The 72,089-nt window shown below is 39.2% G+C and overlaps 3 protein-coding genes and 2 long non-coding RNA genes across 7 annotated transcripts; 4 read left to right on the top strand and 1 right to left on the bottom strand.

Moving 5' to 3' along the window:
- Nucleotides 1-3,234: 3,234 nt before the first annotated feature.
- On the top strand, nt 3,235-5,346 carry LOC103722414 (S-adenosylmethionine decarboxylase proenzyme-like). The gene has a single exon (XM_088715332.1). It carries the CDS (start codon nt 3,489-3,491, stop codon nt 4,551-4,553), a length of 1,065 nt encoding a protein of 354 aa, XP_088571458.1. The 5' UTR covers nt 3,235-3,488; the 3' UTR covers nt 4,554-5,346.
- Nucleotides 5,347-12,310: 6,964 nt separating this feature from the next.
- On the top strand, nt 12,311-19,739 carry MCM3 (Minichromosome maintenance (MCM2/3/5) family protein). The gene is made up of 16 exons (XM_008812964.5): nt 12,311-12,456; nt 12,545-12,657; nt 12,916-13,124; nt 15,105-15,235; nt 15,330-15,568; nt 15,701-15,937; nt 16,076-16,230; nt 16,304-16,512; nt 16,650-16,812; nt 16,914-17,119; nt 17,538-17,597; nt 17,698-17,790; nt 18,030-18,190; nt 18,916-18,984; nt 19,071-19,212; nt 19,409-19,739. The coding sequence occupies exons 1-16, from the start codon at nt 12,391-12,393 to the stop codon at nt 19,463-19,465; spliced, it is 2,310 nt and encodes a 769-aa protein (XP_008811186.1). The 5' UTR covers nt 12,311-12,390; the 3' UTR covers nt 19,466-19,739.
- A 7,225-nt stretch (nt 19,740-26,964) lies between these two features.
- Nucleotides 26,965-45,220, bottom strand: LOC120106222 (uncharacterized). Of its 3 annotated transcripts, XR_016399122.1 has the most exons (5): nt 34,387-45,220; nt 32,932-32,965; nt 29,633-31,907; nt 28,179-28,212; nt 26,965-27,154 (listed from the first exon to the last, which is right to left on the bottom strand). It is a non-coding gene; the product is annotated as an uncharacterized LOC120106222 (long non-coding RNA). The 3 variants fall into 3 exon arrangements; XR_016399121.1 differs by having other exon boundaries at nt 26,965-28,212; XR_016399123.1 differs by lacking the exon at nt 28,179-28,212.
- LOC120106221 (uncharacterized) lies at nt 33,542-37,094 on the top strand. The gene is made up of 2 exons (XR_016399120.1): nt 33,542-34,250; nt 34,343-37,094. It is a non-coding gene; the product is annotated as an uncharacterized LOC120106221 (long non-coding RNA).
- A 20,690-nt stretch (nt 45,221-65,910) lies between the features above and the next one.
- Nucleotides 65,911-68,117, top strand: LOC120112330 (cytochrome P450 71A1-like). Its single transcript, XM_039131343.2, has 2 exons — nt 65,911-67,236; nt 67,321-68,117. The coding sequence occupies exons 1-2, from the start codon at nt 66,337-66,339 to the stop codon at nt 67,942-67,944; spliced, it is 1,524 nt and encodes a 507-aa protein (XP_038987271.2). The 5' UTR covers nt 65,911-66,336; the 3' UTR covers nt 67,945-68,117.
- The last annotated feature ends 3,972 nt before the right edge of the window (nt 68,118-72,089 follow it).

The following is a 72,089-nucleotide window of genomic DNA, read 5'->3' as shown; positions in this document are numbered from 1 at the left end:
TGATGCACAAGTTATAAATTGGCAATGCAAACAAATCAACTATTAAAATGATGAATTTGCTTCTTTGAACATGTGGCTTGTCTGAAACAAGGATAGCGATTGCTGAAAACCATTCGTAGAAAAACAAGAGACATTACGGGTACACAAAACCAATTTGGCAATACATAACTCTTGAATTGTTTATTGAGATTTTCATGACAAGCTAAATGCATTCCAAGTTATAAATCCACAGGGATATTTGATGATTCATTGCCTTGCAGCTCATCAGACCAATAACAAGAAAGTGTGATGCCGTAAGATTCCATAAGACTCAAGGACTCCTAGACTAGGAGTGGCACTTACGTGATTATAACAATCTTCAGTGTCGAAGTGCAAGGAGTCCATTCTATGCAGTACTATAAATTGCATAGGGTACCCCTCTCTTTAAACACGAGTCGAAGAAGAACCAAGTGGCCCTAGGCCTTGGAGTAATCGTCTCTCCTTCGTTCTTCTTCTTCCTCACAGGATTCTTGGTTTCCACCGAGAGTTGCTGCGCTTCTACGGGCTCTGGTTTTCTCTCTATTTGAGGTGATCTCTCGGCTTCGCTTTTTTCTTCTTTGAATTTCTTGATCTTTTGAAGAATTCTTGATTTATGGTTTACTGGAAGCTTTGGCGATTATGCCAACATCTCGTTCTTTTGTTCTTTAAGCTTAGATCTTTTTTGCTTGTCCTGCATGGAGAACTTTTACATTATCTGTCAATCTTTATAAATCTTGCATGGTAAATGTTTTAGCATAGATTGGTATGATAACTTATGATCCCGGTTTACCCCCTCTCATTAGTGTTTATTTTCTTTTTTAAAATTTTTATGTGTAATATGATGTATTTTTCTAGGTTTGTTATGCAGTAGTTTTGAGCATACCAAGTTTTCAGAGGAAAATCCTCTCAAAAAAGCAAAAGTTTCTTGTGAGTGGAAAGACAGGTTGTTTGATACTTTTGTCTCTTCGATGCAAATTTTTCTTTCTTTCTCCGAGGACCCATTTTAGTCCCACATCAACTATTTGATGAACCAAGGAACCCAAGTAATGCCTTTGGGCTAGCTTTGTTGGATGAGGTCCTAAGATGTTACAAATGATATCAAAGTGGAATCAGCCCATAGCTTATGTAGATTAGGGATACTGCAACACGAGCTTATTTGAGGCTAACCATGGCTGAATGTTGTGTATTTGTGATTGGATTTAAATAGATTTGGATCCTTAACTTGGTGAGAATACTAGGGCTAAAATGGGATTGGTGTGTTTGTGATTGAATCTAATTGAATTTGAAACCTTAGCCTGACGAGGATGTCGGAACTTAAGATATCTTCTAACTATTCATTGGAAGATCCTGGATAGTTATACAAGGTCAAGAATTGAAACAATACCTCATGGCTAGCTTTTTTGAGTGAGGTCCTATATCGTTACACTTCTATGAAATCGTTAATTGAAATAAAGAATCAAATGGTCATTTGTTGTATGAGTACGTTGTATGGGATAAATTTCTAATGAGAACATGTTGATGATAACTTATTTTGCATGAGAGAGAATAATGGCTGGTGATTTTGGCCCATATCAACGATTGCTCTTTGTTTTATCCCATTAGTATTTATTTCTAATGGTATTTTTGACTGTAACTAGAAGTCGCAATTAGCCATTACTGATTCATTGTAAATATCTTCATTGCCATCACGTATGAAATATGATGCATCTCTTCCTTTTTCTTGATATTCTTTGGTCTCTTCTTGATTATTATGAGCATGCCGTTTTATATAAAGAATTCATTGCTATTGATCATTGAAAAGCCAACAGAGAGGAAAATATTTTGGCAAGTCTAAAAATACTTCCTGTTTCCTAGTTGATGTGACATCAAATTATATTGTAGCAGACTCTGATTTAGAGAAGTTATGGGGATGATTTATATTGTGGAAACTAATTTATATTTTGTAATGTATCATTTAATCACCCAAGTGCAGAAGAAACATTCCTATTGCAGTGCTGCTCTGTCTTGCTCCTTATCTCATGATTTTTCTTGTGTTTGCCAATAGAAATATGTGGTTGGGTTTTAGTGAGTTACTTCTGTAAACTCATTGGAAGCCTCTCTAATTTAATTTTTGATTCCTTGCCCATAGTTTCTATCCTGAAATATTCTTTACTTTTTCACCTTTTTGGTTGATGACTTCTCCAGGCAAGACTGAATGTTTTAATGGAGGCAAAACATGGTGACGAATTGAGTAATAAATATTTACACTATGAAGCTCCTCTAGGCTACAGCATTGAAGATATTCGTCCCCACGGTGGCATCAAGAGGTTCAGATCTGCTGCATATTCCAACGTATGTTCAACTGTGTTCCTTTCTATTTCCTAAATGATATCCATTTTTAATGCTTATAGTTGTGATATATTGTGTAAGAAACATTTTGCAGTGATTATTTGTCAATTTTTGTAATCAATTAATGCATGTAGATAGCTATTATGTGACTTCCTGTTGACTGATAAATATGTTTTCCGCTCCAGTTGAACTTCTTTAGGAAATACCAGATCATCTTCAAGTCCAGAGGTTACCAACTGCTAATACTATTCCTGTGGACCTTATAAGGTTTTCTTGGTACTTACCAAAAATTTTGCCTGGGGTTTACGAAAAGTTGATTTTGATTTGAAATAATAAGTTAAAAATAATAAGTTGATTTTGATTTGAAATTGTGTTTGAAAGTTGTCTCAGATGTCACTCTCCTGAGGCTTATAAAATTTAGTAAATGAAGAGAAATATGGCAAAGTTGACGCTAAGTTAGAGTTGATACCTTCTCGTACTTTTGAAGAATTGGAATCTTTAACAGCTGAGTTTTCTGAGATGCAAATGCCTACCCAGAAAACTGATGGAAAAAATAACTCTATGGCAGTGATATGGCTGGACAACAAATCAACATGATACAAATAGATGATCACAAGAAACATACCACGGGCCAACCCAGCCTTGTCTCAGCTGGTTGGCACTCGTCTCCATTTCGGAGAGGTCCAGGGTTCAAACCCTGGTTGTGGTGCCCCCACCATATTTCCCTAAGAGATTAAGAACTATATCCCACTTGTGCTAATCTTCTCACTGCTATTCCAATGTCCTTGAAATTTGGATGCCTTTTCTCATAGAATTTTATTTTCCAGAAATTAGTTTTGGAAGTTAAATTTCCTTGACAGGAGAGTAATATCGAATTCTGTTGGACTTGGAGATTCAAATTCTGGCTGACTGATATTTTGTATATTTATTTGGGCTAATCCACATGACTACAATCTGCTTCTCAACTCTAATGCTAGCTCCTTGGTGTTTTGTGTGCAGTGTGCTCGGAAGCCCTCCTGATGACCCTCCATGTGTAGTCTCCCTCGGTGCCCAATAACTTATATTTGCTCATAGTGTTCTTTTTCTCCCTTGATCTTCCTTTAATTTCATTCTGCAGCTAGTTGTTTCCTTAGTGGATTGAGATGGCCTTGCCCATCTCTGCACCAGGATTTGAGGGCTGTGAAAAGCGACTTGAAATCTCATTCTTCGAGCCATCCATCTTTGCTGACCCTGGTGGAAATGGCCTTCAATCTCTCTCCAGAGCCCAAATTGATGGTATACTGAAACCGGCAGAATGCAGGATAGTGGCATCACTGTCAAACAAAATTGTTGACTCCTATGTTCTATCAGAGTCCAGTCTCTTCATATACTCTTACAAGATTATCATTGAGACCTGTGGCACCACAAAGCTGCTCTCGTCGGTCCCTCCCATTCTTGAGCTAGCCAAAGAGTTATCACTCTCAGTAAAATCTGTGAGATACACCCATGGGAGCTTCAAATTTCCACAAGCCCAGCCGTTCCCCTACCACAGCTTCTCAGAAGAAGTTGCCATCCTTGACAGCCATTTCGGGAGGCTTGGTCTGGGCAGCAAGGCGTATGTTATGAGTAGTCTGGTTAAGTCTCAGAAGTGGCATGTTTACTCTGCCTCGGCTAAATCAGCAGACCATCCACTCTACACTGTGGAAATGTGCATGACCGGATTGGACAAGAAGCTTGCTTCAGTCTTCTACAAGAGCCAGCACAACTCAGCATCCAAGATGACCATCGCTTCGGGTATTAGTAATATTCTCCCTGGCTCTGAGATATGTGATTTTCAGTTTGACCCTTGCGGATACTCCATGAATGCCATCGAAGGACCTGCGATGTCTACAATTCACGTCACGCCGGAAGATGGTTTCAGCTATGCAAGCTTTGAAGCAATGGGTTATGACCCTGAAGCAGTCAACATGAGCCAACTGATTGCAAGAGTTTTGGCATGTTTCCAACCTAGGGAACTCTCTGTTGCGATTCATGCAGACAGTGAGGGATATTTATTGGGATCTGGCTTTGATATAGCAGGTTATGTCAGCGGGGCCAAAAGCTATCAGGAGCTTGGAAATGGGGGTAGCTTGGTTTTCCAGAGTTTCAGGATCAGTGATTGTGGGTCGCCAAGATCTATTCTTAAGGGTTGCTGGGAAGGAGGAGAAGAGGAACTGGCAAATGCTTGAACTGCATTGCATGTATATGCTGACTTGCATATTGTCTTTGGTAGGGTTTCTTTTGGGAATTATCCTATGCAGGTTATCACTGAAACTCTTTATATCATGGAAATATAACTCTGTACAGTGTTTACCAGCATTTGAATTGGTGAATTGAAACTAGACTAGCAAGCTCATGTCTGAGTGGGAAATGATTTTTGTTGCTGCTATAGGTTCTTTCTTTTCATTGGTGATCATGGTGGATTAGCATTGTGGCAAGATAAGTGTTCATCCTGTTGATCTTGTGTTTTACGGTATGGTGTTATCTTCTTCATTCACTCATATGGCAAAAAATTCAGCTAGTTAAGTTACTGCAGAATGGCACGGATAATGCACAATCACCATCAGCATTGTGTCTATATGGATTTATCTTTGTCTCTCTGTTCTATGATGGTTCCTTCTCCGTTCGGGAAAAGCACTATAAGAAAACTGTATGATGATCAATAGCAGTTAACACATTATGGTGTGAAAGGGAATGAACATGAATTGGCATCAGATCATTTTCCAACATGGCACACCCTAAGAAGCACCAAAATCTCAAACCCACCCTACTTCCTCTCTGAATGCACGTATGGACACAGGTTGATTTCTGATGTTCAAAAACCTCATCCAGTTAGTAACAACCATGCTGCGAGAGATTCTTCCACTTTAGTTTGTAGTGAAATTAAGAACCAACTGGAATGATGGACCGATCAAATGGTTTGTGGCTGAAGTTACAATCCTGAAATTCTATGCTGAATGAGATTTGGATTCTTGTGGGCAAGGCTGTAGTTTAGGTTTGTTAAAATTCTGAAAAGTTTGGTGCAGAACAAAGGTTTATATCATTTGCTTATGATGGCCTGCACGCTGAGATCATTTAAACAGGTGACTCAGACTCGTCCATGAATTGGCTCCTTGGCCAACAATTGGACATTTTGGCTGTTACCAGTTTTGTGTAGATCCCATGACATCTGCTATTCAGCAGTTCCATTCTCATCAGATATCTGAATTCAATGACAATCTCAACATCTAGTTCAGATTCTGCTGGGCTCCATGACCAAATAATCCCACTTTATGATCATTCCCACACTTTAATTGCCTTTACTTAGTTCTGAATAATTTGACACAAAATGTTCTAGCACATTGATGATCAGTTTAGCAGTAATATAAATGTTTTGGCTTACATGCCTAGCTCTTTTCTGACAACATAGTAAGAAATAATATGCAACATCTGTCGGTAATCTGGAATCTCTGGTCTGCTCAACCATCTCAGGTCTCTACAAAACACTGCAAACTTTCTCAATCCGAATCAGTCCTCTGATGGTGCTAAGTGAGTGCCACATTGCTCCACCCTGTCTGTAAATCTCTACAAAGAGATTGCCAGAAAAATAAAACTACCAGATGCAATCTGTTGGAGTTAGATTTATGTATTAGAGGAAGCTAAATAACCTCTAAGAAGGGGTCTTGGGTTTAAACTGAAAGTTCAAATAAAGAAAGACATCCGAGGTATATGTTCATAAAAACAGTGAGAAGAAAATCTGAGATGTTTAATTTTAAAGGATCTCGATGTAAAAGAAAATTTGTAGCATACCAGAATATGCAAAACTGATACTGAATATAGATGGAAAAAGCCATGCTGCCTGTTCTGAAATATCTGGGATCGCAGCACATCACAGATTACAAAACCATATTGTGGCTTCATGAACACAAGCTAATTCATATCAAGTTGTTGATCAGGCCAAACTAAAGACAACAACCACTGATTAGCTCATTATACATGAAAACTTAACTTAAAACGTGCATATCAATTTGGTAAGGAGTCTAATCATGCCCAAAATGGGACTCTAAAATTGAAACAGCTTGTTAAATTTCCAGGAGAAAGAAAACAAATCATGCATGAGTAAATTGGATTCCATAGTATCTGAGTAAATTGACATCAGGGGTTTGATGCAATGCTGAATCCTGGTTCTCCCTGACCAATATGAAGCTTGAGTTCTGAGTAACACTAAAACACTTTTGAGCTCTGAAGAAGCTCACCTAGAAGTTACTTGCGCACCTCTGCCACTTTCATATTCAGGTATCTGTTTGAAAACAGTCATAACCTGAATCATTGTCACTTAGACTACAAATAATGCTAGCATTTTTAAGCTTTTTCATTCCAATAGCAGAGAACTAGACATTTCCAACATTGACCTTGCACAAAAATTAGTAATCAATGATGTGAATCCCTTTGCATGACCAAACTAATGTGTCATCACTATATAGTCAGTACATAATATTAGAATTTTGTGCCACTGTATATGAGCCACGCATGAAGAGTAGCTTTATTTAGACTATTTCAGATTAAGGCATTTATAAAAAACCAGCCTCCCATGTGTTTAATACTCTCTTTATATATATATATAGATAGATATTTATGGGGTCAGAAATTAGCAGATTGTCAAAGTTAATTTGATGTATTAAGCAGAAATAGACTAACAATGGGACTGGCACTTAGTTCCTAGCATAAGATGATGATAACCAGAGTTCTTATGGCCCATGAATGCATCCACCTCTTTATGTAGAACCTTGTAAAAGGCTTAAGCTATCTCAGGATTGCTGCTTTGAGTAACATGAGCCTCAACAAGATCCATGGCATGGCAGTATCGGGCAACAAAAATTAGTATTACACTACTAGGTCAAACGAACATCCAGTGGCAACCACTAACTTTCGGATATAGAACAAAGTCAATCCCTTCAGAGAGCTTCGCAGAAACAATATAAATACCTTGGGCTTTTGCCCGACCAATAACTGATAAAGCTGAAACGATTCATGAGGGCCATGGCGAGCCAGGAGCTGGTAATTCCGTGGATAAACCATCCATGCAAACCTCATAAAAAGTCCTGAATGCACGCTCATGGCTGCAAAACCGGGTTGACAATGACCGTAGGTCATTTTAAAGCTGAAAAAAAAAATCACAGTTTTCTAATTTGAGTTTCTTTTTAACCTGCAGTCATGTTGCCTTCACAAGGTAATCAAGATTACAGTTGCATCTGTTGGAATTAATCATAAAAATAGGTTTCCATTGATTATGAATTGATTTTAATTTAATTTGTTACTTGTCTGAATGAATATTAAGAAGCCCATTAATTTGTGATCATATGGTTATTTAGGCTTTATTATTTTAGTCATGTAGTAGAGCGGTTATTGATGCAGACTTGATTTGGTTAATGGGCCATGCAAGATGCACGCAGGCATCTGAATTTCTGAATTACATGTTATCACACAACATCACAGAAAATTGCAGAACAAAGGGATTCATCAATGATTATCATCACATGCATCTCATGCATGAATTAAAACACAGATCTGAATATTTAATTGACTGTGTCATCATATGATCCGCTAATCATATAAGACATGATTCTAATTGCTCGTAATCTCATCAACGCAGATTACGGCGCCTAACAGAACGTAGCAGCAAGGGACAACCCACCCATACAGACAGCCTGCGGGGAGGATGGCACTACTGGCAAAGACATGCAGAAAAATCAACATGCAGAAAAATCAGTAAGCTGAAATATCAGCAAGCTTAATCCTTAAACATTCAGATCTAACATGCGTTTAATCTTAATCTTAATTTTAATTTACGAAACCATGGCTTTGATACTACTATTGGAAAACCATGCATGCTACAAAAATCGCAGCAGAAGATGCGTGCACGGTTGTTCATCTCAAAAATCGTTCGTGGATAGATTAAATTAAAACAAAAGAAAAGATCGTATTTTTACCTTGCGCGGGTAAATTTTTACCGTAATTTGATGACCGTGAAAAACTTGAAAGGTTCACTTGAAGCCGCACATGCGTCCGACCTCTACAGATATCCATACAAGGAATAGACTGATCCAAGCACCTAGATCTCACCGGGGTGCTATGATCACTTTTGATGGATGAAGTTCTTTCTCGAATAATCAACTTTTGATTGCTCTCAAGAGGAAGAAAAAGTAAAAAGGGAGAGAAAGAGGGCTGCCCCTTTCTTTTTCTTTTTCTTGCGGAAGAAGGATAGTAGGGGAGAGGAAGAGGCCGCCCCCTTAAACCCTAAGCGTGGAGCTCCTAAAATTTAAGAGCTCACGCACGCCAATTAAAGGAAAAATAAGGAGGGGCGTGCGGCCCTCCTCTTTGCATGCATGAATCCTCCTCTACGAAGGATTAGGTGGCTCAAGTATAACTCTTGATTTTTTTTTAGAACATGACTCAATTTTGGACTCTAGGACTCTTAATTCTTATCTAATAAGGAGTCCTATTGCAATTAAGATTCTTCATCTTTATCTAATAAGGATCTGGATTCTTCTCCAATTAAGATTTTCAGTCCTAATCTAATTAAGACTCTAGGAGTCCTACTCCAAGTAAGACTCTTAAACCTTATCTAATAAGGTCAAGCCCAATTCATTTAACCCAATTGAATCAATCAAATTGCAATTCTTTCTTCTTTAACTCACTAACTCTTAGTGGGTTAAACCAACTATCAATCAAATTGATAATCATGATCTATTGCGATTCCAAATCGCAATCTAACCATCAGATCGATCAAAATCTCTCATGTGTGTGATCTCATAGGTTATATTTTGTCTGCTAGTGAGATATATTGTGATCCCTATTACAATATTATTGAAACTCTTTTCAATGGGTTGGAACAATTCCAACTCATCTCACTAGGGATCATTGACCATCAAGATAATCCCTGTGTGTCTCACTATCTACCAGTAACACCTAGCAGCATATAGTGGCAACCCAACAGAATGGAGCAGATGAATCTCTAGGTGCAGTTACCGTATGATACAGTCCTTCTATCATGGATCTCGACAAGACGGAGGTCATGGACAACTCATCAAACCCCATCGTCTGTCATATATCAAGATTTATTCGACTTTAGTTCGATAGTAGAAAACTCTTTTTTCACTGTACATACTGCCCCGACCGAGGTCCTTCGAACTCAGTCTTATAAATTATATAGGACCACTCTTTATCTACTAACGTCGATGGATTCCATGTAGGTGCACACTCTACTCCTACAGTAAACCTACTGCAGCTAATCTGTACCACATGGTCTATATGGCTAGAGACCATGTATATGTGTAGTCAAACTACAATAACTTCATTGTGAATAGCCGAGGCACCGCATGTCAAAAGACCAGTCATACTACTGCAGCATCAAGTAAGTTACTGACAAGTGGATAGACATCCAAGTGACTTCTTTCATTGCTCACGCTCGGTACCCTTGTTCTCTAACAAGCACCTGCACTACCACTCCAGTGTCCCTACACTGTCGACCCGAGACTCGTCCATCCAAAAAAAGAAGCGATCTATGCACTAATCGGATCAATCACCATCTTCATGATGATCCATCGATCAAGAGCATTTAGGAATTAATCACCAATGACACATACCTCAAATTTTCAACTTTTGAGAATATGTATCATCATCTTATTAATTCCTTGGATGATTCATGGACATATACACAATATGAATGGAAAAGATGCCCAATATTATTAAATAATAACAAAATCAAGTATAAAACTATATCTTAGAAAAAGTAATGTATCAGCTAGATTGGCTTTTAGGGCATACATCTAACACTACAGTGCCATTAGCCACATGTCAACAGTGCCATAATGCTTTCCTACATGGGAAAAATAGAGCGCGACGCTCACATGACATCTGCTCTCTCACTTGGGAAGAAAAAAAATAGAGTGAGTGCCACTGTTCCATATTCACAAGTTATCGGCCACTTGTCTATAGTGCCACAACGCTCTCCCACATAGGAAAAATAGAGTGCGATGCTCACATGACGTCCGCTCTCCCACTTGGGAAGAAAAAAATAGAGCGAATGCCATTGTTTATCGTCTTCAACCTCTAGCACTTTTTTTTTCGGTTTGCCTTATCTCGACCGCATATTCTATTAGCCATAACTTACTCAATTCAAGTCCAAATTACGCATATGATATGTTGTTTTGAAGCTCTTGAAACCCTCTATCAAACTATTAAATCATTTGTTTTTTTAACATTTATCATGTTAAAAATAGTTTGAAACATTCAACCTCATATGAGCAATCAAAAAAAAAATGTTTCAAATTTTTCCCTCTATGGAGCATGAAACTTCAAGATAGTTTAGTATCATGTTACTGACATCATAAGGAACATAAACATGTAAAGAGTTTCATCAAAAATATGCCATAATGGAGCCTCAAATAAGAAATCCGAATACATAAGTTATGCAAATTTTTTATTACAAACTCATCCAAAAGGCAAATGATGGCACAAGAAATCGTTCATTCACATCCATGAGGGTGAAAACAAGCAGATCATGGCTTTGATACCAATGTAAATTATCAAACAAGTGAAGATCACAGTGCTTATCTTATGCAGCAAAATAATAAATTACTCGGACCTGTTGCTTGTCTTACAGTTTACGATCATCACATAATCACGATCTAGATGTCCTTTCCACGTTGGTTAAAAGGCTACTAGAGTCTTCTTGTTGATTTCACTCTTCAAATCCTGGGGTCGAGAATGGTTACCCTAGAGATGATCCCTCAATGAAGAGGATTGTCTCACAATGCCACATTATCTCTCTCTTTAACTCTCTATCTTTGAATCACTATTAATTCATATGTCATTATTAAACTGGTATAAAGGATCTCTTTTTATAGAGCCTTTAAAAGAGCGAAGATGGGAATGTTTCACTTCAGAAGTCTTTCAAAAAATCCAAAAGAAGTTTATGGTCTGTTATAACCAACCATGACACCACGTTTTTAAGATCCAAAGACATGTGGATGCAAGGGTTTGACAAGGTCAAAACCTTATTTGTTTTTCAACAGGAGTAATAATTTTGAATCATTCTTTACCACGTTGTCTAAATGAGTTTGATTTTTGAATCATCAATACTAGCCCTTCCCAAACCGTCTCCATTAGTTGATGGTTTGATAGGATTTTATAGATTTAAAATAAATAATTATAACCTTTACCATTTTAGAATACATTGCACCTCAATGCACAAGATAAACTGGTCTATACTTAGCATGAACTTGTGAGGATCCATGCAACTATGTATTTAGTCCCACATCTATGGATGTTAGATACTTACCTATAGTCAAAAAAATCTAAAAAAAAATAACTTATGGCTATTCTTTTTTGTTGAAGCTTTAGATTAAAATAAATGGTATCAGAGTGGTTCTGGCGAGAAAGAGATACTGTTGCACGGGCTTATTTAAACTGATCATGAGCTGATTATGGCATTTATAATTGAACTTATAACATTTGTGATTGAATTTGGCTAGATTTAGACTCTAGCAAAAATTATAGAATTTAATAAAAAATATATAAAAATTTGTAAAAACTTTTATCCTACGCCAGCTATATACCAATATCTTGAATACTTATATAACACTAACAAATTCAAACAGCATTGCCCTTTTTTTTTTTTGAACCAAGCCCCAATTCCACGCTCTCGACCACAAAATGGAATACGGTCGCCCCAAGTAATGATACATGACGCTGGTGTATTGGGATTCATGTGAATCCATCCTTGGACGGCCAGGATCTTCCAATATCAGCCCCGCGATCCACACGATCATCGATGGTCGAAATTTGCGGACCACGCCATCGGTGTTCCCAGGTGCTTTCCCGCCAAAATCACTCGCGTCGCCTTCCATTTCCCGCCAAAACGGAAGGGTAGACATAAACCCAGAAAACCTAGTTCCGGCGGCAAGAGACGAATCCCCCACCAGCATCACCCCCCCAACACCAGCATCACCCCCCCAACACCAGCATCTCTCGCGATTGGAAGAGATGGACGTCAACGAGGAAGCCATGGCCGCTCACAAGCGAGCTTTCTTGGATTTCTTGGATCAGGACGTAGGTTTCCTTCTCGTTTTCTTGTTTGGATCTACCCTAAAGATGACTTCTTTCTGTAATTTTTATGCAAATTTCGTAAAATATTCAGGTGGGTAAGGGGTTCTACATGAAAACTATAAGGGACATGATCCAGAACAAGCGCCGCCGCCTCATTGTCGGCATCGATGACCTTCGCAACTTCAGCCTCGACTTCGCCCGAAGGTCAAAATCTTCCCTTCCCTACCCTATTAGATCTCTGTTTAAATCTTTCTCTAAAATTGCTTTGCTTGTTTCCTCCAGTCCTTTCAATCGATGCCATTTTACCGTAGTATATCTATGTTTGATTCCCTTTTGCACAAAAAATCTATTTTTTAAAATCTTTTTTGCACTCTGGTTCATTGGATCTTGTGGAAACCCTGCGATGGTACCAATTTAACGGGTAAATTGGAAATTTTTTTACGGTGTTTGATTTGTATTCAGGCTGATTCGCAACCCTGGGGAGTACATGCAGCCGATCTCTGATGCCCTGACGGAGGTCACTCGAAATGTGGATCCGAAGTACCTGAAGGAAGGGGAACGTGTGCTTGTTGGCTTCAGCGGGCCTTTTGGGTTCCACAAAGTCACTCCTAGGGATCTCATGTCCTCCTTCATTGGTTCCATGGTCTGCGTCGAAGGCATTGTCACGAAATGTACTTATTTCCAATCCCAATCCTTAAACGCTATCTGTAGTTCCATGCCTTTTCAAAATCAAATGCCTTGATAGTATGCAAAATGGATTGCTTTTATTAATTAAGTTATTGGATTTTTGGATGGCCTCTAACCTATAATCAGATGACATTTACACCTGTTATGTGTTAAGTTATTTATTTAGTGTCTATTCTAAAAATTTTCTAATGGATGACAAATGATGATAACTGGGAATCTGGTGTCACCATGAGGTAGATGTTGCAGTCTTCAATGTAGGCTAAAGAGAATCCTTTTGGAGCAAATTCTGGATATCCTCAATCTGAAAAAGATGGTGACTCGTTTTCTCGCTCAAAGTGTATATTTGAGCTCTTAAAAACCTTGCATATCTGTATAATCCCAAAACTAGTTAATCTTATAGCATGAGAGATTGAGGCATCAACTTTGTACGTTGTGATGCAATACAAAGCCAATGTTTTCATCATTATTTATGACTTGTTATTAACAAATGTGATTGCATGTTATCCCTTACTATGCTTCTAGGCTTAGGAATATCCTAAAATTTTATTTAATCTGGGGTAGTACTATGAAATTCGTTGTTCTATGAAGATCGAGGACCATTATATAATCACTGCTCTGATCACCATACCACATTATTGAGGCAGGATCTCATGGAAAAGAAGCTTCCATCTTTGCTCCTCTTTTGCTTAGCGAGATCTTAGCTGGTTTTTATTTATTTATGGACATTTTTCCTCAATATTTTTTGACAGTTCAATCTAGTTTTGAGAGTATGCAACTACGAATTCTTTATAAGTGCATAGAAATGAAGAGTAGAGTCATTGAAAAGAGCTTCACACATTTCAGAATTGATAGTGGGACCATCCCTATTTGCTGTATATGCTTTTGACACTTTGCTTTGGGGAGACAACATATAAAGTCCATCAATGTAACTTACCCATTAAGTAATTTATGGCCTTAGATATAAAAACATCTTATGGTTAGTTTATTAGTTGCGATCATGAAGGTGCTTGAGTTCTTCAAAAGACAGATTTGCTTTTAGTAAAACCAAGGATGGATGCAATATTAAAATTTTCTGCTGCACCATATCCTACTTGCCTTACACTGGTTATGCCTTGTGTTTTATTCTTTTACTTGAAAGCTGTCTCTTACAAGTTAGGTGCGTTAATCATCAGATGACAAATGCCCATGCAGTTATATTATAACATCTTAAGTGTTTCATTTTATCATCATTATGTCTATGAAGCATTTGTCAACTATTTTGAACATATAATCAAATTTTATATTACTCCTCAATTAGCCCAGTAGACTTACGTCACCTGGTTGATACCCCCATCTTGCTGGGAAAGTATCTAGGTTTGAACCCAAATGGTGGCATTCTTATTGTGTTCTCCGAAAAATAAAAACCACGGAGACTTACTCCATTTGCTGTGAGGCTGCCCTGGAATAAATTAATTCATGCTAGTTTAAAATCCAGATGAAGGATTCATTTTGAGACCATAGGGTCACAACCAGTTATAAGCAACTCTAATTTCAAAAATATAGGAAAAGGAGGCTTTCTTCATTTGCTGCGAGAATGCCTTAGAATAAATTAGTTCATGTATGTGCATGCTTGCATGTTGATGTATGCTCTTGGGTAGCCTGTGCCATTTATATTGACCAATTAAGCATTAGAAAAAGAAATTTAATCGCTAAATTCTTTGTATGGTAGCTTACAAGTTACATGTATGAAATTGTCTTCGGACTTGTTCTATTTTGTTGGGCTTGGTAACCTACTATTTGGTCACTCATAACAGAGTTCTTGTTGTATGCTCATGTTTGCTTGATGTTTCATCTTAGTACTATTTTAAGGGCATCTCTACACTTTTTTCATTCTTTTGAACGCTTAGATCATAGTCTTGTACGTAGCCCTAGAAAGACCAACATTATGTTCATATATCTGACCACCTATTTGTTTTACTTTGAAGGCTCTCTTGTAAGGCCAAAGGTCGTTAAAAGCGTTCACTTTTGCCCTATAACAGGGCAGTTCACTACTCGTGAATATAGGGACATTACATCCACTGTGGGCTTGCCTACAGGTTCTGTGTATCCAACAAGGGTAAATACTTATTATTTGGACCCGTGGAGTAATGATTTTTTTCTTCCAATAATTGTTGCCCTAATGTATTCTTTAAATTAACATTCTTGCTCAGGATGAAAATGGAAACTTGCTGGTCACTGAGTATGGACTGTGTGAATACAAGGACCATCAAACGCTATCAATGCAGGAGGTACCTGAAAATTCTGCTCCTGGTCAACTACCAAGAACTGTTGATGTCATCATAGAAGATGACCTAGTTGATTCTTGCAAGCCTGGTGATCGTGTTGCAATTGTTGGGGTATATAAGGCTCTGCCTGGTAAAAGCAAGGGTAGCTTGAACGGGGTATTTAGGTGGGCTAAATTATTATATATGCTTTGTCTCAGCTTGCCTTCTTATATTTTCCTACATATATATTAACAAAGCATATACTGTTATAGCTGAGTTCGTTCTCTCACGAAGAATAAATTTAATATTCATTATAGGACCATTCTTATAGCCAACAACATTTCTCTTCTCAACAAAGAGGCAAATGCTCCAATATATTCTCTAGAAGACCTAAAGAGAATGAAAGAAATAGCTAAGAGAAATGATACATTCGATTTACTTGGGAATTCACTTGCACCATCCATATATGGCCATCTGTGGATTAAAAAAGCGGTTATCTTGCTGATGCTTGGTGGGGTGGAAAAGAACCTAAAGAACGGAACCCATTTGAGAGGGTACGAATTTCTTTTAATTTATCATGATCTAGCTAACTACTTTCTTTGATTTCAATAGTTTGGTTCTTTGTCTATTATCATTCACTCATTCTCATATGCCCCAATGTTTAAGTCTAATTTCTTTCTTCTTCTTTACAGGGATATAAACATGATGATGGTTGGTGATCCATCGGTTGCCAAATCCCAACTTTTGAGAGCTGTTATGAATATTGCCCCATTGGCTATCTCAACCACTGGTCGGGGTTCCTCTGGTGTGGGGTTGACAGCTGCTGTTACTTCTGATCAGGAGACTGGTACATGTTGAAAAAGTGCAAGAAAATTTCTTTTCCGTGTGTTTCTAGAATTCTCACTAGGTTCATGTGCCAGGGGAACGAAGACTTGAAGCTGGTGCTATGGTTCTTGCTGATCGAGGTGTTGTTTGCATTGATGAGTTTGACAAGATGAATGATCAAGACCGTGTTTCCATACATGAAGTTATGGAGCAACAGACAGTAACAATTGCCAAGGCAGGAATCCATGCATCACTAAATGCTAGATGTAGTGTAGTAGCTGCTGCAAACCCTATATATGGGACTGTAAGTTCTTGTTCAGTTACATCTTCCAGAGCTATCTGATAGTTCAAACTTAGTATTTGCTTTCTTTTGTTCTTATTTTGAGAAAATTGTTTCTTATTTTTTTTATCTGATTCCAATTTGTTCTGGACGAACAACAGTATGATCGCTCATTGACTCCAACAAAGAATATTGGACTTCCAGATTCCTTACTTTCTCGTTTCGATTTGCTTTTCATCGTCCTTGATCAAATGGATCCTGAAATCGACCGTCAGATTTCAGAGCATGTCTCTCGCATCCACAGATATTGTGCAAATGATGGAGGTATAGCTGTACTTCAGATTATCTTGGATGTGTGTGTGTGTGTGTGTATTATGTTCCACTACCACTACTTGTCCACCTTAAAGAGCTCAAATGTGGTACAGGCATGGGAACCCTTGATAAAACAAGATATACTGAAGAAGATGATGGTGATGTTAATGCATCTATCTTTGTCAAATATGATCGTGTGCTTCATGGGCAAGAAAGGAAAAGAGGGAAGAAATCAAAACATGAGAAACTCACAATCAAGTTTCTTAAGAAGTACATCCATTATGCTAAGAATAGGATTCAGCCAAAACTCACAGAAGAGGTAAAGTGCCCTCTTTGTGTTCTCTCTCTCTCTCTCTTTCTCTGAGAAAAAGGGTAACTCTTTATGTTCATGTTTTAAGTTCCATAAACTTCGCCTGCAATGCAATACAAGTAACATCTTTCATTTGGAAATATTCCAAGCAAACAAGTATTACCATTTCCCTCAGGTAAATGGTTGTCTGATGGAAGGGGACAGGGGATGTCAACTTTAAGTCAAATTGACTGTCACTGTAATTTTTTGTTGTGCATTCCTGTTGTGATGGCTGCCTACTGTCTGTGCAGTTGGCAATTTGTTTTTTATTCAAATCTCATTTAAATATTTCCTATTGGAGTTCATCTTGCTGTTCACAATAATGAATATTTAGAATTTGTTTGATTTCTAATGTCCAGTGTTGCATTCTTTTGTTGTCTATGCTCAGGCATCTGACCATATTGCAACTTCATATGCGGAACTTAGGGATGCAAGTGCAAATTCAAAGGTTGGATATGCAAAAAATAGATGATGTGGTTAACTTTTGTTGTTGAATATAGTATTTATATGTTTTCCAAACTGTATCTCATATTATATTTTATTTACAGGCTGGAGGTGGTACACTACCAATCACTGCAAGAACCTTAGAGACCATAATTCGTCTTTCAACTGCTCATGCCAAACTGAAGTTGAGGAATGAGGTGTTTGTCTCAACCAGTTATTTTAATTAATCAAGTAGAATCTAATACTCTGAAATTATGTTATTTGAGTAGCTAATTTTTTAGTGCTTCTTTTGCTCCCCGCCATTCGTTTCTTGTACAGTTAAATCACCTCAGCCATATTTTAGCAATGCACCTTTTTGGTTTTGAAGTAGTTATTATTACTTATCACCTTTCCAAACAACTTATGGTAGAGGAATCAATTTACTCTCTTAATGTAGGTTTTGAAGTGTGATGTTGAAGCTGCTCTGCAAGTTCTTAATTTTGCTATATATCACAAAGAGTTGACTGACATGGAAGAACGTGAACAAAGAGAATTGGAGATGAAACAGAAAGCTGATCATGATGCTGTCAATAATGATGGCAATGTTGATGGTGGAAGGTGAGCTCATGGAACTAAACCATCATTCTTTTCTTTTCCAATACATGCTTTTAATTCATTTCTTAACATCCACTAGATTAGATGTCTGAAAACCTTGATCTTTGAGGTTCTGGTTAATCAACATGGTGACATGCCTTTCTTTTCACAAATAACACTAGTATGTTCCTTTATTCTGCAGCTCGCTAGAGTGACTTACAAAAAAGGACATGTTAATCTTGACTTTTCATCTAATCAGCTATACTAGTCAAGAGTGGTCAATGTAAACTAATGTAAAAATGAAGCGACTAAATCCTTGTTTTATTATTGAATACTTCAATGATTAATAAACCTCTAGGTTTTTTTCTTAATAATTCTCATTGCTCATCCAGTATGTCTCTGTGATTTAAAATTCTGCTGTGTTGCAACTTGTCTTAGAAGATTTATAATAGCAGGGAATCTCCCATCAACTTTGCAAGGCAAAAATTTGTGTTTTTACAAGGAAAAGGCCCACCATAAAGAAAATATAACAGGAAATAGAGTCTTCAGTTTTGGTCTATTCTAATCTAACCCTTAAGATGGCCTCATCGAAGGGACCATGTTAAGATTTCTTATATTTTGGAGAACTGACATTCATAAATGTCTGTTAAGGACTCCATTACTGAAAGACTAAAAAGTTACCTTTACTCTCTTCTGGCTGGTATTTTAGAAGTGAAACTCATTCCTTTTTTTTCTCTGTTTGTAATCAGCACAAGAATGGACCCTATGGATGTAGATGTAGACCATGCTTCAGCAAGTGATGACATTTCTCCAGAAAGGTTCCCTATCCCACCTCTCGTTAGGATCTTTTCAGACATGTACCTTCTTATGAGCAAAATTAAGCCTTCGTTTTTATTACATGCAGGATAGAATCGTTTGAGTCCATCCTGGGTCAGCATGTGCTTGCGAATCACTTGGATCAAATCTCTATTGCTGAAGTTGAGGAGGTAGTTAACCGGGAAGCAGCTGCACCCTACACAAGACGCCAGATAACATCTATCTTGGAGGTACGTACTTCAACAGAGTGTTGTACTACTGGCTTGGGTATATCCTGCTTCAAATGCAATCATGTTCTGTTTTATGAAGAAATATCTTCTAGTCTTATTCGTTATAACGAATGTTGTGGCTTGATTCCAAAGTAGCTTTGGTTGTTCCCCAGTTTCCTCATTACCTTTTTTCTTTCTTTTTCTTTTTTTTTTGCAGAGAATGCAGGATTCTAACAGAATAATGATAAGGGATGGAATAGTTCGAATTATCTGAGTAGCAACGAAATTCATCACTATCAGAAATGGTAGAGTGAAGTGTGGTGCTTGACATAAGATTTAATTGGTTATTATCCATATCTTAACTTGTCGATCTAATATATAATTGTTCTGTTTTCTCTCGGCGGTTCTTTAAGAAAATTGGATAAGCTTGGGTTTGCCAAGGTCCAAACCATTTGTTTGTAAGACTTTTGTCATGGTTGTAATTTATACTTGGTCTTTAAGATGCACGGTATAATGGATAGGCGGGTAATGCAGCTCCTTCATTCCAATCGGGTACTTTCATTAAGGGTGTTTCATCTTCTAGCATTACTTATGCTCATTGCTCTTGGAATTCCAACTTCACCTGATTGCTGAGTGTTGAATGCATTAACTCAGTGTTTGCTTTAGTCTATGCAACCGCAGCCATGTCCTACCTATTCAAGAAATTTTCAAGCCTCTTGGGGTCTTCTTTATCTCAATCTTCCAATTCTGGTCTCTCACAAGCTGTTTACTCTGCTGGAGTTTATTCTTCCAAACAGGACTTTTTTTTTTAAGCTTCTGCCTCCCGATGCTGTGGCAGAAGGCCTTGACAGAATGTGGAAACTTGGCCCAAATTGGGTGCAAATCGGGTGAAGCAAGGGCTGACGCCACTTGAAATTGAGCTGCCACCTCTGCTGCCGTTTATTTTTGTGACTTAATTAAAAGATGATCATAAAAGCTATGAAAAGAAATATGAAAGAAAAGTAATAAGTCTGGAGATGGGGAAATGCGTGGTTTGAAAGTAATAAGATCTAGTTATCAATCATTACAAGGATGGATTGACTTCAAACCTAATGTCCTAGCATCGTTTGCCTTGAACCTTTATTCTTCTTGTAATCATCCGGTCTACCTTACCTGAGCTCCATTTGGCCTATTAGATGTCATATGACAACCTATTCAAATCATCCAAACTATCTAGTTTATTTATGTGGTATACACCTAGATCAGCTATACAAATTGTTAGGATGAGATGTAAACAATATATATGTAGCGGAAAAGGTGTATGGTATATTGACAATGAACAGCCAAGTTGAAGAAATTTATATATATTTTCATATCCAATAGGACCAGCTTTCTGTCATCAAGACAGGCCCACCACTGCCCTGTGGACAAGATTTAAAGGGATGCTAATTAATCAGTTGAATGGAAATCTGTCTTCAATATATTGACAGCCTTCATATTAATTCACATATCCAAATGCATTATCACAACTTAAAAAGGGGGGAGGGGGCGGAGAGTTTGTTTTAGCGAATTCTCTATGGCCATATGCTAAGGCTGACAAGATAAAATAAGGTGTATAATCTATATTTTATAAATCTAACTCATTTCAGTATACAAGACAAAGGAAAGAGTTACTTTCGACCCACATAATATAGATGAATATGTAATAAAAACACATCATAAAAGAGGCAAATGAAGGCTTTTAGTGCCATATTTTCACTAGATTTTTTCCTTCATAAGTTAAATGACTCAAAATGTTTTTATTTTTTCTTCCTTTATTTTTTATTGCCTTTTGATATGTCAGCTCCCAAATCCGCCCATTTGGATTGGCTATGTTACATGGCCACATAACCCTAGAACATGACCCTAGACCTACAGATTGAACTTCAACAACATTGAAAATTGTGAAATATAAATATCATTTCAATCCGATATAAAATAATTCCATCATTAACAAATAGTAGAAGTTGATCAACTATATGGTATGACTATTCATCTCATATGAGAGATACTGTTGCGCCCCGAACCCAGAGCACGAAAGATGCTACATACCTGTATGGCAAACCACACAGGCATGCAAGGCTACAAATCATATCAAAGCAATGATCATTTTTGAAAATTTATTTAAACAACATCTTATTCAAATAATTCTTACAACATCTCCAATGTGACAAAAGTCAACAATTACTAACTAGTAACATAAACCAAATAAAATATTCTAACTAGACTGACTAAAACTCTAATGACTAAAAGTATCTTCAAAAGATTTGTCACGCCCCGATCCCAGCACCTGGGTCCGGTACGTGACCGGCCGCATGAGCCCTAGAGCAGTGCCCTAAAGATCATGCAAGGCCTAAGATAAACAAAAATCCAATAAATCCACAACTAATTAATTAATTCAAATTGACAAATTCAACATGTCCAGATAATCAATTTGATTCAATTACAAGATCTTCAAATGTTCATCAACATCGACATCAAAGAAAGATAAACTGACTAACTAGCTAATGACTTTGATACTCGCGCCCCACGCCCAACCTATCCATGTTTTATGTATCCTGCAATTCTGAAAAGAGAAAACGAAAAGAAGAGGAGGTGAGCTTTACAGCCCAGTAAGAATCCCTACACATCCATACCAACACAATAATAATATGAATTTGAGAACCATGACAAATCAATGCACATTTCATGAAATCATAAACAGTTTCCAAAAGACTCAAATAATCAATATAATTATGTACATCCAACATCAATGAAAGTCCAGCCACACAAGAATGATATAGTATATAATAGCTTATAAATCATTATGACTGTTTTCAATACCTTTTCTTTCCATTCTATGTTAACTCGATCTGGATCAATTATCTTTCCGACTTTGGGCTATATCCCGGTCATGTTTTCGGCCCGTGATGGGGCAATCGATAGTATCACATTTCCGGCCCGTGACGGGGCAATCGATAGTATCACATTTTCGGCCTGTGACGAGGCAATCGATAGTGTCACATTTCCAGCCTGTGACGGGGCAATCAATAGTATCACATTTCCAGCCTATGATGGGGCAATCGATAATATCACATTTCCAGCCTGTGATGGGGCAATCAATAATAACGAGATAAGCCCAAAGTCTCTATTCATTTAATCAATTCACAAACACACATCCATTCCCTTTTCCACTTTATTTCCGGCCTAGACTAACCATGCTCACGTTTCCGGCCCGTGACAGGGCAATCAATATAACATGGTTAGTCCATACCACCATATCCATAAATCCAATTATGCAGGTATAGGTTATACACATACATGCATCCATCAAAATACCAATCACAAGCTAACACGATCAAAATATAATTTAATATAAAACTATTATGCTTTGTCTGGATCATAGCATATCAAACATATATAGTGCAAAAATATCTATATCATGTAGGATTGGCGTACAAGAATTCTTACCCTTTATAAAAAAACTCAAACAACTAATCACCCGCCCTCACGGCGATCTACGAATTGGAATGCGTAGGACTCTGCTCAGCGTCCTCTCGTCCAATAGATTGTTCTCCTACAGAACCAAGTTATCATTAAAAATTATCCAAGATATATAAAAACCCAAGACTCCCAATGGATCCTCTTAAGGGTCCACCAGTATCTAACACCCCAGGATTAACCATCAGTCCATGATTTCCCTATATTAAACTAGAGAAAAAAAACAAAGCAATAAAAGAGAGCAATTAGAGAGGGAGAAAAACAAAGAATTGTTCTTTCTCTCTCTCTCTCTTTCTTCCTCCCGTCAACAAAATATCAAAGAAGAGAGGGTTGGCTCTCTCTCTCTCTCTATCTCTTTCTTCCTTCCTTCCTGACGGAAAGGGGGAAAGGGCGCTCGGCAGTAGGCGGCCCACGGCCGGCGACGCTCCCTGGTCGTCGGCCTGTGTGGTGGTGCCGGCGGTGCCACGCCCGGCGACGGTCGGCCGGAACGAGAGAGGAGAAGGCCGAACAAGGCATCGGCTTCTCCATCAACCCGGCGGCTTCCCGGCCTCATTCCCAAGGAAATAATAGCCAAAGACGAAGGAGAAGAAGGAGAAGATGCTCACCCTACCTCCGGCGAGCTCCTCCCGACCGGCTCGACGGCGAAAGCTCCGATCCTCCCCGCGGCAAAGTAGAAACCCAATCTCTTTCTCTCTTTTTTTTTTGTGTGTGGAAGCCTCTCGACTGATGCCCTTGGGAGAGGAGGAGGTCTCGGCCCGATTGCTAGGGTTTTTATCACCCTAAGATCCTCCTTCTCGGTGGATTCGGGAGGAGGGGGAAAGCTTTCCGAAAATAGGGGAGGGAGAGCGTTACGATCGGGAGACTCTCTCCCCCATTTTCACGAGTTGGGCCGCCCTTGCTCAAAGGCCGGCCCAACTCAAACGTAGGTCTCTACATTCTCCCCCCCAAAAAAAAATTTCATACCTGGGGTTTTAAAAAGCTGCGGATACTTGATTTTCATCTCTTCTTCGAGCTCTCAAGTAGCCTCTCTCTCCGTATGATTATTTCATTATACCTTCACAAAAGGAATGGTTCGATGTTGTAGTACTTGATCCTTTCTGTCCACAATTCGTACCGGAAACTCCTCATAGGTTAAATCCTTCTGAAGATGTAATGGTTCTCATGCTACCACATGACTCGGATCTGGAACATATTTCTTCAACATTGACACATGAAAAACATTGTGCACACTGGATAAAGCCGGTGGTAAAGCCAGTCGATACGCCACCTCCCCAACCTTGTCCAAAATCTCAAACGGACCAACATATCTAGGGCTTAATTTGCCACGAACCCCAAATCTCATCATACCTTTTGTGGGTAACACTCTCAAGAAAACATGATCTCCAATTTGAAATTCCAATTTTCTCCTTCTATTATCAGCATTACTCTTCTGGCGACTTTGAGCTGTACGGAGTCGTCCCCTGATCACTTGCACCTTATCAACAATTTGTTGTACTATCTCTGGGCCCAACAATTTCCTCTCGCCCACATCATCCCAACAAATAGGAGATCGGCACTTCCGGCCATACAACGCCTCAAAAGGAGCCATTTGTATACTTGCTTGATAGCTATTATTGTAAGCAAACTCTATTAGTGATAAGTGGCCATCCCACACTTCTTCTAGATCCATTCAAATTTTACTTGCTTTTGGGTTAGACGAGATAGAGGCATGGCAATACGAGAGAATCCCTCAACGAATCTCCGATAGTATCCCACCATTCCCAAAAAGCTGCGCACCTCGGACATATTAGTAGGTCTACTCCAATCAACTACTGCCTCCCCTTTCTTTGGGTCAACAGAGATGCCATCCTTGGAGATCACGTGCCCGAGAAAGGTGATACTGTTTAACCAGAACTCACATTTCTGCAACTTGCCATAAAGCTTGTTTTCTCTAAGAGTTTGTAATACTATCCTCAAATGCTCCTCATGCTCTTGTGGACTTTTTGAATATATTAGAATGTCATTAATAAATACTACCACAAATTGATCCAGGTAGGGTTTGAACACCCGATTCATAAGATCCATAAAGGTTGCTGGTGCATTTGTTAACCCGAAGGGCATAACCAAAAACTCATAGTGTCCATATCTAGTTCTGAATGCTGTCTTCGGTATGTCTTCAGCCTTTATTCTCAACTGGTGATATCCGGAGCGTAGATCAAGTTTTGAGAAGATTTGTGCCCCTTGCAGCTGGTCGAGCAAATCATCAATTCTCGGTAAAGGGTATTTGTTCCGCACCATTACTCCATTTATTTCTCGATAATCTATGCAAAGCCGAAAAGTGCCATCTTTCTTTTTCACAAATAGTACAGGAGCACCCCAAGAGAAACACTAGGCCTAACGAAACCTTTGTCCAACAGCTCCTGTAGTTATTCCTTTAGCACTTTTAATTCAGCTGGAGCCATTCGGTATGGGGCCTTAGAATTCGGTCCAGTGCCAGGAATCAAATCAATGGAGAATTCAACCTCTCTATCAGGAGGTAATCCTGGCAAATCCTCTGGAAAGACATCTGGAAATTTCCTCACAATAGGAATGTCTTCTAGTTTGAGTTCTTCCAGCTGGGTGCCCACTACCATGGCTAAGAATCCTTCATCACTTTTCTGAAGGAGTCGCTTGGCCTGTATGGCTGAGATTACTTTTGGCGGAGGTAACACTCTGTTGCCACTAAAAGTAAACTCTGGTGATGAGAGCACAAAAGTGCGATCTAAGTACCAATTAACTTAGCCTAATGCTAGCAAAATAATGATAAATAATAGATGTTAACATTTGAATGATTAATATTTTATCCTTAACACTTATTATAATTTTTAATATTATTTTATATAAATTCATCTAAAAAGGATGCATCCTCCCAACTGCAGAACAGAGTCTATGACTCTTTTTCCACGCACCCAAGCGACTCCCCAAATTCCGCAATGCAACCCCCCAAATTCCGCAATGCAACCCAAGCTTCCAGTCGTCCGTGAGCCAGGATCTGTGATCTGATCTCCCGCACCCAATCCTCCTAGCATCCTGATTCCATCCGCACCGGTGATCAGCTACCTTCCCGTCTTGACCGCGTTCTCAACCTCCCAGTCCCAGCGTCTGCTTCATCCACGGCATCCGGTCCTCGTCCTCCCACGCATCTCACCGCCTCGTCCACAGTCCAAGCCAATCCCAGCTCAGCTCCTCATCCTTCCGCGCCCAATCCTCTCCGCGAATCAAGCCAGCCTTCGCTCCCATGCTCCAGCAGCCGTCCATGCGATCACCGCCTCGTCCATGGTCCAAGCCAATCCCAGCTCAGCTCCTCATCCTTCAACGCCCTCCTCCTTCACAGCGACCGTGTGCAGCCTATCCTCCTGCGAGCCACCCGTGAAGCCCCCAGCATCCCGCTCTTCTCCCACGCCCATCCCGCTGATCCCGCCTGCAGCCATCCAGCAAACCGAGATCAGCGGCTGCTTCTTCCTCCGTTCCAGCCATTCATGAGCATCTCGGCGACCACCCAGCGGCCGTGATCAGCTCCCTTGCTTCCGGATCCACCGCCCAACTTCTTCCCGGATCATCCCGTTCATCTCACAAGTTCCCAGCATCCCGTGAAGTGAGCCATCGATCAGCGCCGGATCCGCCCGCGATCAACGTTCGAGATCCCCCTCCATCCGCCCATCTCCACCGTGTGCGCTCAGGAGGGATCAAACGCCATCTATATAGCATTCATTCGGGTGAAGAAACGGAGGGGGGGGGGGGGGGGGGGGGGAAGGAAGAGTGGAGCTGGGCTGCTGCAGTGGAAAGAAAAAAAAAGTGTAGAGAGAAATAGGGGATGCCCTGTTTCTGTTATTAAAAAAAAAAGTGAGAATGAGAGAGAGGAAGATGATGAGCTAAAGTCCCTGGTGATGGGTGAAGGAAGATCCTTTGGTGTACCAAGTTCATGATGTAAATTCTAATCCTTTTTTTTATACGATCTATCTTTTGATTATGTTATGATTCTTATATGTTGAAAATTCTTTTATGATTTATGCTTATTGATACATGTTTTCCTCAATTATTTGATTCATCATAGATGTTCTAAGGCACGTTGAATGCTTAAAAAGAGAATTCATGTTATCAAGAACATACTCAATAATTAAATTTTATTTGCTTATAATTTTTAAAAGAAAACAAAAGAATCATAGAATTTATCGCATGAACTTGATATTATTAAAGGAGATTCTGGATCTGTCACGCCCCAAATTCGGATCATGACACGGCCGTGCTATTGCCAAGTTAAGCATACAATAACACGCAGCCTCTTTAAAACTTCAATTACTAAACAAATATATTCATGAAAGTCATTAAATGTTCAGGTATTAAAATCCATACATAGCTTCTAAAAACAAAATCATCATTTAATATTTTATTATTCCCATAACCCTGAGGCTTGTCACGCTCCTTGTTCCTAGCATCTCCTATTCATCTGTAAGAACATAAATAAATGGATATGAGCTATAAAGCTCAGTAAGTAACAATGCATAATCTTAACAGATCAAGCATAATATTTTTCATACTAATGCATTATTTTAAGAAACTAACGATTGTAATAAAGAAAGCATTTTCTATAATCAAACCAGATGTAAACCTTTTGTCTTTATTCACTGCTTTGAAATCCGTACTTATCATTATTCTTGCTTTGAAATCCGTACTCATCATTAATCATGCTTTAAAATATGTGCTGTTATTATTCATGCTTTGAAATCTGTGCTTGTAATAAAGTAAACATTTCAAATAATCCAACCAGTCATAAAACTATGCATGTCCATTCATGCAACTTCATAAATATGATTATGCATCATAAAACTTTTGCCATTATTCTATACTTTGAAATTCATACTCTCAGATGGTAGTGTAGCTATGGCCGCTCTTATTCCCACGGCAAGGCCTTTACCACTGCAGGGTCTATCTTCCAGTTACTATTACCCACTGGCGGGGGTCGTAAAGCCGAGTTATTTTTACCCACTGGCTGGGGTCGTATGCCTAGTTACTGTTACCCACTGGCGGGGGTCGTACATAGCAATCTGAGAGTTCTTTAAAACATATCATGCTTTTCATAAATCTTTTCTCATCGATACATTGGAAAGTGAATAATGGCATCATGCTGAATAAAATTCATGATCATGCTAAAAACTTTATTTTTTTCTATGCATCTTTCTATAACATCATAATCATGTGTACATAATATAATAATAATAATAATGATGGATGCTATGTATCCAAAATCATGTAATCATTTGCTAACACATGCTTGATCTTAATTTTGTGAAGACATAAATAATCATATACAATTTCATAATCAAGTAATCACAAGTATTTGATAAAATATAAGATTATATTAGGTACTTTTTCCACAATTCTTATACATAATTCCAATTGCATAAATAATACTTTTTCATCTTATAAAACGTGATACATGATCCATAATAAGATTAAGACAAGTTACTTACATAATTTGCCCATCAAATGCCAATTCTTCAATACCTAGCAAGATCATTAAATTACATGTCACTGACATATTTAATTTCTATTTATTTATAATCTTAAAGTCATTTACAACCCATCCATAGGACTCAATTTCATTTTCGGGTCCATAGCCCAATTTAATTTCTGGTTCAGGCCCATGGCCCAATTCAATTTCTGGTTCTGGTCTAATCTACTTCCTGGTTCGGATTTGATTAAATTCCTGATTCAGGTCTGGTTCACCTTCTGGTTCGGGTTTGACCCAATTGCTCTCTGGTTCAGATCAGGGCCCATTTGCATGCAGGCCCAAAGTTTAATTGGTTTCTGGATCAGGCCCGTGGCCTGATTCAATTACTGGGCCCATTTGTATTCAGGCCCAGAAACACAATTAGTTAATTTATAATTAATCTAAAAGGGAGCCTAGTCTCAAACTATATTCGATTTAGTCCCTATAATAAAATTTGAGCTCTTCAAGCCCAGTTAGTTTTAGTTTTAAGAACTCTAGGCTTGAATCAGGGCCCAACCCGGCTTCAGGCTTCTAAAGCCAAGTTTATTTGAAGCCCACTCCGGAATCAGGCCCATTTCGGAATCAGGCCCCTTTCGGCCCACAACCATTTTTTTATTTATTTTTTTCTTTTTTTTTCTTTTCTTTTCCCTTTTCTTTCTTTTTCTTCTCTTCTCCCTTCCCGAATCTTCCTCCCTCTTCTTTCTTTTCTTCTTTTCTTCTCCTTCTTTCTTCCTCCCTTCCCGATCTCCTCCTCTTCTCCTCTTCTCCCATGAAACTAGGAAGCGAGCTCGGAAGGGGCGCTCGGGAGGGAGACGGTCCGAGGTCGTGGGTGCCAGCGGCCGGCCAACATCACTCGCGGCTCAGTCTGGAGCAGTCGATTCCCCCTTTCTTCTTCATCCTTCTTCACTTCAGAAGGGAGGAGGGCGGCTCCCCCTCACGGAAGAGGTCTGTCGCGACCAGCGGCGCCCACGGCCGAACCCGTGGCCGCGCCCGCAGCGGCCGGCCCCCTCTCTGTTCTTTGGGGGTCGGAACCAACCCCCTTGAGAAGAAGGGGCCTCCGGCCCACCACAGCTCCGGCCGAAGGCCAGCGGAGCCTGCAGTCGGAGCCGGCGGCTCCTTCGTTCTCACTACAGTGGGGGAGAAACCCACCACTGTGGCTATGGCTGCGATCGAACTCACCGCAGCCAAAGAAGAGTTGTAGACGATCTCCCCGCGATCGGAAGAGGGGAGTAAGAGCCTCCGGCCGTCGACGGCTGCAGCCGAGCTCATCGTGCCGGATTCGCGACCGAGGACATCCGGTAAGCTCTTCTCCCTTTCTATCCTCCTCTTCTTCTTCTTCCTTCTTTTCATTTCTTTATTTCTCTTTTGTTTTGATTACTCATCCGGATAGATCGGAATATGAAATGAGAGGGATAGAGTGATCAGAAGACTCACCTAGCTCCGGGAAGGAGCTGTGGGGCTTTTCCGGTGAGCTGATGCATCTGCTCCGACGACGCAGTGCGGGGACGAGCTCCCTCCTCCTCCGGCGCCACTGTACTCGATCCGGCTTCTTACACAGAAGGAAGAGGGTGAGGAGTAGGGAGAGTGAGAGGTAAGGGATGAAGCATCCCTGAGTATCTGGGTTCTTATAGGCTCGGCGGGGAGGGAGAAGTGGTGGTGATCGTGGCTGTCAGGCGGTTATAACCGCCTCAACAGTTGTCGATCTCCACCGCCATTCTCCTCCCAAGTTTCCAAATGGGCCGGGATTTACATTCTCCTCCCCTTAAAAGAAATTTCGTCCTCGAAATTTTACATACTTTAATTTTTAAACAAATGAAGTTACTTAGTCTTTTATCCAACATTCTACTATGTTTCTGCTGCGCACTCTGATTCAAAACACTAAAATCTTTGGATTCACTAATAACTTTTGATCAAAATACTACTTGTATTATGAACTAAAGAGTTTCATATTTTCAATTTTCCAAGTAAAGCCTAAAAGAAAGAATATCTGATTCTTGAATACATCTAATCTAGATTAACTCTCAAGTCAATTGTTCCATTCAAAATCATCATATGGGCTCGTTACTGTAATTCCCAAAATGTATTGAATCTTAATTCTCTTATCAATTCAACTGGATGATTCCAAATCAAACTCTTATAACCAGATTTTTTTTTTTTTTTTTTCAACATAAGAGTTTCATTCATACTCCCCAAACATGTTCAAACCTCGAAGAGTATTTTAATTAGGTATCATAAAAATCTTTCATAGCTTAAAACTTAAACAATTTCTTATGAAGAGATCCTAACTTGCCACAAAATGATTAACTAATAAACAAATAATTACATTCTATGATAATATTCCATGATCAATTCTCTCTCACTAAATTTTGGTCAAAATCCAATTAATCATAACCTAAAATGTCCACCGAGAGGACTCCCAACATAGCTAATCCACACTTTGGCTACGAGCCCAGTTAGCAAGCATTTCAATTTCAATAAGTATCTCCAAAATCAAAGTCTCCACTCAATAATAAAGATCCCTTGTCAAATCATAAACTTAAACTTGAGATTAAACTAACACATCCAAAAGTGTCCAATAATTATGAAAAAGATCTAATAGCCCAATCCAACATGGAAATTCAAATAACTAGAATTCCCCAATCAATATGCACTTAAGAATTTAATCCACCAATAGAATACAACTATTTGCAATATCCAAGTATGCCAAAACCAATTATAATCCACATACGGATTTAACCTTGAAGAACAATCCTTTATAATACTATATTAAAATAAAATCCTTCTTGACTCATTCCAATTCTATGACCATGTACAAATCACACTCTAATAATCACATCCAAATTTATATCAATTTTAAACTTTCGAGTCATTTATACACTATCCGAACATAGTATAACCGCTATGTCATAGTTAACCTTCCTACACTTATCTTAGGTCAAACATCTCTCATCATGATCAAAACATCTTATCCAGTACTTTCGTATTTATCGAATACCAAACCCGGTACTTAAAATGCTTAGTGATCTTTCACTTAAGCTGAATGTAATTTTTACTACTTTTGTCATGTCCCAAGTGATCATAACCTTAAGCTATGATACATTTCTGTTGCAAACCCTAGTGATCTTAAACTTATTCTTTGATTCTAATTTTGTCACAATCCCATGTGATCATAACTTAAGCTCTAGCAGTTTTCCAATCACAATTCATAATGATCTTAACCTACGCTTTGATAGTTTTTCTGTCACAATCACGTCCCTAGAATGGCTTGTATTAGCCCTACATTCCTTCTTTTTGTTGCTCATTGTCACCTAAGACAATATAAACCAATATTATTATTTTATTTTCCTTTTTAATTTATTTTATTATTATTATTATTATTCCAATTATGTGAAAGCTGACTTAGCTACCCATTCCCATGATTAATTTTAAAGTTTTAAATCATGGTTAAACCTATTGCTCTGATACCACTAAATGTCACGCCCCAAATTCGGATCATGACACGGCCGTGCTATTGCCAAGTTAAGCATACAATAACACGCAGCCTCTTTAAAACTTCAATTACTAAACAAATATATTCATGAAAGTCATTAAATGTTCAGGTATTAAAATCCATACATAGCTTCTAAAAACAAAATCATCATTTAATATTTTATTATTCCCATAACCCTGAGGCTTGTCACGCTCCTTGTTCCTAGCATCTCCTATTCATCTGTAAGAACATAAATAAATGGATATGAGCTATAAAGCTCAGTAAGTAACAATGCATAATCTTAACAGATCAAGCATAATATTTTTCATACTAATGCATTATTTTAAGAAACTAACGATTGTAATAAAGAAAGCATTTTCTATAATCAAACCAGATGTAAACCTTTTGTCTTTATTCACTGCTTTGAAATCCGTACTTACCATTATTCTTGCTTTGAAATCCGTACTCATCATTAATCATGCTTTAAAATATGTGCTGTTATTATTCATGCTTTGAAATCTGTGCTTGTAATAAAGTAAACATTTCAAATAATCCAACCAGTCATAAAACTATGCATGTCCATTCATGCAACTTCATAAATATGATTATGCATCATAAAACTTTTGCCATTATTCTATACTTTGAAATTCATACTCTCAGATGGTAGTGTAGCTATGGCCGCTCTTATTCCCACGGCAAGGCCTTTACCACTGCAGGGTCTATCTTCCAGTTACTATTACCCACTGGCGGGGGTCGTAAAGCCGAGTTATTTTTACCCACTGGCTGGGGTCGTATGCCTAGTTACTGTTACCCACTGGCGGGGGTCGTACATAGCAATCTGAGAGTTCTTTAAAACATATCATGCTTTTCATAAATCTTTTCTCATCGATACATTGGAAAGTGAATAATGGCATCATGCTGAATAAAATTCATGATCATGCTAAAAACTTTATTTTTTTCTATGCATCTTTCTATAACATCATAATCATGTGTACATAATATAATAATAATAATAATGATGGATGCTATGTATCCAAAATCATGTAATCATTTGCTAACACATGCTTGATCTTAATTTTGTGAAGACATAAATAATCATATACAATTTCATAATCAAGTAATCACAAGTATTTGATAAAATATAAGATTATATTAGGTACTTTTTTCACAATTCTTATACATAATTCCAATTGCATAAATAATACTTTTTCATCTTATAAAACGTGATACATGATCCATAATAAGATTAAGACAAGTTACTTACATAATTTGCCCATCAAATGCCAATTCTTCAATACCTAGCAAGATCATTAAATTACATGTCACTGACATATTTAATTTCTATTTATTTATAATCTTAAAGTCATTTACAACCCATCCATAGGACTCAATTTCATTTTCGGGTCCATAGCCCAATTTAATTTCTGGTTCAGGCCCATGGCCCAATTCAATTTCTGGTTCTGGTCTAATCTACTTCCTGGTTCGGATTTGATTAAATTCCTGATTCAGGTCTGGTTCACCTTCTGGTTCGGGTTTGACCCAATTGCTCTCTGGTTCAGATCAGGGCCCATTTGCATTCAGGCCCAAAGTTTAATTGGTTTCTGGATCAGGCCCGTGGCCTGATTCAATTACTGGGCCCATTTGTATTCAGGCCCAGAAACACAATTAGTTAATTTATAATTAATCTAAAAGGGAGCCTAGTCTCAAACTATATTCGATTTAGTCCCTATAATAAAATTTGAGCTCTTCAAGCCCAGTTAGTTTTAGTTTTAAGAACTCTAGGCTTGAATCAGGGCCCAACCCGGCTTCAGGCTTCTAAAGCCAAGTTTATTTGAAGCCCACTCCGGAATCAGGCCCATTTCGGAATCAGGCCCCTTTCGGCCCACAACCATTTTTTTATTTATTTTTTTCTTTTTTTTTTCTTTTCTTTTCCCTTTTCTTTCTTTTTCTTCTCTTCTCCCTTCCCGAATCTTCCTCCCTCTTCTTTCTTTTCTTCTTTTCTTCTCCTTCTTTCTTCCTCCCTTCCCGATCTCCTCCTCTTCTCCTCTTCTCCCATGAAACTAGGAAGCGAGCTCGGAAGGGGCGCTCGGGAGGGAGACGGTCCGAGGTCGTGGGTGCCAGCGGCCGGCCAACATCACTCGCGGCTCAGTCTGGAGCAGTCGATTCCCCCTTTCTTCTTCATCCTTCTTCACTTCAGAAGGGAGGAGGGCGGCTCCCCCTCACGGAAGAGGTCTGTCGCGACCAGCGGCGCCCACGGCCGAACCCGTGGCCGCGCCCGCAGCGGCCGGCCCCCTCTCTGTTCTTTGGGGGTCGGAACCAACCCCCTTGAGAAGAAGGGGCCTCTGGCCCACCACAGCTCTGGCCGAAGGCCAGCGGAGCCTGCAGTCGGAGCCGGCGGCTCCTTCGTTCTCACTACAGTGGGGGAGAAACCCACCACTGTGGCTATGGCTGCGATCGAACTCACCGCAGCCAAAGAAGAGTTGTAGACGATCTCCCCGCGATCGGAAGAGGGGAGTAAGAGCCTCCGGCCGTCGACGGCTGCAGCCGAGCTCATCGTGCCGGATTCGCGACCGAGGACATCCGGTAAGCTCTTCTCCCTTTCTATCCTCCTCTTCTTCTTCTTCCTTCTTTTCATTTCTTTATTTCTCTTTTGTTTTGATCACTCATCCGGATAGATCGGAATATGAAATGAGAGGGATAGAGTGATCAGAAGACTCACCTAGCTCCGGGAAGGAGCTGTGGGGCTTTTTCGGTGAGCTGATGCATCTGCTCCGACGACGCAGTGCGGGGACGAGCTCCCTCCTCCTCCGGCGCCACTGTACTCGATCCGGCTTCTTACACAGAAGGAAGAGGGTGAGGAGTAGGGAGAGTGAGAGGTAAGGGATGAAGCATCCCTGAGTATCTGGGTTCTTATAGGCTCGGCGGGGAGGGAGAAGTGGTGGTGATCGTGGCTGTCAGGCGGTTATAACCGCCTCAACAGTTGTCGATCTCCACCGCCATTCTCCTCCCAAGTTTCCAAATGGGCCGGGATTTACAGGATCCCTACACCATCTTAATCTATCCAAACTTTGATTCTCTATTGACTGGTTTACTTTCTATTTGCGAACCATCATCTTAATCCACAAGTTTATTGAATCAATTAATCTAAAATTAAGCTAATAACCCATAGATCGTTCCCTGAGGAATCGACCTCGGACTTTCGAGTTATACTACTTGTGCGATTCTCCTGCACTTGGGAGAACAATTTTTCGAAAGCACTATCTGGCTGACCAGAAATTTGAAATTTTACTATTTTCTCGAAGCAGTCAATAGTGGCATGATATGCTGCCAACCAGTCCATCCCAAGGATCATGTCAAAATCCTTCATCTCTAGGACTAGTAAATCTACTTTCATTTTTCTGCCTTCAATATTCAAGATACAATCTTTGCAGATAGAGTTAACTAAGATTACATCTCCATTAGGGATGGAGACACACAATTCAGTCTCTAGTGGCAAAGAAATTAATGTACTATTTCTTCCGACAAAATCAACAGATACAAAAGAATGAGTAGCTCCAGGATCAATCAAAATATAGACATTCATGGATGAGTTTTCAATTGTACCTGTCACCACGGTGTTAGAGGCGTCAGCATCGTGTTGTGTAAAAGCATAGACTTACCCCTGAGTTCTAGGCCTCTGCTGTCCTCCTCATTGTTGTTCATTCTGAGTTGCTTGGTTGGTTGGAGCTCCCTGAATAGGCTGAGATGCCTGTCAAGTTTGTTGCTCTCTGTGATTAGGACAAGTGTTTGCCCCATGGCCTTGTTGGCCACATGAAAAACAATTCCCATTAAACCAGTGACAGTCTCTTCGATAGTGGGGGCCGCCACATCTATAGCATTTTACAGTATCCTTGTGCTGAGTTTTATCATTCACAGTAGTTTGTTTCTTGGGCTTGGATTCAGTATTTCTGCCATGCTTATTTTGTAGCTCAGCTTGTCTGTTCCTTTTTTTCAAAATTCTTTCCCTCTCTTCTTGAGTGTCATTTAAGCCCCTTTCAACTACCACAGCTTTGTTAACCACATCCTTATAGGAAGAAAGCTCGAAGGTAGACACCTGTTGTCTGATTCGGGCTCTAAGTTCACTTTCAAACTTCTCAGCTCGTTCTCTTTCATTCTCCACCTGTCATGGGGCATACCTGGCCAGTTCTTCAAACTTTACAGCATACTCTCCGACCGTCATATTCCCCTGCTCTAACTAGGTAAACTCTCGAAATTTCTACCGTCTCACGTTTGGGGGAATATACTTGTCACGGAAAAGCTCCTTAAATCCTTCCCAAGTCAAAGATGTAGCATTCTGTCCCATCTTTTCTCTTTTCACATTCCACCAAATATCCGCTTCTCCCAGCAGCATAAATGTAGCAAAAGTAACCCTATCCTCATCAGGGCATCTCAGAGCGTTGAAAACCTTTTCCATTTCATTCAGCCAAGTCTCGGCCTCTAAAGGGTCAGAAGTGCCTTTAGAAGCTGAAGGTGCAAACTTTTTGAATTCTGCCAAACTAACATGATGCTCTTGCCGACTTGTAGCCCCCTGTACATACTGAGGAGTCATCTGCTGCTGCTGATGTTGTAACTGTTGCTGCATAAATTATTGCTGTTGTTCCATGAAGCGTTGTTGCATCTCCATCATTCTCATCATGTCTGAACGGAAAGTAGCTTGTTGTTGCATCATTGTTTGCATCATCTGAGAAGCACTCAGTGGTTCATTAGGCTGAATTCCAGGCTCACCCGAGGTTCCTATCCTTGGAGTTTCTGGGGTTCCCATTTCCAGAGCACTACCAATAGGGTTGACGTGGTGTTCCTGCGGGTGCATACTCCTGGCCGGCGAGGGTGGAGCACCTACTTGTTGTTCGGAGGGCGTCCAAGCAGCAGAGCCATCAGCAAAGTGAGTCGGCCTCCTATTACGCCCACATCCACTTCCTCGTGCCATATCAACCTACACAAGTTACTTTTAACATTTTAAGATTGTAAAGAAAATGTATCTAGAGGGTACTTTAATAAGTCATCAGATATTTTTCTCCCACTCACACTCGCCTGAACCTAAACCTTAAGCTCTAATACCACTCTGTCATGCCCCGATCCCAGCACCCGGGTCCGGTACGTGACCGGCCGCATGAGCCCTAGAGCAGTGCCCTAAAGATCATGCAAGACCTAAGATAAACAAAAATCCAATAAATCCACAACTAATTAATTAATTCAAATTGACAAATTCAACATGTCCAGATAATCAATTTGATTCAATTACAAGATCTTTAAATGTTCATCGACATCGACATCAAAGAAAGATAAATTGACTAACTAGCTAATGACTTTGATACTCGCGCCCCGCGCCCAACCCATCCATGTTTATGCATCCTGCAACTCTAAAAAGAGAAAACGAAAAGAAGAAGAGGGGGTGAGCTTTACAGCCCAGTAAGAATCTCTACACATCCATACCAACACAATAATAATATGAATTTGAGAACCATGACAAATCGATGCACATTTCATGAAATCATAAACAGTTTCCAAAAGACTCAAATAATCAATATAATTATGTACATCCAACATCAATGAAAGTCCAGCCACACAAGAATGATATAGTATATAATAGCTTATAAATCATTATGACTGTTTTCAATACTTTTTCTTTCCATTCTATGTTAACTCGATCCGGATCAATTATCTTTCCGACTTTGGGCTACATCCCGGTCACGTTTCCGGCCCGTGATGGGGCAATCGATAGTATCACATTTCCGGCCTGTGATGGGGCAATCGATAGTGTCACAATTTTCAGCCTGTGACGGGGCAATCAATAGTATCATATTTCCAGCCTGTGACGGGGCAATCGATAATATCACATTTCCAGCCTGTGATGGGGCAATCAATAATAACGAGATAAGCCCAAAGTCCCTGTTCATTTAATCAATTCACAAACACACATCCATTCCCTTTTCCACTTTATTTTCGGCCTAGACTAACCATGGTCACGTTTCCGGCCCGTGATAAGGCAATCAATATAACATGATTAGTCCATACCACCACATCCATAAATGCAATTATGCAGGTATAGGTTATACACATACATGCATCCATCATAATACCAATCACAAGCTAACACGATCAAAATATAATTTAATATAAAACTATTTTGCTTTGTCTGGATCATAGCATATCAAACATATATAGTGCAAAAATATCTATATCATGTAAGATTGGCGTACAAGGATTCTTACCCTTTATAAAAAAACTCAAACAACTAATCACCCGCCCTCACGGCGATCTACGAACCGGAATGCGCAGGACTCTGCTCAGCATCCTCTCGTCCAATAGATTGTTCTCCTACAAAACCAAGTTATCATTAAAAATTATCCAAGACATATAAAAACCCAAGACTCCCGATGGATCCTCTTAAGGGTCCACCAGTATCTAACACCCCAGGATTAACCATCAGTCCATGATTTCCCTATATTAAACTAGAGAAAAAAAACAAAGCAATAAAAGAGAGCAATTAGAGAGAAAGAAAAACAAAGAATTGTTCTTTCTCTCTCTCTTTCTTCCTCCCGTCAACAAAATATCAAAGAAGAAAGGGTTGGCTCTCTCTCTCTCTCTCTCTCTCTCTCTCTCTTTCTTCGAGCGCTCGGCAGTAGGCGGCCCACGGCCGGCGACGCTCCCTGGTCGTCGGCCTGTGTGGTGGTGCCGGCGGTGCCACGCCCGGTAACGGCCGGCCGGAACGAGAGAGGAGAAGGCGGAATAAGGCATCGGCTTCTCCATCAACCCAGCGGCTTCCCGGCCTCACTTCCAAGGAAATAATAGCCAAAGATGAAGGAGAAGATGCTCACCCTGCCTCCGGCGAGCTCCCCCCGACCGACTCGACGGCGAAAGCTCCGATCCTCCCCGCGGTAGAAACCCAATCTCTTTCTCTCTCTTTTTTTTGTGTGCGTGGAAGCCTCTCGGCTGATGCCCTAGGGAGAGGAGGAGGTCTCGGCCCGATTGCTAGGGTTTTTATCACCCTAAGATCCTCCTTCCCGGTGGATTCGTGAGGAGGGGGAAAACTTTCCGAAAATAGGGAAGGGAGAGCGTTACGATCGGGAGACTCCCTCCCCCATTTTCACGAGTTGGGCCGCCCTTGCTCAGAGGCCGGCCCAACTCAAACGTGGGTCTCTACAAGATCTAGCGCACTCACTAAGTCCCAAGCAATATACATGCGGATCTGAAAAAATAGAGAAAACATAATAATAAGTTATACTAGTTCAGTAAGAAACATAATACTCCAAAGTAAGGTCAAATCATGCCAAATAATTTAGTTAAAAGCACAAGGCATTGGCTGGAAAATAAATCATTTCTCGAATAATGCATATTTTTTTTTGAAACATACTATAGTTTTCAGAAGAAATGCCAAAAACAGAACTCAGCAATCAAAAATCGGGCTATGGCCACGTAACCCAGTAGCATGGGTCGCACAAAGTGCCAAACACCACTATTATCACTGCTAGTATGGTGTCCAAATACCACCATTTTAATCACCGGTGGTGCGGTGCTGAAACTAGTTTCTCACATATTACTTACCTCTTGTCGCCTCAAAAATTTCACTTCAGTTAGACGGGTCAGGTGCAACTATTTTAATATCATAAATTTCATCATCATGCCCCCAATTAAACATTGGTTTTCTTCCTCCGATGAAAACCTAATAAAGCTCCAATGACGTCCTCTAACTCTAGGGTCTCCTTTCCTCATGTTAAAGTTGTAACTAAATTTTTGTACGTAGGAGAAGCGGGTAAAAAATGCAATAGCATCAACGCTTTGTCTTCGTCTTCGAATTTCACATCAACATGCTGCAGATCCCTGATACTCTGGTTTAACATGTTGATATGTTAGATTAAATTAGCACCCTCTGCCATCTTAAGATCGTACAATTTTTACTTAAGATAAAGCTTGTTTATCAACGACTTTGATATATACTGACTTTCCAATTTTGACTAAATTGCCGCCGGAGATTCCTCGTCTATGACATGATACATCACGTCATCAGCCAGACAAAGCCATATATTTGAAACAGCCTTAGCCTCCAATTTCTTCCACTCTGCATCACCCATGCCATCTGGTTTCTTTCCATACAGGGCTTTCACCATACTCTACAGTACTATTAGATCCGTCATCCTCATCTGCTATAGCCCAAAATTTCTAGTTCCATCGAACTTTATCACATCGAATTTCGCAGAAGAAACCCCTATCATCTTATCTCACGCTCCTTGATCAAAAGTGGGCAAAGTTGCATGGACGTGGGGAAACACTCATGTAGTTGTCCTCCTCCACGAGATCTGGACGCTGCAGCGGCAACGCAGATGCAGACGGACATAGGCGTGGTCTTCGTCGGTTTTGTCTCAGGAGTTTTTTCCCTTTCTGACTCTCAGGATCCGCTGAACACAAGGAAGAAGATGTCTTAGGGTCTGGGCTGTATGGGAACGCCGGAGACGTCACACGAGCCCTACACGAATCGGGTCCTGGATGACGTCGGCGGGGCTTTCGGCAGTGGCGTAGTGCACGGGGGCTTTTCCTCTTTCCTTGGGAGCCGCCGCAAACAGAGAAACACAGGAACCCACTATTGTAGCCAAAACAGAGATATTACAGAATAAACTAAGCCAAAATCAAAACCAATTAGAAGCAATATTTACATAGGCAATATATCAAACACCTAAAGAACAGAAAAAAAACATACCATATTTACATTAAAAAACCCTCCAAAGCAGAGGAAAAAAATCACGGAGCAAATCCAAAATCAATCCACTATAATAAATATAGAGTTTACAATACTCAAGTTTATGCCCAAAACTTGAGTTATCAATAAATTGAAAAAACACCAATATCACCTTTCTAAGAGTAACAATAAGCTCACCCAAACCAGCACAATGTGATGAACCCAAGAATATAATGAGATCCCTAATAATGAATACTACAACTCTCTACAGCATCCAAGACAATTCTTAGATAAAAACCTAATTTGTTAAATCTCTGTGTGAAAAACCACACCAAAAAAAAGGGACAAGAAAAAGAGCATGTTTCTTCTTCTGTACGGTGCGTGCAAAACTTTAGATTTTCTGCTCGCGCTCTCCTTTCTTTTGCTTTCTCTACCGTTGCTCCCTCTTCTTTTTTTCCACCTGCAGCCTCTGTTTTTGAGTCTTTTTTTTTTCATCGGCCGCAAGCCTCCCTTTTGTTTTCTCTTCATGCGTATTCTTTTCCTTCACGGCACTCCCGTGTGATTCTGCCAAAAAAACAAAAGGAGATGCCCTAGTGGGCTTTCTAGGTCTCCCAAAGTGGGTTGGACCCACTTACAATCTCCCCCTCCAGCCTACAGAGGGAGAAGACTATACTTTAACTTGCTAATTAAAATCCATGCCGGCCAATCGGGCACAAAGTTTCAGCTTCTTTCTGGTTACAACTTTCATCATCATGTCAGCTGGATTCTTATTAGTGTGAATCTTCTGTAACAGTACTAACTGCTCTGCAACTGCCTGGCATAGGCAATGTATTGCCCAGTAGATACAACCCAAGAGGGAGGGTGAATTGGGTCTTATAAAACTTTTAAGCTACTTCTAACACTTTTCAATTAATTATGCTAAGTTGCATAGTTGCACAGTGGAATTTAAACTTAGCAATAGGTTGATTTATCGAATGAGACTTGATTAAGTAAATTTAATATGCTTGCAACTAAAGGATGCGCGGATAAGAGTTAAGCATGCAATTTATCTAGGTAAGTAAGTGAGCAAGATAGACAATGACAAAAAGCATCACAAACACAACAAACATATAGTGGTTCGGTGCACCCCAGCACCTACATCCACTCCCCAAGACCTCTTGAAAATTTCACTATAATCCTACAGATTACAGCCGGTTGTTTTACAAGCTCACAACCCAACTTGTTGTTTTACGAGGTCACAACGAACTCGGTCGGTTTTCCCAGGCTCACCGACTAGAACCACCCGATTGTTTTCACGGGCTCACAATCCAACCCAGTTGGTTTTCCCAAAGGCTTACCAACCACAACCTTACAACGATTGTTTTCCGGGTTCACAATCAACCCAGTTGGTTTTCCCAAAGGCTCACCAACCACAACCTTACAACGTTGGTTTTTTTCTTTGGCTCACCAACAAACCTTAACCCCTTGATTCAATCCCTTGATTGAATCAAGTTACAAGATATTTAGAGCAAGAGTTTAAATCAAGTACAAGCTTCTCAAATAAGCGAATATAGCAAATATAAACAAGTAAAGTAAAGGGAAGAAGCCCTCAAACAAATTTGTAGATGGAGGAACTCGGCTTCTTCTTTACTTGACCCTCTTCTGATTTTGCCCAAAGTAGAAGATCACCGAGGCAGCACACGGATGGAGAGGAAGCTTTGGGATTCACTTGGATGCTCTTCTTCTCTCTATTTTACTTTGAATGGCCCTTTTGTGCTTATGGGAGATTTTTCGTGTAATCTCTTTGGAATCTTTTTCCTAAATGTTCTCTCCCACTTCCATACCGTCTTCCCTAGCTCTCCTCTTGATTTTATAGCTTTACATGTCGTGGAACCAGAAATCTAGCCGTTAGAGAGAAAAATAGAGCCGTTGTGCACAGTCTGCAACTCCTGACAAAGTTTCCGTTGGGATCGGAGTCGACTCGCGCGATCTGGAGTCGACTCGGCTGTAGCAGGAGTCGACTCATGCTTTTCTGGAGTCGGCTCGGCAACTGTTCCAGATTTGAATTAAAGTGGTCTTCTCGACTGGGAGTTGACTCGACTTAACCCGGAGTCGACTCGCCAAAATCTGGAGCTGACCTTGCACTTTTGGAGTCGGCTCATCCCAAGGAATCCATGGATGCATTTTTCAACTTTGCTTACTCGAGTCGACTCGGAAATTCTGGGAGTCGACTCGGTGCTCAGAGTCCGAACTCCCGAGCTTCTGTCTTTTGGCTCGTGCTGTCTCGGAGTCGACTCGAACTGTCTCGGAGTCGACTCGGCCCTCAATATCCAAAAAATAGTCTTCTGTCTTTGGGGTTGCGCTGCCTCGGAGTCGACTCGGATTTTGCGGGAGTCGACTCGGCTCTCAGTGTCTGAAATTGGCTCTCTGACTTTTTGCTTGTGTTCCTCTGAGAGTCGACTCTCACTTTCTTTGGAGTCGACTTGCCAGCCATCGGAGTCGACTCGCGTTCCACTGGAGTCGACTCGAATCTCAGACCCGAAAACTGCTCTCTGACTTTTCTGCCTTGTATTTCTCTGGGAGTCGACTCTTGCTTCCTTAGGAGTCGACTCGGCAAGCATCGGAGTCGACTCGCGCTCTTCAGGAGTCGACTCGTTGACAGGTTCTGAGATGAATCTTTCTGTCCGGCTGTCTGTTGCTCCTTGGAGTCGACTCGGAACTGTAGGAGTCGACTCGAGTGCCTTTCCTTTGAATTTTTTCTTAAAACTTGCTCTTCTAAATTGAAGCCTTTGAACTTGAATCTTGGGCCAATGAGGTGTGGCTTTCTTCTAACTTTTCTTGAGAGCTTTGGAGGCCTTCTTGAATTCTTCCAACTTGCTATGTTCCTTGCAAAATAAATAATCTTTCTTCTTGCAACACAAACATTAGTATTTATACTTCAAGGTTTTGTGATCATCAAAATCAATCTTTAAATCAATCTTTGGGTCATCAGTCTCCCCCTTTTTGATGATGACAAAACTTGGAGTATATGCAATATAAAATATATTGTGTTCTAGAAGTAATACATAGCTAAGTTGCATGAAGTAGAAAACATATATATTTAAAAACATACTTCATGATAATGCTTTAGATTTAATCAGCTTAACACAATCAACATATTTCAATTTAAGCTGAGTTGGTGTTCAATGCAAAACACAAAGCATTATGAGCATATACTTAGATATTTCTCCCCCTTTTTGACAACATCAAAAAGATAGTGAAATATTAAGCACAAAGATAAGAATACTCAAATATTTCTTTTTCTTATTGTACTCTGATTTGCATGTCAAATTATTGCAAGGATATGAATCATAAAACTCAATGCAATAATATTAGAATCAGATTAATGAGCATAGATCAGAGCTAATTAAGATAATTTCAGAGCAGAACACATCGAATGTGATTTCAAGAAGTTTTCTAGTTTGATACCACAGATAGTTTTCTAATCAAGTATAGGTGGAATCTTCCTTAGGTTAATACAAGAAGTACCACAAATGATATTCAAGGAAACACATGAGTGGAAATCTAACCTCTCTTTAATAAGTATGAAAGCTTGTTCATTTAAGACCTTTTGCCCAATCTATTAAGTATTTTATCAACATGAGAGCAATTTAATTGATTTTCAGAATAAAAGATCAAAACTTATATATTTGAAAGACATATCATCATGTTGGATCATTAATTCTTAATGACTTCAAGGTTCTTTTATGATAATAAGAGCATTGGGGCACGAATACCAAAATATGAATTCATGCAATTTATGATTCATCTCAGAGCTCTTTTAAAGACTTTCTTTTGTTCTTTTAGAAAATAAGCACAATTTGATACATAAAAAATATGAATTGGCACACAATTTAAGTTCTAAAGAGCAAGCCAATTTGGACTCATTAGTGAATTTCAAAATAGATTTTCTAAGAGATACTCAAAAAAAAAAAAATTCAACATGTTATTCTCCCCCTTTTTCATTAAGTTAGAGGCTCTTAAGATCAACTATTTGAATTGCAATTTGGTTCATGATTTATGCATAAGATATATTAACCAAATAACAAGCCTCAAGGTGTATCATAAAGATTTTTAGATTAAATTTCAGATGATACATATTGGAGAGCATTAGGATCACTTTTCATTTAGTATGCTTTCTCTCTCCTTTAGTTATAGATTTATGCGATTAAGTTCCATAAGATCTCTCCTTCTAAGATTTTCTTTCTCCCCCTCAATTGATCATTCCATTTAAGTGTTTAGAATTTGAAGATAATGTTCAGTAAAATTGTCAATCTCAAAAAAAAATATATTTTCTACAAGTTTCAGCTTATTTTCATAAGACTCAAGGTTTGAGATAAGACAACCTTTATAGAACTCATCTCAAGGTATAAACTTATTATATAGTTAAAGCAAGTCTTGCAATATAAGGAGGTTCATCAAAATCAATCCATAAAATTCAAGGTATGCATTAAAGTAACTATAGGATAAGATACTGAATATCTAAAGCTCCCCCTCAAAAGATGCATTCTTCTTTAATCATTCTTTTCTTTTGTTGAATTTCAGATTTTAATGATAAACGTGAATAAAACTGAAACTTTATGATATCAAGAATGTAGAGTGATCTAGAATTATTCAAAATTTATAGCAATCACTCTTTTTAATCTTTCAAGAACAAGTTATGCTTCCTCTTAATCTTTGAGAAAATGTACTGAAATATTAATCAGAAAATGATTCATTTGAAGCTCAAATTCTTTTAAAAGCATTTACATTTTCTTTCTTTTAAGAATCATTTGAGTGAGCTGAAATGTTTCTAGACTTAAGATCATTCACTCTCTTAATAATATATATATATATATATATATATATATATATATATATATATTGATGGAAGTCTTTAATAATGTAGGAGAGAAAAACATATAGATGATCATTGAAGTATATATATTTATAGAACTCAATTTCTTAATTATAGTTTTTCAGCAATGTATACATGAAGCACAATAAATCTTTTTAATATCAAAATAAAATCATATATTTAAAAATATTTGTTTGCAATTAAGATCATTGAAAGACACATCATTTAGACCAATATTGGTACACTCTAAAGATAAGTAATGATATGTTTCGGATGCGTATCGGAGCAATCAACCAAGGCATCAAGATTTTAAGTAAATTAATTCTGTTTTTCTTACATTAAGATTTTATTTAGCAATCATATTGAGTTTAAGCTTTTATATAAAATCAGATTCAAAAGATTTTCAATAGAGACTTTCAAAGTCATAATTTGAGATATGTATCTTCCACATTGTAGCTCATCTTAAATCATTATGATTGAAGACACATATTTCAATAACATTAGAGCACTTTCAGAATCTTTGTATTTAATGTTGAGTTTCGATACAAAATGGAGGATATTTTAACAAGTATTAGGATATTATGTATCCAAGTTAGGCAAGTAGAAAGATAGATCAAGATCAATTCATTTTGCCTAAATAGAAATATCCTTCTCTTCTTCTTTTTGTAAATCTATTTAACTTTCAAAGTTAATCGTGAATGATAAAACTGAAATTTCTTTTTAATATTACTTAAAAAAAACTTTATGTAGTATTTTAAACATTCAAGCATTGGAACACAAGTTAGTTTGAGGCAAGGGTGAAGCAAAGACTTGTGAGCAAAGTTAAGACATATTCCAAGTTAAGACCTATTTCAATCAACTTATCCAAGCATGGGGCATTACAAAATATTGAGAACTCATAATTCAAAACATCATGCCACATGCAAAATATATTATGTGTTAAGTCATGCATAAAAATACTAAGAACAAGCATGTTAAGGATCAAAATCAATTCTTTTTAAATAAACTCCCCCTATTTAAATATAATCTTGCATTGATTTCATCCTTAAAGTGTGTTTTCAAGTGATAAAAAAAATGACTTGATTCTTCTTATATACTATCATTTATTTTGTCTTTCATTTTTTTTTTACTTTCTTATGCTCTATACTCTATTTGCTCCCTATCCGGTGGAGTTGGAATGGGCACGAGGTACTACCACTAGCCTCCCTCTTGTGCCGTCCCTAATATACCCTACACCGAATAGTTGGGTCAAATAGTGCCGGGTACTACCACTAGCCTCCCCATTGGCACCATCCCTATGATGAGCAATATAGAAAATTTATAAAGTTCACTTCAAACTCTCCCTGTTTAAGTGTAATTAATTACGAATTTTATCCCTTCCAAATGTGCCGAATATATTATGCTTGTTTTTCTTTTTCTTAAGATTGAAGTATTTGCCTTTGCTTAGATTTTACATCTCTTGAATAATATCCATTTTCTTTTCTTTATCTCTCTCTCTTTTTGTTATTCTCAAGTAATTTACATGAAAGAGTAGAATAAAGAAATAATCTTATGTATCATATAGATGTATATCATGCAAACAACATTTTCATTGTGCTCAAGGATTCATAATTTCTCACGAGTTATTTTAAATCAAAATTTTAAGCATAAACTTGTGTATTTCATGGTTATGACATAGGCAAAGATATATTTTAGTTTGGGCAAACCATGAAACAATTTCTAAAAGTATAAGTCAATCAATATATATATATAGACATGATATCAAAAATTTATAATTAAAGACTTTAATCATGCCATAATAAGATTTAAGTTATTGACTTTGCTCAATTAATTTATGAGAGAAGTATCTAGAATTACCAATTCATTCTGCATTCTTCAGTCAAATACCTACTAGATTTTTTATGTATGAACTTTTGGCTGAAGAAGGTCCTCTCTCTTGTTTGCATGTGAATGTTTATTGTATCTTACATGGAGATATCCTTCAAGTTGAGATCTCTCATTTTCTTGCTCAAGGATCCTGCATTATTAACAAACTCCTTTTCTTTCTTGAAAGAAAGTCATTAGTTTCTTCAAGATACAAAACATTCATCCAACATATTTTTTTGACTAGATGACTCAATATAAGATATGACAATAGTTGCATGTTGAGTCACTTTACTCAAGAGATTGCCTAAATATAAGCAAGCACATATCACTTGAACTAAAGAGATAGTTTCATTAACCAAGATGGTTCAAGGACAAGCATGTGAGGCAATAGAAAGATTTATCAAGGTCAAATCAATTTTTTATTTTCAGAATCAATTTAGCTTAGATTCTATTTGCTTAAGATAATTATCAATAAGACATGTTAGCTAAGTTTTAATCAACTTATCTTAAATGGTTGTTTCTATCAAAATTCAGATTATGATTTATTTGTTATCAATAAAATATGATTCATTAAAGTTAGATTGAAGTCTTGCACAAGGGCACATAATGATCACACAATCTGGTCTATTAGGTATATGATAAAATAATTATTCTATCATGCTTTTGATGCTTGTTCCAAATCACAAATTGCTTTATCATATTTGTAATGAATGTTTTCAAATAAGGTGGTTATTTTACATAGATCTGAAATAATCACATAGAAGTGCATTCTACACATTCATTTGACAGAATATAAAACTCATAAAGTAATCAAATGATAATGGCGATCTTTACTTCTAATCATGCAAGAATTTCATCAAGATTTATTTCATCTTTTCTTGATTTAGTCTTTTAGTAGTTATCAATTTTTCTTCATTAAGTGCATTTCTGAAAAACTCAATTTGGTTCTGATTATTAACAAGTTTTCAGATTGTTATATGTAAAAGATTAACCATATACATATATAATTTGATTTTAGTATTTTGATAATAAATCATTAGTCTCATAAAGAATAAACTGAATTGATATTTCTTCAACTAGAATCTTTTCATTGAATATTCTATACGCATTGCTTGATGAATGATATCCAAGGATAGAAATATCTTTATCAGATTTGGCATTATTTTCAAAAGACCATATCAAGCATATCATAAGCTACTGAAAAATATGAAAGATATGCAATGGTTCATTTTCCATTTTTCAGAAGATCAAAAGGAGTTTTCATCAAAAATAGATCTAATAGAAATCATATGTATGACAAGCAGTGATGATAGCTTTTAAAAATTATTTAAGTAGATGACTATCATACACAATTGTCTTTTTCATTTCTTCAAGAATTCTATGAACCCTATTTTACTTAAGGTGTCCTTGGTGCTGAAATAATTAATTTCTGTATAAACTTTATCAGGATTTTGGTTTTCAACACTGTGTCATGATACTCTTCACAGTTTGGAAACCTTTTTCATTTGAAACACTTTTACAGGATTTAGCAAATACAGAAAATACTTCAGTTTTATTTGCCAAGAACAAATCCAATGTAAGCTTTTGAAAACTCAGTGATGGAAACAACATCTTTAGATTTAGAAATTGATTCTTGTTTGTTTCCTTAGTTAACATGCATAGCAAACTTTGACCTTTCAGAAGATACTCTAAGTAAGCCAATGCCAAAGTCTTTTGAAATTAAATCCATACTCGCATGAGTTGATATTATATGCCAAAGATGGTTTCTTTAATCTTGGTATTTATAGTGCAATATTCAAAGGCATACCAAGTACACATTTTCATATCTATGATCAATAAACAATAATGCCATGGATAAAAGCTCTCAATCAAGCATATAGAGAATTCATAGAGTTATTCTTAAAAAATTGATTAATCATCTAGCAACTTATCCAACAATAAGTAAAGTATAATATAGAAAGATGGAGAAATTTGAAGTTATTTCTTCTATTTTAATTATTTTTCTTGATTACATTTAAGTTTTATTCTTTAATATATGTCTAGAGCACCCAATGTCCAATTTAACATCTTTTGTTGGAGCCTTGAGTGCTAGACACACCTGCAGAAAATATTTAGATTTTTAACTTAGGAACCCAAGCTCTTTTGGGTCCTTGCAGGTTAGCTATTATTGTTCCTTTTGGAACCCATATTTTCTTAATAGCTATTTTGTCCATAGGCTTGCAGATTTTTGGACTACAAGAAGTGTATTTCTGCATCTTCTTATTAAATTTAACAAATATGGATTTAACATGAGTGATAGATAATCCTTCAGTTTTCTGTTTTTGCCTTTTAGGTTTATCAAATTTGTAATGTACAGATTTAGGAACAGAAGAGATTTTGCATAACCTTTGTTCCTGTTTATCAGCATTATAAGAATCTATTTTAAAATGATTAGAAACTGTTTTAACAAATATATTCTTGAAAGATTTTTGGGTGTACCAAGGTTGACATCCCAATCCAATATTATCAAATTCAGCTCTTTGATTATTTATCATTAGATTCAACTTTTCAGAGCTCAAAGTAAATCTTTCAACAACAGGTTTTAATTTGTCAACTTCTTTAGTTAATCTTTTGTTATCTTCTGAAAGCAATTCATTATTTTTCTTAAGTTTATCATGGCTTTCAGTGAGAAGTTGGTTTTTCTGATTTAGTTCTTGATTTTCTTTAATTAAGATTTCAGTTTTACTAGTTAGTTTCAGTTTTTTATCTATTAGAATTTGATTTTCATTCTTCAAGTTTTTGTTCTTACAAACAAGTTTCTTATATTCTAAATACAAATCAGAAAAGGCATCGTGAAGTTCATCAAATGTAAAATTGCTTTCAGTTTCAGCATGTACCTCATGTGCCATGAAACATGAATTTGCAATATGATACTGCTCTTCTTCTACACATGATGTTTTAGATTTGTTAGTGCATTCATATTTATCTTCAAGCATATTCCATATTTCTTTAGCAGTCTTGCAAGAAGATATGCAATTAAACTCATTCCTATCTAATGCACAATATAATAGGTTCATGGCTTTTGAATTTTGTTGAACCATTTTCTCATTATGACTAGTGTTTGTGTGTATTCCATTGACTATAATGCTCCATAAATTATAATCAAGTGATTGTATAAAAATGCGCATGCGTGCTTTCCAATGTGTATAGTTTATCCCATTAAATAGTGGAGGTCTATCAATTAATTGTCCCTCTCCTAGAAAACTATCTATTTGAGTTGTCATGATCTTTGGCTCTTTGACGGTTAGGTCAAAAACACAAGGCAAGAAACTATAGAGCACCTGCTCTGATACCACTTGTTGCCCAGTAGATACAACCCAAGAGAGGGGGTGAATTGGGTCTTATAAAACTTTTAAGCTACTTCTAACACTTTTAAATTAATTATGCTAAGTTGTATAGTTGCACAGTGGAATTTAAACTTAGCAATAGGTTGATTTATCGAATGAGACTTGATTAAGTAAATTTAATATGCTTGCAACTAAAGGATGCACGGATAAGAGTTAAGCATGCAATTTATCTAGGTAAGTAAGTGAGCAAGATAGACAATGACAAAAAGCATCACAAACACAACAAACATATAGTGGTTCGGTGCACCCCAGCACCTACATCCACTCCCCAAGACCTCTTGGAAATTTCACTATAATCCTACAGATTACAGCCGGTTGTTTTACAAGCTCACAACCCAACTTGTTGTTTTACGAGGTCACAACGAACTCGGTCGGTTTTCCCAGGCTCACCGACTAGAACCACCCGATTGTTTTCACGGGCTCACAATCCAACCCAGTTGGTTTTCCCAAAGGCTCACCAACCACAACCTTACAACGATTGTTTTCCGGGTTCACAATCAACCCAGTTGGTTTTCCCAAAGGCTCACCAACCACAACCTTACAACGTTGGTTTTTTCCTTTGGCTCACCAACAAACCTTAACCCCTTGATTCAATCCCTTGATTGAATCAAGTTACAAGATATTTAGAGCAAGAGTTTAAATCAAGTACAAGCTTCTCAAATAAGCGAATATAGCAAATATAAACAAGTAAAGTAAAGGGAAGAAGCCCTCAAACAAATTTGTAGATGGAGGAACTCGGCTTCTTCTTTACTTGACCCTCTTCTGATTTTGCCCAAAGTAGAAGATCACCGAGGCAGCACACGGATGGAGAGGAAGCTTTGGGATTCACTTGGATGCTCTTCTTCTCTCTATTTTACTTTGAATGGCCCTTTTGTGCTTATGGGAGATTTTCCGTGTAATCTCTTTGGAATCTTTTTCCTAAATGTTCTCTCCCACTTCCATACCGTCTTCCCTAGCTCTCCTCTTGATTTTATAGCTTTACATGTCGTGGAACCAGAAATCTAGCCGTTAGAGAGAAAAATAGAGCCGTTATGCACAGTCTGCAACTCCTGACAAAGTTTCCGTTGGGATCGGAGTCGACTCGCGCGATCTGGAGTCGACTCGGCTGTAGCAGGAGTCGACTCATGCTTTTCTGGAGTCGGCTCGGCAACTGTTCCAGATTTGAATTAAAGTGGTCTTCTCGACTGGGAGTCGACTCGACTTAACCCGGAGTCGACTCGCCAAAATCTGGAGCTGACCTTGCACTTTTGGAGTCGGCTCATCCCAAGGAATCCATGGATGCATTTTTCAACTTTGCTTACTCGAGTCGACTCGAAAATTCTGGGAGTCGACTCGGTGCTCAGAGTCCGAACTCCCGAGCTTCTGTCTTTTGGCTCGTGCTGTCTCGGAGTCGACTCGAACTGTCTCGGAGTCGACTCGGCCCTCAGTATCCAAAAAATAGTCTTCTGTCTTTGGGGTTGCGCTGCCTCGGAGTCGACTCGGATTTTGCGGGAGTCGACTCAGCTCTCAGTGTCTGAAATTGGCTCTCTGACTTTTTGCTTGTGTTCCTCTGAGAGTCGACTCTCACTTTCTTTGGAGTCGACTTGCCAACCATCGGAGTCGACTCGCGTTCCACTGGAGTCGACTTGAATCTCAGACCCGAAAACTGCTCTCTGACTTTTCTGCCTTGTATTTCTCTGGGAGTCGACTCTTGCTTCCTTAGGAGTCGACTCGGCAAGCATCGGAGTCGACTCGCGCTCTTCAGGAGTCGACTCGTTGACAGGTTCTGAGATGAATCTTTCTGTCCGGCTGTCTGTTGCTCCTTGGAGTCGACTCGGAACTGTAGGAGTCGACTCGAGTGCCTTTCCTTTGAATTTTTTCTTAAAACTTGCTCTTCTAAATTGAAGCCTTTGAACTTGAATCTTGGGCCAATGAGGTGTGGCTTTCTTCTAACTTTTCTTGAGAGCTTTGGAGGCCTTCTTGAATTCTTCCAACTTGCTATGTTCCTTGCAAAATAAATAATCTTTCTTCTTGCAACACAAACATTAGTATTTATACTTCAAGGTTTTGTGATCATCAAAATCAATCTTTAAATCAATCTTTGGGTCATCACAATGGTATCTCACATCTATGTGCTTCGTGCGTGAATGATATGTGGCATTCTTGCTCAAGTCTAATGCACTTTGACTGTCACAATGAACTACGTACTCATCTTGCTTCAAACCCAAATCTTGGAGAAATCGTCTCATCCAAAGCATCTCTTTTCCTGCTTCAGTAGCTGTAATATACTCAGCCTTAGTAGTAGATAAGGCAAAACACTTCTGCAGTTTCGACTGCCAAGATACGACTCCTCCTGCAAAAGTAAACAAATATTGTGAAGTTGATTTCCTTCCATCAAGGTCACCTGCCATATCTGCATCTGTAAATTAGTTTTGAGCCCCCAAAAGTTAAGCACATCTTGGAGCTATCTCTCAAGTATCTGAAGATCCACTTCACTGCTCGTCAAGTATAGAAAAAAAATTCTATAATGCTTGCCAAGTAAATAGTAATCATGGGGATTCAATGACATATATGTATGGAAAAGAATGAGGGATTTTCTTTCCAAAATCTGCAATCCCTTCTCGCTCATATGAGCCACCCGTCTGTGCCACAGATCTGGTCAAACATCATCTTCAATCATTTTTACTGTACCACCGCACAACTTTACTTGTATTTTGTAAAATGTGCAACAAAGCTTTTCTATAGCAAATACTATTAACCTCCTCGATAGTTTCCATCTCTTGTTGCCAAAATAATTTTCATACCCGGCTATATCATGAGCATTAGTACAGATCAGATTCAAACATATATCTAAAACATGTCGCACATTTTTGAGTGTAAAAGAGCATCTAATATTGATAACAAAACAGATATCACCAATTCCCACAATATCAGTATAACTATCATTTCTCATCTTCACCCTACCAAAATTACCTGCTCTGTAAGTAGTGAAGAGCGCTCTCCTTAGAGTGATATGACAGGAACATGCTGAGTCAATTATCCACTTCATATTAGGATCTGCAGCATGACAACACTGGTCCTCTCCCACATAAAGAACTGCCACTACTTCATCTGAAACACAAGCAGTGGTGTTTTTATTGTTGGCCTTCTTCTGATTCTTTTCCTCTTTCAATTTCTTTTTTTAAGCCTTGCAGTGTTTCTTCATATGACCCTCTTTATTACAGTAGAAGTACTTGTTTTTTCCTCTTGCACTGCCTGACTTCTGGAAACACCGCGCCCCTTAAAATTTCTGCTCTTACCTCTTCACCTATTTTCTATAACAAGAGCATGTGCACTGTCCTTACCCATATCTCTTCTCCTTGTTTCTTTATTAAATAAGTTATCTTTCATCAGAGTAAATTGCAGCACCTCATCGGAGCGGAGTTGCTAAATGACACCATTAAATTCTCCCAACTGTCAGGCAAAGAACTCAGTAGTAATAATGTCTACAACTCACCATTGCACTATCTTCATTGTGGTCAACTGATTCACTAAGTCTTTGAACTCACTTAAATACTCAGCAACAGATCTTTCCTCCTTCAGCTTCAAATTCACAAGCCTCCTAATTGCAAAGGCTTTGTTTTGGGATGTCTTTCTTTCATAGAGACCCTCTAACTTCATCCAAAAACTGTAGACATCTGTCTCTTGAGATACATAATGGAACACACTGAGATCAATCCATTGTCTGATATACCCAATAGCTTTTCTGTGTATCTTCTTCCAGTCACTATCACTAATATTCTTTGGCTTGGTATTAGCATCTTCAATGGGCTCATGTAAATCCTTACAATAAAGGATATCCTTCATCATAGGTTTCCAAATAGAATAATTAAAAGCATTAAATTTCATCGTGGTACTTGAAGAATTCTACATCTACTCCCATAATATCTCTACACCCATACAATCTTGGCTCTGATACTACTTGTTGTAGCAAAAACAGGAATACTGTAGAATAAACTAAGCCAAAACCAAAACTAACTAAAAGTAATATTCACACAAACAATATATCAAACACCTGAAGAGCAAAAAGAAAACATACCAAATTTACATGAAAAAATCCTCCAGAGTAGAGGAAAAAAAATTGCAGAACAAATTCGATCAATCCACTATAATAAATATAGAGTTTACAATACTCAAGTTTATGCTCAAAACTTGAGTTCTCAACAAATTAGAAAAAATTTAATATCACATAAAAAGAACCCGTTTTTTCTTCTGTATAGCGCGCACAAAACTTTAGATTTTCGCTCGCGATCTGCTTTTTTTTTTTTTTCTTTCTCTGTCGTTGCTCCCTCTTCTTCCTTTTTTTTTTTTTTCAGCCGCAGCCTCTGTTTTTGAGTCTTTTTTTTTTCATCAGCCGCAAGCCTCCCTTTTGTTCTCTCTTAACGGGTATTCTTTTCCTTCGTGCGCACTCCCATGCGACTCTGCCAAAAAACATAAAAGGAGATGCCCTAGTTTTCTTTCTGGGCCACCCAAAGTGGGCTGGACCCACTTGCACCCACGGGAAGAGATTTCTCCTTCGGCTTTTGGGGAAAAGACAACGCGCCACGTGAAGATCAGCACGGAGCACCCACGTGAAGAACAAAAGAACCCTCATGGAAAGGATGGTCCATTCCCCCACGTGAAGCAAGCCTCCCGACCCTTTCTCTTCTCTTGGCTCTTCGTGGCCTTCGAGAGAGAACCCACGCTCTAGCCCCCAACGTGAAGAGAAACGCCAACACGAAGAATAGCACCTGCGGCAGCCCAAAACCTTTTTTTTTTTTTTTTGATGGACTCTGGTATCAGTTGTTGGTGAAATCGTAGGATCTAAACGAGGAACAGAACGAAAAAATTAAATAAGAAAGAGAAAAAAAATTAAACACAAAAATTTTATATGGTTCGGCAATATGCTTACGTATACGGGAGCAAAACGGCTATAATTTCACTCTCTCTCAAAAATAACAAGTGTTACAAGATATTTATAGTTAAACCTTAGCCCTAGAGTTCCAACTCCTATCAGTGTCTCTGGTAAAATAAAACACTAGATAAGTACCCTAAGTATATCATGAAATCCGAATATATCATGAATAAAACACTAGATAAGTACCCTAAGTATATCATGAAATCCGAATATATCATGAAAGCTGGGGGTGGCAAAATATGACCCGACCCGCCAACTCGACCCATGTTCAACCCGCCATAAATAGATTTGGGTTTGGCCTAAACAGGTTTGGGTCATAAACAGGTTGACCCGTTTAACCTATTTATTAATTAGGTCGGATACATATTTTAAATATCTGACCTGTTTGACCCGTTTAATATATGGCTCGGGTTGGATCAAATAACCGTTTATTCGGTAATTAGGATTAGGATTTCCCCCGTGAGTGACCTCTTTCCTTCTCAAAAATCTAAGGTTTGAGTGCAGGGGAGGAGAGGCTGCGGGAGAGGCGGGAGACGGCAAGGGCGAGGGAATGGTTGACGGGGAGGGGGAGGGGAAGGGGCCGGAACTCTTCGAGAAGTTTCGCGAAGAGAGGATAGGAGAGGTCGTAGAGGGAGCGCCACCGAGCATCGCAGGCGGCAGGGTCCATGGACCAAATGCGGTCCGAGTTTAGAAGAGAGAAGAAGGCGGCAGAGGAGGAGGACGAGGGAGATCGGCGGGGGCGAGGAGGGGGAGGAGGAGAAGAAGAGGAAGAAGCAACCTCGGAACAAAGCTCGGAGCAGAGTTTTAGGTGGTGCTCGGTCGGGGTGGCACATAGGCCATCGGAGGAGGAGAGGGAGGAGAGGGCTCGGTGCACTCAGAGGGATGAGGGGGAGAGGTTTTATAGGCTTTCAAATAGTTGAGTGGTTGCACCACCCGCAAGAATCATGGACGGATAAGCACCACGAGACGGCTGCACTATAGGAATAGTAACTTTTACCGGCGCTTTTCTTGGCCTTTATCGACGCTTATTAGCGTCGGCAAAAACCCCGCCGACGCCAGAGCAAGCGTTGTAAACGCGTCGACGATACCTGAGTGGGAAAGGTTTTTGCCGACGTGAAAGGAAAGCGTCGGCAAAACCTTGTATTTACCGACGCTTTAAAAAGCGTCAGTGTAGGTCCCATAGACTACCACTTTTGCGATTTTTTGCCGACGCTTATAAGCGTCGGAGAAACCCATGCCAAGTTTTGTTTTTAACGACGCTTTAAAGCGTCGGAAGTGGGATTTTTTTTAAAAAAAAATTATTAGAAAAACACATGCATATCATAAATCAACATTTACGCCAATATGAACCTGCATTACATTTATATCAACACAAATATTTAGATCATTCAAAACATTCATATTGTCATATATGATTAATAAGTTTAGAATTACAATATTCTTTGAAAAATATAAAAAAGATACATATAAAACTCCTTAAATAACAGTCTAAAAAATATCAGGGACCGGATTTAGCGCATCATCATCTCTACGAGCTATTGAAGTATCAGGAATCTACAACAACAAAAAAAGAAACTTTAAAAGTTAGGAATATGAAAATCATTAACTTATGCAAAATAAGTGATAATTATGTAAAGTCATCAAATACATATAGTTATTTACCTGTGGAGGGAGAAATCGCTGTAACATAGATGAAATATGCTCAAGCTGAGACTGCAAAGTTTGTTGGTTCTGCTTCAACTCCGCCAACTCTGCCTGATGGCGATCCTCATATCTTCAATTGTTGCCCGAAGTCTACTAACTTCTGCATTGCTACTGCCTTCTCCAGCATTTCTTGTATACATGCCTACTGCAGACAACTGAGTGGGGGTAACTCCAACACTATAACCCCTCACTCTACCATAACGCTCTGGGCCCAATAATTCAGCGAGCACCTGAGCTTCGACATGACTGGTCGCGTCGGATGATGATGACTCTCCGACGCGCTCTGAAATAAGAGTTGTTGCCCTGTCCTATATTCTCAAAAGAAAAAGTCATATTAATGTATGCCAATAATAGAACTAATAAAAATATCGTTGAAAGATTCAAAGATGAATACATACAACTATATCTCTTGACTCATCCCGAACAAAACTGCCATCTCGGTGGGTGTGAGTCATCTTATAAAACTCCACCTTACCAGGCTCCCTCCCATTATCATCCATCTACAACAAAAGGTATATTGGCAAACTAGTTATCATGATACATGCTATATGATAGAACAATTTAAAATAGTTTCAAAGAGTTTCAAAAAAACTTACAAATTCAGCTCTACGTCGAGCATAACTCATCGAGTTGAAGTATGAGGAACAGCCTGAGAGGCTCGTGCAGTTCTACCAATGTTGGAATATGTTTTTCCAAAAAAAGAATAAGCAATATAAATTTGTAATCTAAATTATTAGTAAATACAATCTAAGGTATTGAAAAAATATATACAACCTGAGCTTTCTCGGAAAACCAATAGTGGACAAGTTCCCTCCACTGATGAGGGATTACATCAGGAGGACAAACACGGGCAACCTCCTCTTCTGTCATACCATCGTGCTTCCAGTCCGCCTTTAATTTGGCCCTATATTCTTTCCACTTGCGATTGACGGACTTCAGCACCCAATAATGGCTCTCTTTAGGAAGCAAAAACTTTTTCTACACCAAAGTAATTAAAGAATGTTAGAATAATGTTAAATCAAAAATTAAAATTGTGATAGTAAGCAAATTCAATTCTTTACCTCAATAACTTTAAGAAGCTCAACCTTATACGAAGGAAGCATTTCATTCCATTTCGTATAGTTGAACGGACACAATTGACCCTTCCGCGCAACCGATCCTAGAAAAGTCGATAAAATGTTTGCAGCCCTCTTGATGGGCTGCCCCAGTTTATTGCAATGTACCACGATCTTCTCATCCTCGCGTAGGCTCCACACGTCCCGTGCTCAAGTGGGTCCTCGTGTCCTCCTCACTCTCCCCAGTCCATCTATAAAAATAAAATAAAATATCCATTAATTAAAATATTAAAGACAAATGATTTAATATAATTAGATTATAAGAAAAATTAATATATAAAATGTAAATCAAAATACCCTGGATGTGCACGTCATCCATATCCGGACAATCAGCAGGTGGCACGTGCTCAGACTGAGACTCGTGCTGAGTATGGGACTCATGCTGAGAATGGGACTCGTGCTGCTGGGGCTCATCCGGCTGCTGGGACCGTAAGGACTGATCGGAAGAAGATCCCACGGATGTGTGCTGAAACTCAACATCTCTGAATCGTTTTTCTCGCGGCATGTTGTTATCTAGCAATCCTATAATCACAAATATCCTTTCTATCGCCAACATGACATAAGGCAAATGGCACAAAGAGAGATTGGCACAATTCATAGTGTTAACAAGATTGGCACTTGTTTTTATTAATTCTCCTTATCTCGTATTGCTGGAAAGAGAGATTGGCACAATTCATCTTTGGATTTTTCTTTTATCTCGTATTTAGGCAAATGGCATAAAAAGAGATTGGCACATTTAGTTTTTCAAAAAAACTGCATGCACAATTTTTTTTTTTGATCTGCTTCTGTGTTTAATTTGTTTGGGGTTAAACATATCAAAGATGGGTTTCACGACTTGGCAACATTTTTTTAATATATTTTTAATGTGGTTTTGGTTTCTTTTATTTGACTTTATCATGGTTTGTACTTGTAAATCCACTTAATTCTTGAGCGTGTTTATTTTTCTGCGGTGTGGATTGGAAACCTCTAGGATTTTCATCCCATGATTTACTTGTAGGGTTACATCAAGCTTTTGTTCTATGGGATGAAAGCTAAATGTTACAGTATTTTTATCCCATGGAATACAAGTGAAACAGTTATGAAACAGTATTTTATAAGGCTTAGTTTAACAAGGAGGGTGTCCCACCATTTTGAGTGTTAGGACAGGGCATCATGCAGTGTTGGGCAACGGGCCGTGCCGGGCCGTGCCGGGCCGGCCCGGCCCAGGCCCACCGGGCCAAAGGACTAAACGGGCCGTGCCAGGCACGGCCCGCTTATGAAGCGGGCCGTGCCTGGCACGGCCCGTCCAGCACGGAACGCCAGCCCGGCCCGGCCCCAGGCCCGTCTATTGGCGGGCCGGGCCGGGCACGGCACGCCCAGGCTTCAAACGGGCTGTGCCTGGCACGGCCCGCAACGGCTCCAGACGGGCCGTGCCGGCACGGCCCGTCTGGAGAGGGGGGAGGAAAATAGCCGTTTCCAACGGCTATTTTCGGGAAAAAGTCCATTTTACCCCTCCCAACAGTCCAATAACGGCTGAATTGAGGGGTATTTTGGGAAAAAAAATTTTTGGGCTTCTATAAATAGCCCATTCCTCCCTCATTCTCACCACACCAAACCTCTCATTCTCTCCTTCTCTACTGCTATTATTTCTCTCTTCTAAAGTGCTCTTCTAGCAATTTAATTTTTAGTTTGTTCAAGTGCTACACAAGAGGAGGTTCCTGTTGAGAAGAGAAGGTCGCTTCTGTTGAGAGCACAAGAGGAAGCTCGGAATCTCGGCTCTGCCTCTGCCCTCCGACCCTCTACTCAATTCCTCCTTGCGGTTAGTTTTTATTTTTTGAATTAATCATAGATATGTCATCTTTTGAGGAAAGTCAGTTTGGCATTCCTGTTTCTGAGGGAGAAGAAACTAATCCCCAACCCCATGTTCCTAGTTCCTCTAGAACTGGTGAACCGAGTGAAGATCAAACCTCTTCTCGTAAGAGGACTAGTGTTGTATGGAATGAATTTGATAGAGTTATGGTTGATGGAGTCTGGAAAGCTAGATGTAAAAAATGTGCCAAACTTTATAGTTGTAGTAGTAGTGGGGGAACAGGGCATTTAAAAAGACATCAAGAGAGTCATAGGATGCATGATTCTCATGCTCAAACTCAAAGTACCCTTAATATACAAGGGGGATTACTTGTAGGTAATTTTGCATATAATCATGAAAATCAAAGAAAAGCACTTGTAAAATGGATAGTTAAGGATGAATTACCTTTTAGTTTATGTGAATCTTTTAATTTTGAAGAATATGTTCAATTAAACCTACAACCTGCTTACAAAAGAACTAGTAGGCGTACATTTAGAAGAGTAGCTATGACCAACTTTTTAGCAATGAAACAAAATTTAATTGAAACACTTTCTACTTTAAATGTAAAAATTTCATTAACTTCTGATATTTGGTCAGCATCTGTAGGTAGTAATTGTTTTATTGCCATTACTGCTCATTATATTGATAATGATTGGCAATTAAATAAACGTATTCTTGCTTTTCGTGCTTTTGATTTTCCACATTCTGGGCAACAAATTTCAAATATTATTTATCAAACTGCATGTTCATATAATATTAATGATAAAATTATGTCTATTACTTTTGATAATGCATCTAATAATAATTCTGCTGTTGCATTATTAAAAGACTCATTGCATCCCATATTAGATGGAAATTTACTGCATATTAGATGTGCATGTCATATCTTAAATCTTTCTGTTCAAGCTGGCATGGGCATGATTCAAGATGTGATTTCAAAAATTAGAAATGCAGTTTCTTTTATTCATGCTTCAAGATCAAGACTTCAAGAATTTAAGGAATTATGCATAAATCATGGTAAACATTTTAAAAAATTTAAACTTGATGTAATTACTCGTTGGAACTCCACATATAGCATGATACATGATGCATACCCATATAAAAACTTATTAAGTGCATATATTAATGATCGTGGATTAGGCTTTATATTGTCTGAAACTGATTGGAATAAAGGAAAAATTTTGGAAAATTTTTTGCTTAGTTTTTTATAATGCTACCAATGTTCTTTCTGGTATTTATTACCCTACTTCATGTTCATTTTTACAACAAGCATATATAATTAGTCAAAAATTTGCAGAACATAGATATGATGATGTTTTAATGCCTATTATTGACCTAATGGAATCTAAATGGAATGAGTATTGGGACAAGATATGTCCTATGCATAACTTAGCTGCTGTATTTGATCCTAGAGTTAAATTAAATGGCGTGCTAATTTTACTTGATGCATATTCTGAAAATATGAATCAAGATTCTGAATCTGCTAAAGATGAGGTAAAACAACTTCTTTATGATATTTATGCTATATATGATGAAAAAATTCGTGGATCTAGAACACAAATACAAACCTCTATTTCTTCTTCTAGTAGTTCTCGTTCGTCATCTATTTTTTCATTCATTGCACAGAGAAGACACACACATGCTTCAAGTTCCTCTTCATCTTCTTCATCTTTAAGTAGTGAACTAGAATTTTATTTACGAAATGATCTTCAGTCTGCATATGATGAAAATCAAATAGAGAATCTAGATGTATTATCTTGGTGGAAGAGTGTTAGAAATCAATATCCTGTTATGTCTGCAATTGCACGCGATATTTTAGCTGTGCCGATGTCCACGGTAGCATCGGAATCCGCTTTTAGTGCAGGTCGGCGTGTTCTTGACGAAAAGAGAAGTAGGATGACGGGCGAAACGGTGGAGATGCTTCTCTGCTTCAAGGATTGGTTGGATGCTGAGGCAAGACTTCAAGATAAAGGTGGACATAATACAACATCCTCTGATGATGATGATACAAACACTACTGAAGACTGAAGACTGAAGACTGAAGACTGAAGAGTGAATACTGATTCACTGAATCACTGATGATTAGTAAGATTTCTTAATTTTTTATAATTGTACATTTTTATTGTATTCTGGAGGTCAGACCAAGGTCCAAACCTCGGCCCTTTCTTAGTTTCTTATTGTATTCTAGAGGTCAGACCAAGGTCCAAACCTCCCTTCATGTACCATTTTGATTTAAATTAATAAACTGGTAGGGGTCTATGCCAAACCCCCCACCATTAAGGTGGCTTTATATTCATAAATCCTTAGTTTTCAATATTTATTAATTTTTTTAGAAAATTTATGAAGCATTAATTTTTATCGGGCCGGGCCGGGCCCAGGCCCGGACCGTGCCAGGCCCGCGGGCCAGCCCGGCCCAGGCCCTTATGGGCCGTGCCGGGCTGGCCCGCGGGCCATGCCGTGCTTGGCCCGCGGGCCTAGAACGGGCTGTGCCGGCCCAGGCCCGAAGCGGGCCGTGCCGGGCTCGGCCCGCGGGCCAGTACCCTGTGACCCAGCACGGCCCTCTCAAATGGGCCGTGCCAGGCACGGCCCGGCACTGTAGCAAGCGGGCCGTGCCAGGCACGGCCCGCTTCGTGCCGGGCCGTGCCGGGCCGTGGGCGGCCCGGCCCAGTGCCCAACTCTAGCATCATGTCATGTTTCAGAATGGGATGAGTCAAAAAATGGACCAAGACAAATGAGACATCTATTGTCCTAAGTGTCAGGTATGCTGGCCCATTGCACAAAAAAACCAGGATAGCTTGCATGGTATTTACAATTAAAACCACTACCTTAATAGTATATACATGAATCCCTCAGTTTGATGAACCAAATCTTGACTATACAACAATGATGGCATATGATAATATCACAACTAGCAATGGAATCATGTGCCACATGATTGAAATTAGTAAACCAAAATGGTAAGTCATGTTGTCGCCACTGTTAGATGCATCTTATGCAATTGAATCAGCACCTCTACTAAATTACAACGAAAGTTAGACTCCAAACTCGACATAGGAACCAATATTAACACTGATCATTCTACTGTGGCACTATCCAGCTAGAATACGCTATGTTTTATATATGCTAGCTCTTTCACAGGCAAATTAAAGAATATCTATAAAGTATTCTATTTATAAAGCTAGCTCTTTCCATATATGGTCTTATATTGTTGTCTTAGTTGTACTATATGAATCTCACCTTTTTCTTTTATGTACTGAGGTTGGGCAATCTTGCATTGCAACATTCAGTTATAGGTATAATTGTACTTGGTTACTAAGCTTGGATCCTCCTGTTGTTTGCTTGAATTTGTATGTAAACTAGATATAGAGTCTGTATATTTATGCATCCCTAGTGAGCTGTCATGCTTATTAGACAGAATTCCTATAAGCATATCTGCTGGCTTTGTGATATATAGATAAGTGCTTGCCCTCCAATACTAGCTTCTTCTGTTTCATGGCTCATAAGTTGTGGTAAGATATGAAGCTTAAACTTTGAATGGGTATGGATGTGGCAACTACTTGTGGTCTGTAAGGCTTTGCTAAAGTTTCAAAATTTTAACTTCCACAGGAAACATTACAATGTCAACTTGACAGGAATTGAGGTTGGTGGGACTTTTCTAAGGCTTCCTACTTATTTATTTGACGATGGAGCAAATAAAGGTGCCATTATTGACTGTGGTACAACCTTGGCTTATCTTCCAGATGCAGTTTTCAAGCAGTTACTCAATGCGGTGGGGGATCATTTTCTATTGTATTCAATTGCTAAGTTATTTTGATACCTATATATATATATATATATATATATATATATATATATATATATATATATATATATATTTCTGCTCATTTTTCAATATTTTTTTAGATATTCAAATTCCATCAAGGTTTGACTATTCATAACAATGGGGTCTTTGTATGTTTCAGATATTCTGGAAGGTATGCTTTTATGACTAGCACCTTTTGATCCTTGTTATCTAGAAGTTCTTTTCCTTAATTTTTTCAAGGAAGTTAGCTGAATTGAATGATCAAGATATATGCCTTTTGGGTCGAAATGGCTATATGTTGTTTTTATGTTATTCTTTCTAATAAGTAAAGCTCATGTATTCCTCCCATTTTTATCAAAATGTTATAAAACAATCATCTGTGCATTTTTTGGTTATAATGGTAGAATCTCGTTCAATTCAAAGTTTTAATACTGAAAATATGTGTACTTACCTTGCTGGCTTCCCAATGAAATAATGTGCTTAAAAGCAACATGAAAAGTTTCACTTGTTTGCACATTACAATGATAGGATTAAAAAAATAAATCATTGTAGATAGAAAGGTGCTTAAAAGCCTTCCTCTTCCCTAATCGGTGGCTTCCCACTATTTCCAAAATTTCAGAAACTAAATATTACCTTAAACCTTTAAGATTTAGCCCTCTAACATCAAAAATCTAACGTAAAGAAAAGATTGGATCTCACCTTGATGATGGCTTCAACAACTTAGCTTTCTCCTCGTCTACTTCTTCTCCAAAGCACCCACCAGTGATGACGAGGCGGCAACTGACGAGGCTCGTTGAGAGGAGGAGAAGAGGGAGACAGCGGAAGGAGGAGGCGGAAAATGAGAAAAGAGAGAAAAAGAGGGGATGGGAGGCGCTGGTGTTGGGTGGTCGGAGAGAGGAGAGGCGGTGGAATGAAGGCCGCGCGACGGGGGAAAGATCGCGAGGGAGAGAGAAAGGCGGTGGCCGTCGGACGTCGCTCGGCGCCGGAGAGGAGAGATGGGAGGAGGAGAGGAGCTAGGGCTTGATCGATCGGGATGCAAAATGAGGAGGAGGGGGCCGGCCGCTTGGTTTTGATGTTAATTTGGCTTTGGACGACGCTTATTAGCGTCGTCTTAGGATTACATTACGACGACGCTTTTGAGCGTCGTTTTTGCTTGAGAATTACCGACGCTTACCTAAAGCGTCGGCAAATTTTGGCGGGGAGCCCTTTTTCCCCAACGCTTCTCCCTAGCGTCGGGAAAAAAGCGTCGGAAAAGGCCAATTTTTTTGTAGTGCTGGCAGCCATTCTAACTCCCTGAGTGGGTGGTAGCAGCGTCCGCCCGCGGTGGAGCCATGGGGTGTTGACGTCCGTCCGCTTCAATGTCCCGTGGGGCAACGACACCCACCCACGGTGGTGGTGGGCGAGCCGCCTTGGCCTCCTTTCGCTGCCATCGCACGACACAGAGGGGCCGGCCAACAGCGATGAGGACTCCTATGCTTCCTCTTCTTCTTCTTCGTTTCCCCCTTCCTCCATAAATAAATTTTGAAGAGGATTTGAAAACAGGAAGAAGGAAGAAGCTGAAGTATGCAGGAGAAGAAAACAAAGATCTTTTCTCTTTTTTAATTTAATCCAAAAAATAATATATAGGTCAAGCTAAATAGGTTAAACAGGTCAGATCGGATTGGGTAAACAGAATACCTGTTTATTAAGTAGATTAAACGGATCAAATCGGATTACTTATTTATTAAACATGACAGGTTCAGGTTGTAATTTTTGACCTGTTTAATAAATAGATTGGGTTCAGATTTATGATTTCCTGATCCGACATGCATTTGATCCGACTCGCATCTGACCCGATCTGTTTATGTCTGATCCGACCCAATTGCAACCCTAATGAAAGCAAACAACATTTGTATAGGGTAAGGAAATATAAAAGCTCCAACTCCAAATTTAAGACATTATTGGCTACACATGTAACATCATACATGTAACATCATCCCATGACTGCAGACGATCGCCACGGCTGGAAGCATTTTAGCCTCTTAAATTTGAAATGGGGTGGGTGGGGGTGGGTCCAGAAAAAGATAGTAGGACCAATTGGGTGTCATATAATCCATAATGTTTAAACCGTGTCAGATTTTTAAGTATAATTGGATTGGCTTTAGATCAGAACAAGACAATCCAATCTAGTTGTGGTCAAGTTGTAGTGCTAAAATTTAGTTTGGTCTAAGATCTACCAAGACCAAGTAAATTATTAAATTATACAAATATCTATATTTCCACTGGTGTTTTTCACGCAATTGTCGGTCGAGAATAATTGTCCAAGACTGTAGTCGCGGTTTGCAAGCGACTTGCAAGTCCTTGGTAACATTCTTACATATTTCACTGGAAAAGCAAAGCTTCATGTTACAAGCCTGTGGTCATCAGCAGCAGATCAGGAGTATATATATATATATATGTTCTTCTATTGATAGTTGCCTCCATTGCAACAACGGCAGAGAGACTCATGGCTCTTCCTTCCAGTACTATGGCCTCCTTGCCATTTCTTTTCCTTGGTCTTTCATTCTTCCCTCTTCTTCTACTTCTTACAAGAAAAAGGGAGGGACAAACTGCAGCTCCCAAGCTCCCACCAGGCCCAGCCAAGCTTCCCATAATTGGAAACCTGCACCAACTGGGGAAGCACACCCACCACTCCCTGTGGCAACTATCTCAACAACATGGCCCCCTCATGCATCTGAAGCTTGGTAAGATACCCACCCTTGTGGTGTCATCTCCCTCGATGGCCAGAGAGATCTTGAAGACCCACGACCATGAGTGCTGCAGCCGAGCGCCACTCTTCCCCTTTACAAAGCTCTCTTATGGTTGCTTGGATGTTGCCTTTGCACCGTATGGAGACCAGTGGAGGGAGCTTCGAAAGGTCTGCATCATCGAACTCTTTAGCAACAAGAAGGTGCTCTCGTTTCGATCGATGAGAGAAGAGGAGATCCACCGAACTATGAGCTTAATATCATCTTGTTCTAACGATCTAAACCCCATCAATCTGAGCAAGGTGTTATTCTCCCTTTCGAGCAGTATCGTATGTCGAACTGCCTTCGGTAGAGGATACCATGGTGGAGAAGAAGGTCGATTTCACAAACTCCTTAAAGAAGCCCAAGCCATGTTAGGTGGCTTCTTTGTTGCCGACTACCTACCAACTTTCGAATGGGTCGACATGCTTACAGGAATGCGAGCGAGGCTTGAGAAAATATTTCTTGAACTCGATGACTTCTACCAACAACTCATTGATGAGCACATCGATCCAACGAGGCCACAAGATGATCAAGATGAAGACACCATTGATGCTTTGCTCCGCATCCAAAAGGATGGAAACTATATAACTCAAGATCACATCAAAGGAGTACTAATGGTATTTACACCACTCTATCCGCATCAAATTCTTGTCAAGTATATATGATGTATACGTTGATTAAGCTTCTATTTTTTGTTGCAGAATATCTTCATAGCTGGAACGGGCACATCCTCTGCAACAGTGGAGTGGGCAATGGCGGAGCTCATGCGACACCCACAAGCGATGAAGAAGGCGCAAGATGAAGTCAGAGGTTTCGTGGGAAGGAAAGGAAGGGTGGAGGAGAGTGATCTCCATCAGCTTCACTACATCAAGTCTGTTGTGAAGGAGGCGATGAGACTGCGGCCTGCGGGTGCAATACTAATACCAAGAGAGACGATGAAGCATTTTATGATCGATGGTTATGACGTTCCACCCAAAACAATGGTACTCATCAACGCATGGGCGATGGGGAGAGACGCAGATACTTGGCATAAGCCTAATGAATTCTATCCTGAGAGATTCATGGACAGCTCCTCTGAGCTCAAAGGACATGGTAATTTCGAGCTTATACCATTCGGAGAAGGCCGAAGGATTTGCCCTGCGAAGCATCTTGGATTGCTGCTTGTGGAGCTTGTGCTTGCGAACCTTTTGTACTGTTTCGACTGGGAATTACCCAGCGGCATGAGGACAGAGGACGTCGACATGGAGGAAGCAGCTGGTCTTACAGCGCACAGGAAATCAGCTCTCTGTCTTGTGGCCAAGAGATACAGTGAGATGGATTGGTAGATGTTTGTCGTGCTTCAATTTATTCAATAATGCTTTGTTTGAAATTAGGTTTGCAGGGATCCATGCTTGATCCTTGCTAGAAATAACTTGAGATGATGTATTTGGCAGTAGTTGATGTGAGAGAGAATTTGGCTTTGGTGCATTCAATTAAAATACGAAATTTGGACATGTTAGTTCTTTTGCAGCCCAATTTTTTCTTCCTTTTTTATTATGAGAATATATTTTCTTTTCTTGTTAAAGATATATAAGACCTGAATTTACTTATTGGCCCAAAATGGTTCCTATAGTACAATTATTGATTCCTTCGGTTGATCACCTTCTCTTTAACGAAGAGAATGCTTCAACTTTCCGCTATTAATATTGTCATGCGCCGATCCGAAATCACAAACTGAGGGTCATGGCAACCACCATATACTTATAAAAAACTTTCCCCGCAAGCATTCAAGGCATCTCACTATGATATCATAAATATGTAGCAGAATAATTTAAACTAATAATATACAATCTTTATTTCATCAACTAACTCAACTTACAATGTCTCACAATTCTAACATTAGTCTAGGATAATAGATCAATTTAAATAAATTATAATCTAAGATAACTTGTGCCGCAATTCTTCTAGTCACTCTCCTAAATTGAAAACCCCAGTTAAGCTAATTCTTCCGATCTCTAAAAATAGTAAGAAATCGTATAATAAGCTAGATAGCCTAGTAAGTAATGAATACTTTAACTAGATAATTCTTATAATAACTTCAAATATAAATACAAATTACGATGAATTGGTATAAAGACATAATCAATTTCATTTCAAAATACAAATTCATTGAAATTCGTATCTTTCAAATATCCGTATATATAATTATAAATCTGATTCGAAACAAATCACATTCAACTCAGTAGCTTTTAACTACGACCATTTTATACCATGTGGCTAGGCCAGAAACAAACCTCGCTTATATCCTATAGAGTGGGCCAAAATGCTGCACTTATACCCCACAGAGTGGGCCAAAATACTGCACTTATACCCTATAAAGCAGGCCAGGATGTCACATTTATACCCTGTGATGGGGCCAGAATTATCAATGCATATCCCCAATTGCCAGGATCCTAAACATAGTTAGTGATGCAGCACCAGTGCGGGGAAAGAGGAGAAGAAGGAAGAACAAGAGAAAGAGAAGGAAGAAGAGGTTGTAGAGACGCAGGAAGAATGGAGGAGGAGAGGAGAAAAAGAGAAGAAAGAACGTAGGGGGAAAGAAATTCCAAATCACTTCATTAAACCCTAATCATGAAAATAGTTCCCTATATATAGGGCCCAAATACACAACTTGCATAAACCCCCCTTACACAGAAATAAATCCTAATGAACCCACAAATAACACAAATAAGCCCTAAAATGCAAATAAGCCCAGAAATAAAATAAACCACAAATAAACCCTAGAATGCAAATAAGCCCAAAAATAAAATAATAAAATAAATATGCAAATAAACGAGTCTGGCTCAATCCGGGGGCTCAGGATCATCTGGATGAAGGGCTCTGATGTCCCCATCAACTCCTCCCGGGTGAGAAAAACTCGACCCCGTCGAGTACAGGTCTGGCCGGCTGTCGTACTGCTCCAGAAGATCGGGGTCAATGCGCTGCAACTGTGCTTTGGAAATCCACGTCACATCAGACTTTGGTCGACCTTTCCACCGAACAAGGTAACGTTGGTAACCACCGTTCCTGCTTGAAATAACCTGCTCATCCAATATATGTTCTATTTGTTCTCTGCGTGCATGAAATTTGGGAGGTGGTGGCTCAACAGCAGGTAATAGGGCAGGGTATCCAACATAGGCAGGTATATCAATAAAGGGGTCAGAAGGCAGGAATATTATCTTTTTGTATGGGACTAAATCTTCAATATTAAATGTCGCACTAATCCCATAGTCATCAGGAAGATCCACAACATATGCATTCGAACTGGTTTTCTTTAAGATTTTGAACTGTTCTGCACTACAAATTTGCAATTTCTTAAACGTTTTCGAAGAAAGTCGTTCAAACCTAATTCTTATCATAATGTAATCTCTTTCACTTAACTCATTATAACGTCTGTGTAAATCAGCAAAGGATTTATATTTTAAGTTATTAAAGTGACTACAGTTGCTGATTTCTCGATGCAATGAATGTGGATGTGATACAATTGATTGTGCAGACTCAAAGACTCTATACTGATGAGACATGAAAAACAGGTCTATGGGTTGCCTAAGTTTGTAATCATGCACTACTTCGAATGGACTCATACCTATGGACTTGTTAACCGAACTATTACATGCAAACTCAACTGTCGGTAACATTAAATTCCAGGTCCTAGCATATGCATTCGGTCTGAGCCTATGATGTAGAAGGTTGGGCAGAGATGCTCCGGGAACTAGATCGATTGCGCGTTGGATATCATGCATTGGAGAAAGTGCATCCGGAAGATCATCAGGGAGTGCATCAGGAAACTCCTCTAGAAGGGAAACTACTACCGGGGAATGTTCAAGGTTGGACTCCGCATGGGTAACTTTAGCTACAAGTGCCAATTCAGATGATTGGCTCTCAAATCTGTCACTACCTCTTCCACAGTTGTGATGTGAAGTGGCTTGGTTGTACTTAGATCACTAGTCTCCCTTTGGGAATCATTTTGGACAAAGTCTAATTCTGTAGGTTCGTCTTCAAAGTCTTCTTCATAGTCTTCTATATTTGGTTCATAGACTTCTTCGACATATTCGGCCTCTTGGTTCCTAACTTCTGGTTCAGTAATCGGGTAGGTCTTAGTGGAACATTGGGGCGCTATATAGCCGAATTGTTGACACCTAGAGTATTGGGTTTGGTGCCTAGGAGAGTAGGGAAGGACTACAGGTGGTGCGACCAAACCGATTTTAGGTTGGGCTGTAACAGGGGTTGGCGATTTAGGGGTCCTAGAATGTTGCACGAGCTCACGGATCTCTTGTCTGAATTCTTTGTATCCAGCCCGTATGGCAACGATCTGTTCTAAGACAGACCTCAAAATGTCGGAATCCATGGTAGCTACGGGGGTTTTAGGTTGACTGAGATAGTACTCCATATCACTACAGGTTGGCATGCAATGATGACACTGGGTGATGATGTGAAATGCAGTGTCACTAATGAAACCTTAATAACTATAATGTAGGACCAAATTTGATGCAGGACAACCTACTAATGCAATCTATTATGATTTCAGAAATCAGCAAGTCTTCACAATAATAACTTAAAATTTAAATGTTGCTGATTTTTACTTCGGTTATTCAGAATTAAGGATTAAGATTATTCAATTTAAGAAGTTAGATTGCAATCAAGTAGTACAGTTGTTCTGATCCAAAATCAATATGATCGAAGAATGTTGAGAAGCATCCAGTTGTTAGGGTGTGCTAATTTAATATCTAGATTTTAACAAGGCAAATAGGATGGGTTTGAAAGTAGGGGTTCTATGTTCTGAATTTTGACAACAATATAAATTTTCAAGTATATGGCTATCATGCAAGAGAACTAGAACATAATTAAATGAACAAGTCCAAGAAAAAAGTGGAAACCTATCACCTGTCGTGAAGTAGTCGACCAGAATCGTGTGCTCGTGGACTGGGGCGACGATCGGTGTGCGGCGAGTCGGCTCGTCAGATGGCACGAATCTAGTTGAATCACAGCAACTTGGTGGACCTGATATCAGCAACTTGGGGGCCTAATCAAAGAACTTCGATGGGTCTGATGATGGGCCTCAGGGGCATGGCTTGGGCCTGATGAGTTAGCTGGGCCGCAGGTGGGTTGAGGTTTGATGGGGCTCGGGTGAGTGCAAATACGGGAGTGGGCGGGTGAAATGGGTTGGGGTCCTGGGCGTGTCGTGTGACAGAGGGGAGGGTTTTCGATGGTAGTGGCCTGTGGAGTGAAGGAAGGGTGTCTCGGGTGAGTTACGGCTGAGAGGAGGGGGGAAAATAATGGGGAGATTGGGACCGGCGGCCGACGGAGAAAGAGGAGGCGGTGCGGTAGAGCAGCAGCGGCGGTGATGGAGGCCGCGAGAGCGGCGGCGATGGCTCGAACTCCGGCAGGGAGGTGCGGCAGCTTCGACGATGAGGAGACTGAGCGGCACGGAGGTGGCGACGGCGAAGTGGCG

Source organism: Phoenix dactylifera, chromosome 2 (genome assembly GCF_051530095.1).
Source record: "Phoenix dactylifera cultivar Ajwa chromosome 2, Ajwa_hap1_PhDact_Kaust_v1.1, whole genome shotgun sequence".
Classification (NCBI taxonomy): domain Eukaryota; kingdom Viridiplantae; phylum Streptophyta; class Magnoliopsida; order Arecales; family Arecaceae; genus Phoenix; species Phoenix dactylifera.
This window is presented reverse-complemented; position numbering and strand designations above follow the sequence as displayed.

Bases quoted from the DNA above. Each gene is read 5' to 3' on its own strand.
- MCM3 (XM_008812964.5), top strand. From the start codon at position 12,391: ATGGACGTCAACGAGGAAGCCATGGCCGCTCACAAGCGAGCTTTCTTG. The intron at 12,658-12,915 runs GTCAAAATCTTC...ATTTGTATTCAG, and splicing joins AGCCTCGACTTCGCCCGAAG to GCTGATTCGCAACCCTGGGG. The intron at 15,938-16,075 runs GTACGAATTTCT...TCTTCTTTACAG, and splicing joins AACGGAACCCATTTGAGAGG to GGATATAAACATGATGATGG.
- LOC103722414 (XM_088715332.1), top strand. From the start codon at position 3,489: ATGGCCTTGCCCATCTCTGCACCAGGATTTGAGGGCTGTGAAAAGCGA.
- LOC120112330 (XM_039131343.2), top strand. From the start codon at position 66,337: ATGGCTCTTCCTTCCAGTACTATGGCCTCCTTGCCATTTCTTTTCCTT. The intron at 67,237-67,320 runs GTATTTACACCA...TTTTTGTTGCAG, and splicing joins ACATCAAAGGAGTACTAATG to AATATCTTCATAGCTGGAAC.